This window comes from Buteo buteo, chromosome 12 (assembly GCF_964188355.1).
Source record: "Buteo buteo chromosome 12, bButBut1.hap1.1, whole genome shotgun sequence".
Lineage (NCBI taxonomy): Eukaryota > Metazoa > Chordata > Aves > Accipitriformes > Accipitridae > Buteo > Buteo buteo.
In genome coordinates this window covers 35,263,361-35,333,156 of record NC_134182.1, presented here as the reverse complement: position 1 = coordinate 35,333,156, position 69,796 = coordinate 35,263,361, and the positions used below count along the sequence as shown (strand labels likewise).

Genomic DNA, 69,796 nt, shown 5'->3' with positions numbered 1-69,796 from the left:
TTCCCAGGAATGTCTTCTATTATGTGCCCAGCAATCTGGTAGCCATCAACACCTTGCTGATAAACTGGAAATCTTCACCTTCCATCCTCACCTCTCAAATGACCCATGAAAGAGTCTTGGAGATCAAAGAAATCCTCTTCCATCCTTATCCTTCGGACAGAGAGACTGATGGGATTTAGCACCCATGTGGGAATATGAGCATTGGTAACTGGGGAGTGGTAGGGGTGGAAAATGATTGGGGGGTGGGGGTGGTGGAAGAGCCCAGAAGATGAATTACCTGGGGAGGAGGTGCATACTGAATTGTGGTCTCCATAGCAAGTGTGAGAAGACAGAAGAGAAATTACTTCCTCTGCCCCAAATAAAGATCAAGGAGTATTTGCATTCAAAGGGGTTGGGTTTTGCACGTATCTCGTATCTTCGGTCACTTTCTTTTAACTGGGAATCCTCACTAATTAATCGTTCTTCAAATTCTGCTCCTGCACATCATATGCCTGAAGGGCTTGCTTGCTTCTCCAGTGCTACCTGCATGTGTTCCTTGCCCTTGCATTTTGCTGCCCAAAGCCAAATAATAAGTATATAGGAGTTAGATGAGAGACATAGGGGATTCTTTGAGATTTTTAAAAGATCCTGCAATTACAGTACGTTAAAGTGTGCTATGTGCTGCAGATAACCAAACAAAATGTCCAGTAAGAGTTATCCATTATTTATCCTGGCTTTTTTTCAGCAATTTTAGGCTTTATCTTGAATTCATGTTAGCAAACTCAGCAACCTGGGGGCTTTTCACAGCACCTTAGGCAGACTAAAGTGGAGCTGATGAATAATCAGTGATGGAACAGCTGTTATCCAGAGATAACAGAGGACTTCAGGCTGCAGATGTGCATGGGGTCAAGGGAGACAATGTTGTGCATGAAAAAGTCATACAATGGAGTTCTGTGTATTTTCTTCAGATTTGAAGAACAAAGAAGCAACGACCTTTTGTCTGCTGCTGTCATCCCCTGCTTCACCATTAAGGTAGTTTTTTTTCTTTTTTTTTTTTTTTTTCCTTAATGGGAGGTATTTTGAAACAGACCCCTGTCAATCATGTCCTGAAAAAGATGAGCCCATCCATGAACAGATTCCTTTTTAAAAGTTTAAATATTCTGAATGTCAAAACGTGTCACAGCCAGGTTAACATAGCACTTTGGATACCTGTGATTTGGATGTATTTGCTTCAAAGACAGGTTCATTTTTCATCACCGAATATGCCAAGATTCAAAGGACAAATGAAAAATAGAAGCAAACAAGACTATACTGTGGTTCAGTAAAGATCTCTCCAGCCTCCAACAATGGCCAATAGCACTGTGTAAGAATCGGGCTAGCAAAGAGAGATAATTCTTTTTGTGTATCCTCCTGGCATCTGGCAGTCTGTGATTTAAGGACTTTTGGGTTGAGGTTGTATCCATGTCTTTGTGTTGAATTGCATTTATGGACTATTTTTACCTAGATTTGTCTTTTTGTTGTTGTTGTTAATCAATCCAAAGTTTCATAATTGATACTTTATAGGAAGAGGTATTTCCTCTCTTGGTTTTGACCTTGCCATCACATCATTTCAGGTGAAGCCCGTTAATATTTGTATCGTGAGGAATGGTGAATACCTGTTCCCTTGTTGCCTCTCCATATCGGTCACAATGTTACATATCACTGTTATTGCTCAATTAAAGTCTTCCTTTGCTTAATCTCTCCTTCCTCAAAAAATCACCTCCCGCTTTCAGGCATCTTCGCGCAGTATTTCGCGCGGCCGGGGGAGCAAGCACGGAGCGAGCGCTGCCCTGCGCCGTCATCCTCCAGCATGTGCTGAGCCCGGGCAGGTCCCCGGCATCTGGAGGGGAGCCGGCAGCTCCTCCCAGCCCTGCTGCAGAAAAGCCCAAACCTCTGGAATACGGCCATGCCGGGGGAAGGCAGGCAGGGACAAACTTCGTATCGTGGTGCGCCGCGGGGCCAGCTTGCCAGGAAAAGTCAGCGTGCCTCGCCTGAGCGTGAACCTCTCTCTTTCTCCTGGCAGGAGCGCAGCTGCGAGAGGACGGGAGCCGCGGAGCAGAGCTCGGTGCCAGCCGTGTGCCCGGAGCGGGACGTGCTGCCGCCCGCAACCGCCCCAGCCCAAACCTCTCCCCCGGCGCTGGCCGCGGCCAGTGGGCTGCGTTGTGTCTTTGGCCGTGGGTCCCTGGCCCACGTGCCCACCACCCTGCTACGGGGCCATTATTTCTTCTTACCCGAGAGCCTTAATGAACTGATTATGTTCTAACTGTCGGGATTTTTTTTTTAAGGAAGGTGCGTGCTCACAGAGCAGCTCCCCAGCTAGGCAGGGGTGCACTCATCCTCTGTGCAGCATCCCTCATGTTCGAGAGAGAGAGAGTTGCGTTGGGTTTAGCTGAGAAATACGAGTGAGAGCACACAGCAGTTCTGTTCCCAGCCCAGCTCGTTGTTTTTTATGGTTCCCATCCCCAACAGAGGACAATGGCTTCTGTTGCTCTTATAGTCCATGGGAAGCTGGTGCTTGAGAGTACACTCCCAACACTTCTGGTTTGTTTTTCTGTTTGGGTTTTTATTTTACTGTTGAAGTTAGGGTTTTAGCTCTTTTTTGTTGTTGGGTGTTTTTTAAACTGCTTTCTCTCCTCCTCCACACTTCATTCTTCTGGCATAGGGCTGCCACTCACCAGCTGTTCACGATTCCTTCACCCTTTCTGTTTTTCAGTACCACACTACCAAGACATAGACTCAAAGTGACATTTTCTTCCTTGCAGGAGGCTTCCTATGCCCAGTGAATACATTTAATACAAATACTTTTCTCTCTCTCTTTCCCACCTTGGAGGAAAGTTATATCTGTACTCCTCATGTAATTCAGATTGGCCAATCTGTCATCCTCAAATTGCCTGAGTTTGATTTCTTGACTGTTTTCAGATCCTAGGATGACTGATCTTCCTCTGTCCTTGATAGAGCAAGCTCATCCACAAAGTGAGTACTCAATCATTACTTTTCAACAAAAAGTTCACTCATCAACTCATAAATCTGGTCTTCTCTCCCCTGCCCTCTCCATTTTGTTTTGTGTAATTAAATTTTTTTCCTAGGCTGAAACTTGATCAAAAATCAGCACATTCCCACCTATCAGCAAACGGTACCTGCAAGAGGCAAACTGGAATGACATTGTGAAGCAATCGGTTACAGCAGAGTCATCTGCTGAAGGGAGGGAGAATAGCTATTGCTCGGCAAGGTACAGAGCGTGGCAACTCCCCCTGTTGCTAATGGGAGAAGAGGCTGCTGAGCTCCTCTCAGGAATGTACTGTTTTAATTTCTAATTGAGTTATTTGTTCACTTGTTAAAGAACTCATCTCTTAGGGCAGTGACTCTCAAAGACAATAATAGTGGCCGCATGCAGCCACCAGGGAATTCATTGCAGCCACAAGACAAAAACTCGCTCTGATTGTTCAGTTCTGTTTTGACTTAAACTGTCAAAACTGTGGCCACCATTAATTTACTGTGATGGCACGTGTCACAGCTGCTTGTCTGAGAGTCGCTGGTTAGTCCTGTCTCTCTTTTAGGCACTTGGAGCAGGAGTTCCCAAGCGGCAGTCTAATGGACCATGTCAAGTACTCTGCAAAGCCGTACTAATATCACACATTGGCATTGTCTCTCTAATGTTTCAGTTAAAAGCGCTTTGAGGAGTGCGACAGGCTGCAGGGAACACCAGGGTTCTCCATGACTCCAGAGGAAATGGAGACCATCAAACTGACAGGTCAGGCTTGCTCTCAGAGCACATCTCTGCCAGCCTCCACTCCCAGGTGACCGGTGCCTTCTGCTGGCCCGGGTCCCTGTCCCTGCCTTGCGTCTTCCAGATCCATCCTTTGCCTGTGGAGCAACCTCACAGGCATCAAAGCAACCCCAAAACCCATTTTCCTAAGGAACTGACCATGTCAGACTTTATGCGCAAAAAAGACCCCTCCAAAGACTCCTAATCCAAGAGCCTCTCACAACCAGATTGACTCAAAACCAATCATCTCCTCCAAAAAAGATCCTACTGATGAGATGATGGCTTCTCTTCCATTGCTGGTAGACAAGGGCAAAATTAAACACATCAAACATGCTTAGTTTCCAAAGGCAAAGTTGCAAAATGTTGCACGAAAGATAGACATATATCTATTACTTTTACTCCCTTCCTTTATTGCCTTTTCCTGTGGTCCTTATCCAGCTTCTGGAGGAGCCGTTGTGCAGGGAGAATCAAGAGCAGATTTCTGTGGTAGGAAGTAAAGGACAAAATCTTCCCTGTTTTTATTGCACAATGTACTATACTGTTCCCTTACCATAAAACTTTTAATGAGGATACCGTTCCTCACATTAAACAGTTTACTCTCCTGTAAATGATCAGTTTTGTATTATTTTTTTATTATTTATCAACATAAACCCCTTGTTTTAACACCGTCCCCCTAAAGCCCGGGTTTACATCAGTATTTGCTTGTGCGGCTTAGGATAGTACTTGCATGTGGTTCAAGGCTTGCGAAAAATAACCAAAACGAGCAAAAGTAACTCGAGTGCTTTGGCTTTAAGGAAAAACATTGACTATGGACAAATACCAGTAATATCCTAACCGTGAGATAAGAAGGTATTGATTTGCTATTGATGGTCTACGTGAGAACTGCTTGCAAAAGGTAAATAGGGGACCCCCGAAATTCCTGAGACATGACCAAGCAGTCAGTTAGAAATACCTCTTACAAAACACTGCAGCCCAGGCAGAGCAGAGGCATCCAGGAAAGGCTGCGGGTGAGTTGAGTAACTGCTGGCCAGGGAAAGTCAACAAGAGCCCAGGCAGGTCAAGAGCAGCAGTGGGAAGCTGCTTGGCTTCCCTACCTTCTAATTCCAAGCTATTAGCCCCATTGTCCCAGCATCGGAGGAGCCAGGTGATAATATGCTCGCCTATATGGTGGCCAAAATCTTTTCGCATATCCCGCAGCTCACTCAAGGATAGGGAGCGGTGCAGCTTGGATAAGGAGATGCCAAAGGCTGTCAGACGAATTACTTTGGTTTAGAAGAAGGTTTGATCTTTCTGGCCTCATGAGCCCTTTCAGTACCCAGAGAGACAGTCCAGGCATGCGTGTGTGATCTGTGTAGGACATGTGCGGGCGGCTGGGTACGCTCTCCATGCACAGAGCTGCAGTGTAGGACGCAGGCTATGTCTGCTGCTGCTTGAACCTCCGTCTGTCTTCTCCACGAAGACGGGGGAGTCTCCAAGGCTATGCGTGGTGAAGGTACCTGGGTCTGCAGCATCTGCAGTGCCTGGTGGAGGTTACTGTCTTGCCTGCAAGCTATGAAATGCTCAAGGTTCACCTGAGCAAAGCTCCTGGGAAAAAGAGGTGCTGTGTCTGTGGCAGATGCCCTCGTTTGCCAGTGACGGAGGAACACGCTGCTGACAGAGCCCCTCATCTGCTGCCTCTGGTTCCTCTCAGGTGGGTGGTAGATGTGAGCAAAATACACATGGCATGAGTCCCTCAAAGCCTTACTTACTCCTCCCTGATGTGCGGAGGCTGAGTTTAAGAGGTCTAGAAGCCACCTGTGGCCAGCTGGGACTGAGAGCCCAGACCTTTCCCAGGGATGGGGAAGGCAGTCCTTCCCTCTCCTTCATTCTCTCAAGGAAAACAAAAATCAGGGCTTACTCTTTTTAAGGGTCATTCTGGAGCTCTCACTGAGGCAGCCGACCCAGCTGTGTCTGTAAATTAGGCAAAGGAAATTTAGGAGCATCTAAGACAAGGCAGCAGCTCAGTACATGTTTGGTTGTTTTTTTTTTCCAGTCATTACTTTGGGATTTTTTTTTTTAACACAGGTGCTGGTTTTCCCTAAGTCAAAACCTCTTCCAGTTCACATCCCTCCCTCACCCTGAACACAATAGAACAAAATGAAGCTGGGTCAAAATACCGGTGTGATACTCCCTAAAATGCCATTAAGACCCTGTGTCTTCTATGGCAAGTCACTTTCAAGGCTGAGACATGTATCTGTTTTGTGGGATGCTGTGGGCTAGTGTTTGACGGGTGGGTGCATCCACGGGCACAGAGCTGCAAGGTCAGAATGCAAATCTTCAGCTAAGCAGATTCACCTTTATCCAGAACAGCTCCTGCTTTCAGCAGTGAAGGCAGCTTACATACTGTGAAACTGTTGAAGAAAACCCAAAACCTAGAGGGTTTTTTCCCTAATAAAACTTAAGTTTAAAAATGCACCAAGCCAGCCGTGGCATAAGGGCACAGAGCAGCAGCATGCGAATGCAATGCAGGGAGTTCTCAACTGTGAAATAATTCAGAGGACAAAAGTCTTGTCTTTCAGAAAGGATGAAGGTTTCTGACACTTTAAGCCCAAATCTGATTTTACTTGATCTGTTTCACCACAAATTCACTTTTTTGCACCTATTTCTAGCACGTATAGGACACACCAATTAGAAGAGACAGCTGTGCTGGTGAAACCAAGCTGCAAAGTAACCGTGTCCGCTGTCTAACTCCGAGCGCGAGGGAGAGGCATGGCAGCTTGTTTCTCAGCTTATCCTAAATCCTTCGCTCCCCAGAAGTGACGGGGGGTGGTGGACGAAGCCGGGCTCCCTCCAGGTGAGGAGGACCTCGGGGTGCGGGGCCAGCTCTCCCGACTCCCCCGGGGCTCTGCCCTTCCACGCCAGGCGGGGAGCTGGGGGGCACAGCCTCAGCGCTCGTGAATCCAGAGCTGCGCCCCAATATTTCGTGCTTCTGTGGCGCGCCTGATGCGATCAGCTTTGTTTTCAAGCGCTGCTGCGGAGATTTGCCATCAACTTCTTCATGGCGTTGTCACGCTGTCCTCCTCCCCTCCCTGCCCTCCACCCCCTTATCGGTGCCCCCTCCACCTTCCCCCTGCTCGATCGCACTCAACAAGACAGTCTGAATTTTCCATATCTACTTTTCTTTTTTTTTTTTTCTTTTCCCCCCTCTTTTGTCTTCTGGTAACAGCGTTTGGCATTTCCCGGACAGCCCGTACTCCATAAGGCCTCAGTGTCTGAATACGAAGACGGCTTGAACGTTGCCTGCTGAGACTGAAGAAGAACTTGAGTGAAAATAATCCTCTCTTTTGTTCCGCTTGGGTTGCTTTTTGTTTGCCTGACAGATGTTCGGCCCCTGTGCGTGTGCACGGAGCGGCTCCTCCGCCCGGCCCTCTGATCCGCCAGCTTATTGATTTCTGCCTATCTGTGCGGCTTGTCTCCAGCCCTTACAGATGCAAGGGCTGCGGCAGCCCCTCTCCTTTGCACACAAATAGGGCAATCCTCTATTGTGAGGGGGCCGGCGGAGGAGAGCCGGCGGCCTCGCTCCCTCTTGAGCCGTTGTGACAAATTCGGCTGGGTTTTTGGGGGGCAGAGGGGAGACGCGCCTCGAGCACCGAGCCGTGTCGTGACACGCCGTCGCCCAGGTGCCCTGCTGCTCCTCCGTGGCGTTGCTGCCCGCTGCTCCGAATTTCACTGACTGGCCTAACCCCACAGTCACCGCACCCGAGACTTTCGTCTCGCTATTAACGGCCTTGCGAGCCACTTGTACTGCTTTTCTTCCATCTTGCTTTTTTTGTTTTGGCTCGATTTTCTGCCTCCTGAGTAGCGCCGCAAAGACTCTTGTCAGCGGAAAGGCGTCGGGGTGCTCTGCGAGGGAGGCACGCTGCAGACCTGCATCCACGTTTTGGCATACACTTATAGGCTCCCTTTGCTGTTGACAGGAGTTTGGCTTTTATTTAACCCGTGACACATGCCTGCAGAGGTCCGACCCACCACTGGCTCTGGTGTTTTGGATGCAGTGTGGAAAACAAGGAGGCTGTTTCGGCGCACTCAGCTGCGTCCCCTCCATAAGCCCGTGCCCCTCGAGGGCGGTCGTTGCGCGCTGCCCACCGCATCCCAGCTCTTCACTGGTGTCTGGGATGCGCAGGATGCGCGGACGCGCTCTCAAGGTGCGTCCCTTTGGGGCTGGGATAAGAGCTATAAGGGCACCTCCGGGGTGCATATCTCCCACCCTGCCAACCCATTACACACCTTACACCCACAGTGGGCTCGCTGTCTGCAGACCAGCTTTTCTGCCTTACCTCCCCTCTCCCAAAAGCGTATCACGCATCGCTGTGCATGTCAGAGCCTCCAGAGCTATGACCATGGGAGTGGGACGTCCTTTGATTTCACCGATGCTACTAGGCACTAGGTTGTCATTTAATATCACAGGAGTTGGGCACCAGTTTATTGAAAACTGGCTATCTATGTGTTAACAACCTGTTGCTTGACAGGATGTTTTACCCCACAGAAACAAATACGGACACGTTCGTAATGCTACAGAGTTCATCTGTTCTCCTGAAGTGTTGCTCTTTACTTGCAAGGGTTGGGGTAGCTCAGTTTGGACTTGTTAAGGCAAAACTCCCACTGACTTGTCATAGTGTGTTGGATCTTCCCAAGAGGCTGTCAGAGCTGGCAGCGATACTTCACGTGGTGTCAAGTGATTTATACTAACATGAAAAGCAAGCAGGGAGTTTGCAGCCTGCGGTGGCCTGCATTGCAGCTCCAGCTGCGTGATGGTTACTGGATCTGAGACTGAAACCACAGTATGGTGCCTCCCAGTCCTCAGTGGGTGCTTCCCACCGACAGCTCGCTGGGACAGGGCTCAGTGAGAGCTGATGGAAAAGGAGGTGTCTCTCTCTGTGTAATACTTCTTTGAATAACAACTAGCAGTAGGCTGGGAAGAGAGACTTGGACAGCATCTGTAGGGCAGAGCAGATGTTCCACACAGCCCCCGCTGCCCGCATCTCTCTCAGTGTACTACGGCAGCACCGTAGGGGTCTTCTTCGCTCTTGTGGGCAAGGCAAACAAATGCTTCTCTCAGCATCAGCTCAGGGCTTGAGATTTCCTTCTCTGACGCACGTGTCATGCAGTTCAAGCAGGGTGTGTGTATGGGTCTTTTTAATTTAGGGAAAATAACATTGACAAGCCACAGTGGTATCAGTAGCCAGCAACTTTTTAATTACTCTCTTTGTTAGTCTTAGATCCTCCTTGACACATATGGAAAAATGAGGAGAGGCTCATTTGGAAAGGAGAAAAGCTTTGTAAAATGCTCTGGTTTGACAAGTGGGCCCTTGCCAAGCCTGCTGGACCTTCTATTTGGCCTCTTTTTTGGTCAACAGGGAAGGACTGTAACTGCTGAGAATCGCTCAATGCACACGTGTTACCTAAACACTCCATTAGCTAGCTCATGGCTTGGTGACATTTAAGGTGTTGGGCTCAACCTGCTAAAAACAAGAGGTTTGGGGATAAGCTTTCACAGAGCTTGCCTGTAGCAAGCTGTGGGGATGGCCAGCCTCCTAGTTCAAACCAGGAGGGACAGCAGGTGACGTATGAACAATGCCCAATGGGAGGATGAAGAGGAGAGAAAATTCCAAAATCCAGATCCATTGATCCTCTGAAGTCAGTGGCTAAGGTGGTAAAACCTTCCTCTGGCTTTTGGGTAGGAAATGCCTTGTGGGTGTGGGAAGATCAGTGAATACAGCCCTGCGCATCAGTCAGTATCTGTAGGACAACGTAAGGGACTGCCTGCACAAGTGATTTTGTACATGCATGTCTTTGCTAAGGCTATGTAATAACTCTCTGTAGGCACCGTTAGACCAATACAGTGGGAGTTATGTAAAGCAGTTATATTCCATAGACGGTACCTGAAACCCAAGCTGCGCCCATGCTGAGTGTCAGAAAGTGAAAATCAGTATTTGGCTTAATTCCTTTGACTTGTCTTGTTTCTGCCTTTACTCTCACAGCCCTTCCCCTTGCTCCGCCAGCCTGTGGGTGATGTTGTTGTTTGCAGGGTTGTGTGCGAGCTATTCTGTGACTTTTCTTTTAAAGCGGTTCTTTGAAATTCTGCTGCTTCTGTAATGGGGTTTGAGCGCAGTTGCGTCACTGTTGTGATGGTCTGTCAAGCCATCTAATTGGGTTGTCTCATTAAAACTTACAATCAGCGCTTACAAGGCAGCAATCCTGCAGTCCAACACTGTAGCTAGAGCCACACTGGCTGACCAAGCGCCTGCATGTGGGTTGGGATGTGGATGCAGAGGCCAACGGGAAAGTGCACCTCTTGTGTACTCATTCCACAGCTTCTAAGATGAAGCGTGAATGTATCAGACCGCCTCTGACTTTACCTTCTCTGTAATGAGACTAACTGGAGCAATTCAATTAAAATCAGCAAATAGTGGCTTTTAGTCTCCAGTTCATAGTCAAGACTACTTCTGGGATCTCAAACTGGACACTCAAGGACCATTCACTGGTCTCCGCGGGATAGCTTGGCCTCAATGTCCTTTCTGTTAGCGAGAGTGTGAGGATGAAACGGTGCAAGAAAAGGGCAGAGTTGTGTGGTCTCTAATAGAAACTAAAGTCTTGGAGTAGCTCCAAAATGCATTTTGGCTTTGAATGGAAACAGGTTATGAAGAAACCCCTCTACCTCTGCAGGTCAAAATATTAGTTAAACCACTGCAAGTGCATCCTCTTATGAGAAGTCTATTTTTTATCTTGTTTTAATCTGAGCCAACTCGGCAGAAGGACCTCACCTACTTCAGGAGTCTGATTCACTGTCCTTTTTTAATTTTAACTGCAATGATGACTTCTAGCACCATAGTTAAATTTATCTGGGAGCACGAATCAGAGCTCAGAACTTCAGGTTTGTGCAGAGAGTGAAAATGAGCGCAGCTTTTCTGCCAACACAGGGCTTAAACTAAACATGGGGTTTAAACTAAACTGCCAGAAACCTCTCTAAAATGTTTATGCAGGAGTTTTATGGGTGAAATTACGCATGTGAACACCTGCATATAGATGCTGCTTTGGCCACTGTGACTCCCCAGCTGCTCAGAGAAGAGCATCTTGGCTGTTTGGTGCTTTGCTGAGTTTGATGGACAGTGTCCCTTTGATAGAGAAGCATCTTAACAGAGGTGAAGGGCACCACAGCCCCTAACTTTAAAGCCTGTAGAGCCAAACAAAATACATTTGATGGTTTAGATGTAATAGCCTGCACTGAATCAAGAGCCTGTCTATTCAAGGCTGTAAGCTCAACAGCCCAGCACAGAGGGCCTGGAGGAATGAGGGTGAAACTGGGTCCTCGCGTTCCTGTGGAAATGCTTTCAGCTGTGACCAAGTGCATGCTCTGGCTGAAACAGGACAGCTGGCCAGGAGGCAATGGCCACCCAGGTGACATCTTTGGAGAGTTAAGGAGTGCAGATAAACTCTGTTTTGCACCCGTCTAACAAATGTGTAGCCCAAGCTGAGCCCTGTATCACGCTGGTCTTCACATAAGCTCATGTGAATTCTGTTCAGCATCACTTAATGTGCCATAGGGTGTGGACAGCAAGGTTCTCCTTCCCCCACCTCACACAGTGATGCCCATGTTGGAGTTGTATTGGAAAAATCTAAGTGTCACCATTGAAATCTTCTTGTTTGGTTGTGTTTTTTAAAGAGCAGTTTAATGTAAAAGCCCCACTAAGTACCAGCTGAAAACACTTTGCATCACCCTTTAAAATGTTTTTACTTCAAATTTTGTGGGTTAGCTCAGGGTGAGCACTTCTCTTGGCTTTTGTGAAAAGCCATAAAACCCCAGACTTTGTGGCTTATTTTAAATCAGAGAATGAAAACACACTACACGGCTCTTCCAAAGACAAATTATCTTTCATTTTTAAAAATCCCATCTAATTGCCATTAATCAAGCCATCCCCTGTGCTAATAAGATGGAGGCGGGGAATGGAATGCCATTCCAGCTCAGGCAGCTGTTGCGCGTGTCAACCAGTTTCAAAACGCTTGGCAAAAGTTGTAAATGCAGTTCTAATGAGATCGACTTGTCTGCAACTAGCAAACAAATACCAGCCGCACCAAAATGTTTGTTTGCCATAGGACTTAATGGAGATTGTGTTAACCGTTCTGCATTCAAGGGTACATGTCAAGAAAAGTTCAGCTCAAGCATAAGGCAGTGACACTGGAATGCAGCTTTCTCCAGAACAGTTGCTTATATAAAACCTGAGAAAAAGCCTCCCCCTTCTTTTTTTTCTTTTTTTTTTTTCCCCCATCAGGCATCCTAACTTTCTGGTATCTCAGTGCATGAGGTTCTTTGCAAAGGCTACATAAGCAAGCTACAAATGGAAGTATGTTTTCTACTGGGACGTTTGAGGATGGGCTCCTGGTAGGGGACAGACTCCTGAGGCTCTCCACAGCATTTCTCACCTCCCAGGTACCGCCAGCTGGGTACGGCTCCATCAGCAGCCCAGGTTGGCTGTGGAGAAGAGGCGAGGCACTCAGCTGAGCCACACAGGGTCTCCTGTATGAGAGCATAGCATTGAAAAAACAATAAACAGCTTGATCATCCACCAGGTATGATGGCCAAGCTGATTACAGCTGGGTTTCACAAAGCCTGGTTAAACAGAGCATTGATGCAGAGGGGTTGTAATCCTGTTCAGCTAAACCACCTCAGTGGGCCAGGCACGCAGATGTCACGTACCCACACCCGGGTGGGCACTGAGGTGAATCAGCACATCAGTGACTTCTTGTAGAACCACCAAGGAGATCGCCAAACTCATGTGGCTGGAGAAAGCTAAGCAATGGAAATATCTACATTTCAGAGAAGTATCAGTATCAGCCGTGAAGTATCTATAACACTGCAGTGCAACTTGCTATCATCCACATCTTATTCCTCTTCCTCAGCAGAAAAGGGAATCCTGTTTTTTAACTTTCCTTTTATGGTTCTTTGATCTAAAGTGCAAAGGACTGGTTGAATTTTTGGTACCGTGACTACTCTCTTGCCAGTACCCCTTTAATGTGTGTCTTGTGCCAAAGAATATTAATTATTGTAGGCTACAGTGAAGTCCATCCCTACCCCCACTTGAGCCTCTGAAATGAACAGTGAAGTTGAACTTTGCCAGCAACTGTTAGGAAAAGGGCCAAGAACAGCCTAACAGGAAAGATACTGAGGATTTTTTGTTTGTTTTTCTGCTAAACCATGTTTTTGTAATTATGAGTACTTTGTTGGAATTGCTTAGAAAAGGAAGTGCACATAAAATGGTCCATACAATTAAACTAACTACATATTAGAGTTGAAAGAATATAAGGCTGGTCTCACTCTGTTGCACTCACACAGACAAAACCCCTTCTCAAAAGGAATTTGGCTTGAGAAGGCAGATCTGGAGACAAATCTGAGTTAACTTCAGGCCCATGTGCCATATTGTCTGGTTTACGACTGCCCCAAATGGCCTAAAAGCAAAGGACATTCACACTGAACAAAAGCAATGGCTGAAAGAAAGAGAAAGAGGAATTTGAAAGCTGTCATTTCCAAATCCCTTCTACTCAAAAGTTGGTTCCGGACTCCAGATCAGGAACCCCGAACAAGGCAGCAATTACTTTGTGCTCCTAAAACTATCTTCTACTAGACTGGAGAGAAACAGGACTACTTTATTTTGCTCAGATTCACTTGAATGCTGCTTTAATCATTCCCCACTTGCTCCTGCCACTTCTCCCCCAAGCTTAGATTTGTAAAATACTGAATCACTAAATTGAGATCATTTGCCACGGCAGCTTTCTCTTGCTTTCCAGGATGGATGATTCTGGGGTATCAAAAAAAAAAAAAAAGTTTTTCAACTGTGGGAAATTAAAACTTTGTTCCCTAAGTAAATAAATAATGTAAAGGAGTAAGTTGCAGTAGGACTACTTCAAACTGCTATACTTCAAATAGTGTTTTATGATTTCCATTTAAATTGTTTTCTCTGGGAAATGGCAATAACATAGAAGCAGCCTGCTGCTGACTCCCATCACACTGAGGCATATATAGCGAATGATAGAGTGAACTAAACTTTTAGAAGCATATATGCAATATTTATGTCCTGTCAAGCACTTTCACTTTCCACAGTAACAAGCCTCCTCCCCTGTACACAAAATGGATTTGATGTATAAACAATATTGCTGAAAACACATCCAAAAAATAAAGCAAGGTCTCCTTTACTACAAACCTAGTTTTTAAGGCTGATTCTGACCTTGTACAGTCCCTTATATAAGCAAGGGTATGCTGCCATTTGGCTGAGATCAAAATAAAGCCTCCCATCTCCTCAGTAAACAGTACCGCAAAGCACATTATAGTGGGAAACTGGTAAAGTATGTATGACTATTTTTACCCATGCCGTGGGTAATCGTGTTGACGCCTGTGATAGCAACTAACTATTGCCATCTTAAGGTGGCCCTTAGTATTGCTGCAGATGAAGTCGAGCTAGCTGTTGCTGCTACTGTGCGCTGCTCCTTACACACCCTGTCACTTGCAAGTTCTTGAACAAGGTGGTCAGAAGTGCTCGCTCCAAGATTAGTCAAATCCTGCAGTACGGCTCTCTTTCAAACAAGACACATGTAACGTGTTTAATATTAAAGAAAAGGCACTGCAAGATAAACACTTTCCCTCTCCCTCCTTTCTCTTACATAAAATTGTATTAAAGACATCTAATCCCTGGCCAAGCAGATCCGCCAAACCCAGACTTCTGCTTCTAGCAACCCTAAGTCGTATTGCTGCATTTGTTTTGCCTCACTGTACCTCTATAGCCTACCTGCTTAGACAGTTCTGTAACCAGATAGTGCTCCCAAGTGCTTCATAAACTATTAATTTACATTGTAGACATGGTGCGAGATGACTACTGACCTGATTTATACATAGGAAGTACAGGCACAGAACTAAGGAGACATGCAGACAGTCAAGGCATTCCCACCTTCCGGCCCGACGTGACGACGATCTTCGCAAACAAAGCTAAGTAACTTCGTGGATTAAAAAAAATACAAAACACCCTCTTGGTGCTTTTCATCTGTAAGACACATCTGACATCTGTAATTTTCCAATGTGTTTTAATACTAATGAGCAAGCAAGTAACTTCTAGCTGAGTAGCCCATGAACATTTTTATACTCACATCTTCTGTCACTCCTGCAACTCCCAACTCCGCGCATGAGTGGTGATGGCATCAGGGCAGGGCATAACCGGGAAGTTAAAAACACATTGGGAAACAAACCTTCCCATGTCACTGGTTCCAAACCCATCCACAGAGGGAATGAACGCAGTGCTACCTTCTTCTGTAAAAGAAATTTGGTATTTTCAGTCCAATGGGCCTGTGAAAAGGCTTCCATCCCCTACTGGTTCTTCAGCCAGATGTACTCTGCAGGGAAATGGAAAACTGAAAAGGATACAAAATGGCCATCTCACCTGCACAAGTGATCCAGCAGGACAGCACTGAGGCACAGGGGCAGGAAAACTTGCATCCCCAGTACCTGCTGTCGGATCTCTTCTGAGATTGCAAATGAGGCCTGAACACTCTAAATCACACTCTATTTCTCCTGAAACAACTTAGAGAGGCAAGCCTAGATCCCTCAAACTAAACCCAGTAATTCCTAAAAATCTGTTGGACACGCATTTATTTTGGATGTAAAATTTTTACCCTTAAATATAAGGCATCCAAATTTATCAAATTTTTTAAAAACTGAATCACTGCAACTCTCCTACCCTGTAAGAACGTTAAATTAATTCAGGTATAAATTAGGTAGCTCCCTTTGTTGCCCTTCCCTTCACTGTTTAGATCTCGCATATTGCAAACAGACCTGTCCCAGAGACAGGCATGTCAACTTGCTACCCTCAGCTGCTCTTCTTTGCAACTTAAATACTATTTAGTTTCACTAGACTTCACCAACTTTGCATAAAGCTGTAATGATCTATTGTGAAACACTTGAGCAATTCAACACAAATCTGGTATCAAAGATAGCTGAGCTTAAAGTGCTTTAATTGAATTTTATAGAAGTAAGAGAGCATGTATTTCATTTGGTATTGCTGATTTGTACTTTAAATAGACAAGCTTTCTGTAGGCTTACTGCACTGTGTGCTGTTTGCTCAGTGCAGAACAGCATGTAGCTACACAGTTGCTTATACAACTAACCTTGTCCATTTCAGATAAATTTTGCAAATAACATTAAACATCCCGTTAAGTTACCTGAACGTGTCTGGAAGTTCTGACTTGTGTGACCAAGTGACTTCAGCCCCCGTGTTATTGAGACAGAGATGCTGTACACCTTCCTTACTGACCTACTACGCAGGGGTGAAGTGTTCCCTCCTTACTCTGCCCAACAGTGGCACCCAGTGGTCAAGTGTTTTCATGAACATTTTGGAAAACGGCTGCTGTTCAAGTTCCCACTCACTGGATTTCCTAAACACAGCTAGAGTCAGTTTAAATGCACCAGCTGTTTTGACTATTGAGGTTCAAAATGCTACCCACTATTGAAACGGTCTAGAAAACTGAGACTACCATCGCTGGTGAAGACTAGCCAGAGCTAGGGAAAATGCACAGCATCTGAAATGCTGCACTGAAGGCAGTCAGCCACATCCAAACAGGAGACAAGGTTACTGTCAGGTCAAACACATCCCCAAAATTGTTGTTTTGAAAAATAAGTATGCCACCTCAAGCAACGAGATATTTTCTATGTCCCTTCCTAAATAGCTACAGACTGTGAAAGGATTCCTGGGCCAGAGAAGATTATTTTGCCCTTGATGATGCAGCTTTGCTTCTCTAAATGTCCTAGTACTCAAGCCAACTTCCAGGAGTGCAATACAGCCCACCAGACAAACAGTCTACACTTGATGCAATTTCCCAAGAACCAAAAGCAGCAGCAGGGCTAACAAAGCCCCCAGACATTAAGAGGCACACAGGAATCTCCATAATAAGTTATTTTTCCATCAGTAGCCAGAAAAAGACGATGCTTCGGATTTTGGGCATTAACTAAACAGGAACACACTGAGGCGAGCCCAGATGCAGAGTCCAGGACTAAGCTCTGAAAGATTCAACATTCTTACACAGAGAAATCGTTTTCAGGTGACTCATATTTATAGTCTCTGTAAATAAGTACTGAGAGGTCAAATGTCAGGATAGAATGTCAGAGAGATAAAGACAACAGGAAAAGCAAGCTATGAAGTGCAGAGAAGGCAGCACCAACAGAACAAATGCTTTTCTCACTAAACCAAGGCTGAACTGAAAGCATTATCAGAAAAGCCTGTGAACCTAAATTTTAGTAAGCTTAAAACACCCCCATATTTTAGCATAAAGGATTGCGAGAAGGGGATTAAACTGACATTGGAATTAGACTGATCAATAGATTAAGATGAGATGAACAAAACTGACTTGTAGCTCTTCGCTGCTTCCTTACCATGAACTGGTCTGATTTCTAAAAAACACTATCACTTCTAACAAAGATAGAAAATATTCAGCATTACAGTAGTCGACGTTCTTGAAAAAATTTAATAAGACAAATGTCTTTCATAATACAGGTAAATTGTACATCATAGATTACATGTTTATAAGTGAACTGAATTAGTCTTTTCGTAATTGGACAGTTTCCTCTTTAATTCCATCTTTTGTGACAATGCAAATCTTAAGTGCATCCCCAGTGTACACATCTCTCTCAGCAGCAGAAATAAAGACATCTTTAACCAGCTGCAAAGCCTTTTCCAGGGTCAGAGGTACATGTTCCACATTTTGCATGTTCTTGAAGCCAATCTAAGAAAAGATGAAAATGCATTTTAAAGGAAGTATGATCCATCTAGCATGAAAGCTGCTTCAGTCTCTGCACTAGAATGAGCAGATTTAACAATTTAAAAAGAAGAAATGGTTGGTCTGTTTTAGAAACCCAAAGCTGGCAAAAGTATTCCTCCACACCGTCTATAGCTTCATGATCAGAACTTTACCAATGCTGATACTCTCACAAAAGTAACTAGAAGCAGATCCAGTATACAGCCAGCATAGCTCCTCCTGCTCATTCTGCATATACAAGATCACAATGAACATTCAGATCTGAACCTATCTAATTCTTCAGAAACTTCTCACTGGGTTAGCAGTATCAGAACTGCCCACAAGCCTTTTCCCTTGTCACTTGTAGTTAGGAACATTTCTTAAAAGCAAATATTCCTCAGCGTACCTAGAATTCAAAAATAACAGTCTATATTGGAGCATAACTGGTACTATTAAGTAGTGTATTTTAGCTGATAAACTGAAGTGTCCACTTAAGCATCAGAACAGGAGAAGGAGGGGAAGAGTCACTTACTTCACCTCATAAGCAATAAAAAGCTACTTAACACAACTTTGTTTCTGCAGAAGGTATTTTATTTTCTTCAGTTAATAAAGTTCAAAACTAAGTCAAAGCTGAGAATCTGGAGTTGTTTAAATAAAAGAAAAAAAAAAAAGATTCTATTCCTTTCTCAGCTGATAAGAACTAAGAGTGCTTACTGCTTTTTTTACAAAAGTTGTGTTGACATCAGGCTCAATTGACCAAATACCAACTCCAATGTCAGAGAATAAAATGAGTAAAATATGCTTTGGTATTTCTCTCATTCAACAATTACAGCTTAAATTAAATATGAAAATATTCTTCAAGTATTTTTAGACAGATTTAATTAAGTTTCCAGCAGTTTTATGTAAGAACATTCTTAGAAAATGGTGTCTGAGTTTTGTACAAAGCTTAAGACTTTTAAACAAGTCTATGTTAACTGATAAAATGTATTATATACACCTACTAATTCTATCTTCTTAATTTAGTATTATTTCATGCTAAGTAACAGCCATATTTATGTTGTCAGCTAGGGAAAAAAAAACGCAGAAAAAAAAACCCAAACGCCTTCTATGGGAAACATAATTCCCCAATTAAAACATTTACCTGTATTTTAAACAGGCAGTCCGCTATTTGTAGCATATTAAAAACCTGAACAGATTCTAAAGAAAAACTTTGATTTCTCCTGAGAAGGTAAAGCCACACAACTTATAAATGTCTGGATTATCAGTCCTACCTGTAATACATTTAAAAATTGTCTCAAAAGCAGTATTCCCCAGAATTAAAGCTACATTAATTTGAATGTCATAAATGTTTACTGAGATAATAAAGGCGGGGGTGGGGTGGAGAGAACTATTTTACCTGGTTATCAAGCAAGGGTTGCAGCATGGCACTTGCTGATCCACCTGCTTTGAAAGAATCTCTCTGGTATGAGCCCACTGGATCAAAGCTATATACTGCTCCCTTCCCTGGGGGAAAAAAAAAAAAAAGTATGTAATCACAATCCAGAAAGATTCTGAGTACTAATAAGCATTTACATCAAGAACCAGCTCTCTCCATAAGCAGTCTCTGCAGTACCACAGATCCCAGCAAACTTTTACCAAATAATACTACAGTATGTTCAGACAATGCTTTGTACAGTAGGCTCACTATGGTTGTGGCCTGGTACTATATGCAAGGCTATTTTCAATATTCAAGCTATCACCATGCTCTAACAGACTTTTTCTACAGGCCTTACCACAGAAAAAGTTCTGATGCAGAATAATCAAAGCAGGAGAATGTGCTAGAGTGCAGTGCTGCACAAAGAGCTCTGCTGGTTCTAAAGCTACCATCAAGAGGCAGTTTAGCCATCGTTCTTGAATGATACAGTTCTTGAATTACCTCCAGAGAGCATGCTTGGATGCCTCTGCATCGCCTTCCCGGAACCAGGGATGATGCTCTGGGCTATGTACTTCCCTCTGGAGTCGGGCCAGGTTGTGCAAACCTTGTTAGCTTGCGCCAACATCAGAGATGCAGACACGCTGTAGCTCTGAAGCATCAGGGTTTGGTGAGGACACGCTAGACAAAGTGCAGCACCTGGCCAAGCTCAGCCTTTCTGTTCAGACAGGCTGCACCCCACTTAATAAACTGGCCAGTGCACTTGGCAGCACAGCACAGGTAGCTGAACAGCCCTGGGAAAGCTAGCAGAGATCCAGAAAGTAACACGAAATCAAAACAAATCAATCTTGCTGGACCCAAATTAAGCCCATGCACGCAAACCTGCACTCTGATTCTTATCAATTGCTACAGCACCCTCATAATCTGACATTTACCACTATGCAGGGCAGACTAATCCCTTTCCAGACTCCACATATTGTAGACATGTCTTAGCAAGACTGGGAAAGCCATATAACTTAATGGTAACAACAAACTGCAGGGAATGGCTCAAATTATCCAAACAAGACCACCTCTGAGCTCCTGCTCAAAGCCAGAGAACACAGCATTTTAGCAACAAAACCAAATCCTTGGGCAAGAGCCCAGTAAGTCCTGGAAGGGCTGTACATTGAACTACAGCTTCCGTGTAGAAGTCATGATTTTCATTAGAGGTTAGTTAACATTTAAAAATATCTTTGTGGAAACCTGTCTCTGGAGTAAATCTTTGCATTTAATAAACTCTACCACACGCACAGGCCTGAGTAAAATATACACAATTTTACTGTTAACATCTCCTTTAAAGACACAATTAAGAAATCCAGCAAAACTGTTATAAAGTCTTCCAGTCTAGAGTAAAGTATCAGAGGTAAGCAACGTTAGCAGATTTCTCTTGGCATCAAATAATTCTAACACAGTTTTTAGACTTTCAGACCTTCAGAAATGGAAGATCAATTTAGTAGCGGAAGCTAAGAAACAAGTCAGATGCATAATATTCATCTGACCTGTGTAAGTACCATAATGCCTAAAGGCAGGTGTTAGGAATAGGAACATAAACTTTGTTATTCCATCAGTACACCTGAGATGTGAAAGGATAGCTATTCACCCACAGAAATTTAGTCTCTCTTTTTTTTCTTTCTTTTGAAGTCTTACCTTCTTCATCCAGTCCACCAATTATGTTGTAAACATAGTAAGGAAAGAAACGTCGAGAATACAGAATTGTAGACAGCATTGCTGCAATAGCCCCAGTAGTCATGGTCTTGTTATTGGAGTGCTTGTACATCTGCAAGTGGCACAGCATGTTCAAGAAGAAAGTCAAACACTAAATTTTACACTCAATCCCAATTATATTTTCTGTAACCTCACTACAGAAGAATCTGGTGCTAAGCAAGATTATTAAGTAGCATGATTACTGAAAACACACTGGTCTAAAAGTAAAGCCTTCTTACAAGCCAAAAATTAATACTTCTCCAAAGTTTTGCAAAGAATAGATGTTGCCTCATTAACACTATCCTCTCTAGCTCTTCCATTCTTTAAATCTGTGATGTTACACTTAGTAAGAACACAGCGTCAATTTCCCCTGCCTGATCTTTCACTAGCTATACAGTTATGATACAAACACTTGAAGAAAAACAGCAAAAATTATATTTAAAACTTATCATATTATTGGTCTCAAACGTGATACTAAGAATATAAGTTTCTAAATACAATAAGATAGTTAGCTACCTTTAATCTTGCTTCAATAATTTTAGTAAGGGTAAGGCAGTCACCATGGAAACCACTGCATCCAATGACCGTTTGCTCTGTTCTGTAAAACATAAAATTTTGTTGTGATTTTAGATTTAGTATGAGCTATACCACTTTCTTACACAGTAGATTATTATGAAAACACCAAATGTATTTTCAGTTTCTCTAATGCTACCAAAAACAGTTGTCTAAAATGTAGTAACAGATATATCTGTATAAAAGGTAACTGCAACCTACACCATGGAGAGGACTCGTTAAGTGAAGGACCATGCACGTGTCTTTCTTCAATCCACTGACTTCCACAGCAAGACAGACAAAAGGAAATTCTTAATTTCTTCATGTGACACTAACTCTAGCTATTACCATTCAGTCTTGCTACACGATCTGTTCTGAGATGGGGAGCCTGTTACATCATATCACTCAGCCCAGTTTTACTCCATCTGGCCAGAGGAATGCGTTAAGACTGTACAACTATTATGTAACATTTACACTGTAGGTGGTTTTCTGTGTCAGCACAACAGAAGTTAACAGGGCTGCAGATGCATTGTAGACGGTTAGCTCTTTGCTCGGTTTCAAAACTTTTCATGAACACTAACTACAGGAACACACATTTGAAATTTAAATTCTAGTAAATTGGTGAGAGTCTACAAACATTCACGCATACTTATAGACTAACACAAAGTAGTCATTCAGTAAACAGTTTAAATTGAAATATTCTCAGCCTGTCATTAGAATTACACAAAGCCGTCATGTGCAGTATACAGACTGTACCACAGCAATTTCCATTTGGACAGTATCAGAGAGTCAGAGTTATATATAGCAAGGAGTTAGCAGGAGAAACTTAAGTTCATATGATCTTGTGTCATCAACAACAAAAAAATAAAGAAATTGCTTACATAGCTGATGGCAGCCTACTCAGTAAGCATCTGCTACAGTCAAAAGAATGTAAACAATATGTATTTTTAAACCAAGGGAATGCTATCCAGGTGAGTCAAGAAAAGCACAAAATAGGCATAAAAAGTTCCATAACAGAACTACTGACAGGTTTACCTCTCCTAAAACAAACACCTCTTCCAAGTACCAGATTGTTGACTAGAGAGACACAGTACAACCAGCAGCAGTGGGCACGCTTGCGTACCAACACCAGGTGTCCTGACAAAGCAGAATGAGTTACCACAGGTTTAAGTTTTGCTACAGTTAAGACAAAAGTTCTTCTGATTATCCAGCCAAAAAACTGACCTAGCTTACATTAAGCCTTGTATCATGCTAAAAATGTTCTGTTATCAACTAACTTCAAGAGCATGCAACCAGAAATCCGGCTGTATTTACAACATCACATCACATCTTGCATTACAGCAAGAGTCACCATGACTCCAAAATCAATTTTGTTACTATACTTTTTTTCTGAGAATTCTGCTTAAAGAAAGTGATAGGTATTCCAGGCAGGTGACATGCTCAGCAATACAAAAGACCTTTCATCTGTTTCAATTCTTACAAGATCTGGACTTACAGTTTGTAGCATTTTGGACTGTCCCGGCAGTGAATTGCATAACCTTCACTCAGTCGCGTGTCAGAGGCAACGATAGAAAAGTCTTCTCCAGCAATCGCCAACACAGTGCTTAAAGAAGAGTATTCATACAATCATGACTTTTAGCACAAATATTTTCATAGGCAACAGAACAACAGACTAGATAGTAGTTCTATATCCAGACTCAGGTTTTGTCAAACATCTTGTATTCCTTGCTATGTTTCCGACTGTGCGCATCCCTACAAGTGACTCAAGATTGGAGGAAGAAGATACTAGACATACTGAAGAAAATATACATACGTGATACTCTACTTTGACTAAAAAACGTATGGAAACTTGGTAAAACAGAATTTCTATACAATGCAAGAACCAGACTCAATGGCTTAGCAATTTTGGATGCCTGCTAGTTAAAGATTCATCCTCCTAAAACAGTTTGGCTCTCCAAGCAAAACCACTCTAGCCCAGTACTAAGCATCAGTATCATTATACTTAAATTATCATCACTTTTTAAATCTGATGTTATCCTATGTTATTTACTTCCAAATAACTAGTTTTGTGATTGCCACACATGTGCTACCATTAAGTAACAAATAGATGTCATTTCAAAAGCAGTTAGGCCTTATAAAAAAACAAACCAAAACAAAAAAAAAACCCTCTAAATAACACTATCCTGGCCAGATCCTGTCACCAACTCAGAGCAAGTGTCGGTAAAACAACACCTACCTTTAACAGTCATGACAAAGTAGCTTTCAAGCCAGTTCCAAGTTTAAAAGCTGGTAATACTACCATTACGTGGGTTTTCTGAGCCACTATAAACAAACAGCCCTGCGGGGCACGGAAGGTGCTTATTTTGACCCGCAAAAATTCAGGGAGCCCGAGCGTGCCAAAACCCACACGGACACACACCACCCCCCCGAAGAGCTGCAAGCACCCGCGGGACGCTCAGCCCAGGGCAAGGCCGAGCCCAGCTCTCCCCCGCGCTGTCCGCCTTTCTCTACAAAAAGGTGCTCGCAAGGGGAGACAAACCCTCACAGAGAGCCGGGGGGAGGCAAGAGTAAGGCGAGGAAGACCCAGCCCTACCGCCGCTCTCCTCAGGGCCCCCTCCTGCGGTAAGAGGGTGCCTCAGCCCGCCCCACCCCGCCTGCCCTCCTCACCCTCCGTTAAAGGTGTAGGGCGAGAAGCGGTGCTGCACGGGCGCGCCGAGCTCGTAGCCCATCTCAGGCCTGAAGTCCGCGTAACCGGCGGTGGACAACATCCCGGCGACCCAGCTCGGTGCTGTCTCACGGCAAAATGGCGGCCCCGGAGCCGGAAGTTGCGATTCACCGCTCTAGGAAGGCAGCGGCCCCCTCCTCTCGACTGCTCTGGAGGACGTCGAGCCCGGCGCTGCCGGCTGGTTCCCCCGCTTTCACCGGCCCCCGCCCCTGCCAGCGGCCGGGCTGTGAGCCTGTCCCCCCCGTCAGGGCCTTTCCCAGCCTGGGCTTAGCGGCGTGTGTCCCCCAGCCCGAGGCGCAGCACCGGCAGCCGTTCTTTCCCGGTCCGAGCGCGGGCAGCCCCCGCCTTCTGAGCGCCTGGTGATGGAAGCCAGCGGTGAGGTGATCAAAGAGCCCCTTGTGTTTGTGGAGATGGGGAGCCGGGCGGCTCCTGCTCTGGAAAAGGGGATTGGGGGGGCACCTTGAGCAAGGCTGTGGCGAGGAAGGGTCAGGAAGCACACGCGGTCCTTGAGGTGGGTCAGGGGGTGCGGTTTGTACAGCGAGACAACGGGGAACGACGTTCACAGCCGCAGGAGCCACGCGTGCCAACGCCGAGCACTGCTGGGGAAACAACGGCCCCACTCCCCGCCCGACCCCGCTCTCTTGGGGCCGCCGGCACCTCGACCTCGACCCCAACCCCGACCTCCTCCTCCTCCGCCCTCACTCAAGATGGCGGCGGGGAGAGGCGGTGCGGGCCGCGCGGCGGAAGTGACGCACTCGGGACGCGCCGGCGGCGCGGGGCGCGGGGCGCAGCTTGGCTACGGCGGGCGCTGTGAGGCGGCGGGGCGGCGGCGGCAGCGGCAGGTACCGTGAGCGCCGCGCCCGCCTTCCCCCTTCACCACCACCCCTCTCCCGCTTCTCCACGGGGCCCGCTGCAGCCTCCGCTGCCCGGCGAGGGATCGACGGGTGCTCAGGGCCAGGCGGGGCCGGTCCGGGCCTGGAGGGCGGGGGCGGGGCCGGGCTCGCTCTTTACCTCCCCGCCGGGGCCCGGCGGCGGGGAAAAGCGGGGAAGGGCTCCCTTAGGGGAGGTGAGGGGGGGAGAAAATGGCGGGCCCCCCCCTCCAACCCACTTCCTCGCGGGGCTGCGGCGCGTCCCGGGGGCGATCGGCGATGGTTGGTCCCATTGGCGGGCCGGCAGCGGTGGGACTGCAGCGGGCAGCGCCTTCCTCGTGTGAGGGAGGGCGGGCGGGTGGGTGGTCGTGGCGGGGGTGGCTGGGCGCTGCTGGGGCCGGTCTTGGGGCAGGTGGGAGGCCCGGACGACGCGGAGAAGCCGGGGAGGCGGGGGGGGGGGGGGGGTCGCCTGATGCCGCCGAAACGGGCTGTGGGTGTGAGGGGGGAGATCCTGCAAGGGGGCTCGGGGGGGGGGGGGTCGGGGCCTTCTCCAGGGTGTCTCTTGCCTCTAGACTCATGTTCCCTCGACAGAAAGGTTGCCCAGCGTCAGTAGTGGAGATGCGAGCAAGGCACGGCTAGGCGGTTACAAGATGGAACTCTGCGTAGCTGTTGTCCTAAGTGCGGGTTCTGGCCTGCCTGGGATCTAGACTTCTTGCTAAACAGCTGGGCTGTCCAGGATTTAGTTAACTTTATTTCTTCTAAGGTCATGTTTAGGTTTCTGATTTACCCCTGTCTCTGGGCTGTAAAACCCGGATGCTGTGTTTGATACCTTCGGTGAGGGTAAAGTTGATCATGTCTTATGGTCATGGGGAAAAAAAGCATGCCTTTTCATGTGCAGTGTAAATATTAATGTAATTCTGAGCTCTCATACCTTAAAAAAAAAAAAAAAGGCTGAATAGGCTTTCTTCAAATTTTGAGGTGGTCTGCCTCTGGCCTAAAAATGACCTTGAGTATTTCTGGGCAATAGGTGTCTAGTTAGGAAAACTATAAATTAATGGAAGAATATTTGATATCAAGGCATAACATTTAAATTCTCCACTTGTGTCATTTATCTCCATAACACAGCAGCAGCGGTATAGTTTTAAAAAAATATTAAGAAATCATGCATACATTTCACTTGTGTACCTGAAATTGGCTTTCACGTATTTCTTTTTTTCTCATAAAGTGCCTGTCTTTTTTTTGAAATCTGTTGGTGCTTTATTTTATGGATGTGAATGGAAGAGGGTTTCCTAGCTCTGATTTGACCAGTGATGCTTCTCCCATAGAAGAAAAAATATTTTTGGAAGCCTGAGCCTTAAAATTGCCAGGAAGAGACTTAGAAGCAATGTGTCAGTAAGCTTGTTGGTTAGTAGTTAGGAGAATTAAATTCTAAAAAAACAGTGCTTTTCCAGCTAAAGCAAAGCTTGGAGTAGAATGAGCATTAACAGCTTGAGTTGTTTGTGCAGGAGGGTTCAGTTAGACAGAGGCCTGCTCATGTGAGTCAGGTTACCTGCCAGGGAATTCAGCAGAAGCAGGCTGCAAAGTTTCTGTAGTGTGCCTGAAAAAGGTTATTTTTATGGAATGTGCGCGTGTGTGTGTGCATGCGTGTGTGTGTCTTATATGTATTGGTATGTGGGTGTCTCTTATCTAACTCGGGAACTGATAGGTTTGCTCTTGGTTTTGTGTGTAGGTAGTATTCTCAGGATACTACTTTTTCTCTTTTCAGGCTTTGATTAGTATTTTAGACTCATAATACACATTTCTCCGGAGCTGATGTTTTCCTAACCTTTCAGCTTGGCTTAAAAAGCTACTTTGCTGGAATGTTTTAAAGAGTTAAAAACCCTCTAGGATTTGAAGCTAATTTAAATTAATCGAAGGAAATACTTCTGGCCTCACCAAAGAAATAACTGGAATCATGGATCAGAACAACAGCTTGCCACCCTACGCTCAAGGCTTAGCCTCCCCTCAGGTAAAAACAAATTATTTGATACGCAACTACGATCTGAATTTCTTTGTGAAAGTGTTTTCCGTTTCTTGCATGTAACTTCAGGATTTTGTCTGCAGATCTGAAAAATTCTGCTGGGTATTGAATAATACTAGTATAAAGCAGAATTTTAAAATCACCAGTTTGTATATCCAGAGGTATAAGAAACATGCAGATATATGGGTTTCCTTCAAGTCGAAACATGACTGACAAGTTGGAAATATTAATTTTGGTGGTTGCTCTTTAACATACATAATGGACAGTCGCTGTGCTATGAATGCATTTGGTACGATGGGCACAGTCTTTGTTCAAACAATTGCAAATTAAGTTGTGGGTCAAAGTTGAGACATGCTTGCAAGGTAGCCTGAGAAGCATGTCAGCATCACTGGCTGGAGACAAACAATGCTAGAACTGACATCTCTAGAGCAATACTTTATTCTCTAGATGAACTGCATTTCCAAGGGCTTTCTGTTTTTAGCGAGTTACTACTATATGCCTTAGGTTTGGTATGATCAATTTATGTTGATTTATTTTTAGACTCCTCCTGAAAACTTTTTCTCTTAAAACCAAAATGGAGTCAACAGGATCTGTGGTTTCTGTTTCATGCTTTCTTCTGTAGGGTGCAATGACTCCAGGAATTCCAATTTTTAGCCCAATGATGCCATATGGCACAGGACTGACACCACAGCCTGTCCAGAGCACCAACAGTCTGTCCATCCTAGAGGAACAGCAGCGGCAGCAGCAGCAGCAACAAGCAGCGCAGCAATCTACATCACAGCAAGCGACACAGGGAACATCTGGTCAAACTCCCCAGCTCTTCCACTCACAGACTCTTACCACAGCCCCTTTACCGGGAACCACACCTCTGTACCCCTCTCCAATGACTCCGATGACTCCAATAACTCCTGCAACACCGGCGTCCGAGAGCTCTGGGATAGTGCCACAGCTACAGTGAGTGTCCCATGTGTTAGTGCAGCATGTCCTTTCTCAGATAGCCCTTTAAAGACTTAGGACCAAAGCCACATAAAGAATTGGGTACTGCATTTTGGTGGGAAGGGAGGTCCTGAGAATTTATGGGTCTCCTCTAGCAATATGAGTCATTTTTGCTTTTATTTTTAGCTTAGCTTCATTACTAAACCACTTAGTAATATAAACAGTTTCTCAGTGATTTGTCAACCATACATCTTTCAGGCATACCGGTGGAGGATGTTATATATGTCTTTATTTAGCACCATTGTAACTTTTAACTCTATGCACTTTGGGAGCTCATCATGCTTTTGCTATAAAGTAGTCTGGGTTGATAACCTGATGTTTCAAAATACGTATACCTGGAAACATATTCTCATTTGTAATTTGCTGGATACTTGTGTCCTGTTCACAGAAAAGCAAACAGCTCCACTTCACTGTGCATAGAACTTTGTTAGTGAGATATTAAAGCAGAATATGGGAACTATCACAGCTGAAAGGGAATTAATAGGGTAGAGAGAAAGAAACCAGTTGCTAGTCTAGGAGCTAGAGCTAAGTTGTCCTAAATATTCCATGTTCCTGTTTCAAGTTCATGGCTACAGCTGAGTTTGTAATAGGGGAAGAAAACTTAGGACTAGTTCTAGGTTTAGGTATGAAAGTATTTTCACTAAACTTTAGTTTTACAGAGACTTTTACAGCAATTTATGGAAGGCCCAAAGAGAAATGGTTGATAATGTGAATTTTGCACTGAGTGTCCCTTGTATTTCTTTCTTTCCCCATTGAGGACCTTTAGATTTCAGGGTTTTCCCAGAAAACAAGTTTCCAAGGAAATTTCGCATCTAGGAACTTCTCTTAAACTTTCTAGAGACCTGCTATCCTATCGCCTGGCAGGGGGTTTGCCTCCTGAGTCATTCCCACTTAGTCCTGCATCTCTTCTTCCTCCTTGAAGGGCATACCAAGGAAAATTTCAGGTGGTACTATTACTACCTCGTTTTCTTCTGTTTCCAGCAGCTTCCCTAATCATGGTGGGGGCTCTCAGCATCAAGAATTTTTCCTGCCAAACTGAAATAAAGATTCTTTTCATGAGACACTTTTCATAATAGCTGGCAGATAAGGAGAAATCAGCAATCATGCCTTAGGAGCTATTGCCCTACAAAAGGAGGTTCCTGAGCCAAAACACTGCTCAGTGCTCATGTCAGTAGGAAAGATGTCATTCAGACTCACTTGGAGAAACAACTTAAAATAAAATATAAAAAAAAATTAATCAAGCTCGGTTAAAAAATGAGGAAGACACATGAATTCTTTATTGTCTTTTTAATGTATTTCTCTGAACTGTCTTCAGGAATATTGTGTCCACGGTGAATCTTGGCTGCAAACTTGACCTAAAAACTATTGCGCTTCGTGCCCGAAATGCTGAATATAATCCCAAGGTAAGAGAAATGTATCAGAGTTCATCCTATAACGGATCTGTCAAAGGCATAGGCTGTGGATATAGTTTGCTGTAGTAGATTGAAAAACCTTCCTGCTATAGATGCAGTTTTATACTATAGTTAAAAAAGAAAACTTTAATAAACCTGAAACATTCTGTCAAATTAGTAAAAAGCATTTTTATACTGATGTAGCTGTGTTTTACACCAGGTTGTAATTTGGTAGATTTAGAAAGAACACAGCACATTTAGGAAGAACCTAACCAACAGTGTAATACACTGGCCAAGTTTTTTGTCATAGAGCTGGCCTCTGCTGCTATTCATGTGGGCATGTTTGTTCGTAGTGCTTGGAAAGTTCCTTTTTCATATTACTGTGAAATGTCTGATGATGAGGTCTTGTCCCCTATCTCCCAACAAGGAGAAAGGAAGGAAGAGTTCAACTCCTGGGCTCCTGCCAGAGCCACAGTTGTTCTGTATACACTGTGGCTTCCTCAACCTGGCTGTTCCCTTGGAATTCTTGGGGTCGCAGTGCAGTCACTCATTTCTTACAGTCTGGCTTCCCCTGTGAGCTCTGTTCCTTTATGTTGTCCCCCAGTACTCCTGCCATCTCCTTGCTCCTGGTGGCTAGGTTTGGTGGAACAGCAAAGTGAAAATGATTTTTTTTTTTGCATGTTAACTTCTCAGTTGCCTGCTGCTTCTAAATAGCAGTCTGTTAAACTACAGGATTTTTGTTTAGCTCGGGAAACTTGGAACAACAGCAGAGGACCCGGAGTGTTGAATCAAGAAAATGATGTTGCTTCATTTTTCTTTCGGGTGGCTCCTCTGAGAAATGTTGTCTTTGCAACCACAGTAGTTGGACACAATTTCTAATAAAAGTTTAGATGTTGTGTAGTTGAATTGACTCGCCTAGGGAAGGCTTCAGTTTTCCTGGGATGTGGTTTTTTTGTTGTTTTAGTATTTGGGATTTTGCTGCAGTTTACCTGAACTCTGCTCTCAAAGATTAAAGCAAGCATGCAGACATATGTGATAAATAACTGTTACTGTAAGTTTACATCAGTGATGCTGTTACATAATTGCATGTGAGTAAGATATTGGTGCAGCAAAAATCTGAGCATGCCATGGCAACTTTTAAGGTAGGGGTAGGTGGCTGTGTAAAACTTGTAGGCTAGAATAATCAATATGAAATGCTGTTTTCCACAGCAGAGAGAAAGAAGGGTTACATAACGCACTCCTGACTTTTAGTCAGTACATTCATCTATCAAAGAAAGATGTTGCTTGGCTGTATTATTTAAGCCATATTTTGACAAACATGCTGTTGGGTAACCCACGCTACCGCCTCGGTTATGTCAGCAGAACGGTTTATGGGACTGCATGGGGAGCTGGTCCAAGTTAAATACAACAGGCAAACAGAGGTTTGTGTGTGCGTGCCCACATCAGTTTCTAGAATCTCTTGCTTCAAAGAGTTTAAGAATATTTGGAAACGCAGGCAGAGATGTTACAGTACTTAGAATAAAAAGCTAGAGCTAACCGGGCTGCTGTGTTCTACTGTGGTAGTTGAGGAGACTGCTGTTTACACAGAACTTTGATCTCCAGCTTTCTGTTTGCTGGTATTCTAACACTGTTCAGTTTTTTAAGATGCAGAAACAAAACCGATCATAACATATTTGCAGATAGATAATCTTCCATCTTGCTTAAAACAAATTTCAAGACGTGTGGAGGAAATTTTTTATTTAAGATTGTCTCTATTGCTGTGTTGCAAATGCTAGCGTTCTTTATATGCTGTATATACAGTAATGAGAGATGAGCTTAGTAAAATAGGAATGCAATGGTAGCTATCCTTCTGCCTGACTGTACCTCACACTGTGTGTGTTTGAAGCTACTTACAATTCAAGCATTTCAAGTAAATTTTGAGTGATCCCATTAAGTATGTTTGAACTTAGTATTTCTTTGCAATACAGTGTAACTTGCTACTTAGAGTATGCAGATTTGGTTTTAACGTAATGATTACAGCAATGCATCACTAATGGTCTCAACATTCACATTTCAGCGTTTTGCTGCTGTTATTATGAGAATAAGAGAGCCACGTACTACTGCACTTATATTCAGCTCTGGAAAAATGGTGTGCACAGGAGCGAAAAGGTATGTTTAGGCATTACAAGCAAACTAATTCAGGCTGTCTTTTCTCTTGCACCATGATGTTTTGGAAGTGTGATTATTTGTATACAGTATCCGTATATATATGACAAAGTTGTACAGGTACAACTAAGCTTGCTTCCCAATTATTTCAAATAGACTTAATAGATGTTTCTACACAAAATGTCCTTTCATGACTGAAAGGACTTCCCTACGAAAGGGGAAATGGTAGTTCTGTTTCTGAAGCTCTTTCATAGCTGATAAATCAGTCTGATAAACTGGTTTGCAGAGGTTATTATATTCACTTTTTTGGCTTTGCAGTTATCTTTTTTTTTTTTTCCCTAATAATTTAAAAATTTCAATGACCATGCACTGGAACTGCTTAAACTGTAGGGGTGGTGGCAGAGGAAGAGCGATTTTATATTTGAATAGTTTCATTCATCACAGGCCAAGAGCTCCAAGTCTCTGGTCCCCGTAGTCTGATCTGTTCTTAACATGATCATTGAAGCATAAGAATTGAAAACTAAACATCAGCTTAACTCCAATGAGCAGGAGAGAAATTCTGCTCTGAAGAAGTCTGTCAGGAATCCAGAAGGAATAAGCTAATGAGCCGAGATGAATGAATAGAGCTGTACAGGAAACGCTTTCTCTGCCTGGTGACGCTTGAAGTTCAAGTTGTCTTACTCTGTGTCAGGAGCAACCAGATTCTCAGCTGTTCACAAAGCTGAAGGAAAGCGAGTTCTGCAACAGCGTGTAAAGCCGTGCAGTTGTGTTAAACCCAGGTTTGAATGCCTGGGCTGAATCAAGCAGAGAATTTTGGCAGTTTACAGATTTTTATAGAAATATGCATTTTCTAGCAGTAGTAGTTAGAAGTTGTTCTACACTGAAAACTTAAGTAACAGTTTTCACATCCCATTAGAGGGACTCGGGTCAATATTTTAAGAGCGTGAAATATGTGGATTTATAATTTACTAGTTTCTGCCTCACGAACAGTGGGTACAACATTAATGGTGTTCAGGATCCTACTGCCAAAATTAGCATGCAAAACCAGTGCTAGTTGTTAATTATGGATGTAAAAATTTTGCATGTGACCTTCCCCTCCCCTCAACACAGACACTTTTTTCCCAGTTACATATTTGTGGTTTAATGCTATATTTGCTTCAAGTAATACTTAACAAAGGAAATAATATGAGAATCCTTTTCTCACTTCAGTGAGGAGCAATCCAGACTGGCAGCAAGGAAGTATGCAAGAGTTGTTCAGAAACTGGGTTTTCCAGCAAAATTTTTGGATTTTAAAATTCAGAACATGGTGGGCAGCTGTGATGTGAAATTTCCCATCAGATTAGAAGGACTGGTACTCACACACCAGCAGTTCAGCAGGTAAAAAAAGGCTTGCTTATGTTTCATTCTTGCTGCATATAGACTAGCTTAGAGAGTGACATCCCTTTAGATTATTCCCTTGCACCAGAGGGAAAACCTGCATCTTTGTTCCCATTGCTGTGCTGCCTCAGGTGTAACTGAGGTTGCCCAGTATGAACCTATCAGAATGATCTTCCCTGCTACTCTCTCCAAGTTTCAGCGAAGCCTACATCTGCTCTGCCCATTCCTGCAGTCCTGCAGATGAAAGCCTGGAACGTGTGTCTGCAACCACGTTTAAACACTGTCACTCTCTTCTCTTACAGCTACGAGCCAGAATTGTTTCCTGGCTTAATCTACAGAATGATCAAGCCAAGAATTGTTCTGCTTATTTTTGTTTCTGGAAAAGTGGTTTTAACTGGTAAGTGAAGACAGTATCTTACTCCAACAGGTTAGATTTAGGCTGCATTACAGAGAACACACAATGATACCAGAGGTATGTAAGCTGCTAGGTACTTTCCTTTGGAGGTAACAGTACTGAGAAAGAAGAGATAGTACAGTATTCTGTGGATGAGAATGCACAAAGCACACCAAAGGTTTGGCTAAATCCATGCAAGCAATGATCATGAATCCTAATCAAGTATGCAGGTGCCCAAAAAGCTGTAAGAGCACAGGTAGTGTTTGTGTGTGACTGAGCTAACTGTTCTTTTGACAGCTTGGCTGAAGGCTGCTGCCATTCTCCTTTGATACAGCAGCTGAAGAAGGGGAGATACCTGAGCTGTATGACCTCCTCAACCTTAGGCACTCCACCTACACCCTTCCTTTTCCCCTTGTGCTGAGTCTTCACTATGGAGGAAAAAACCCACAAGACTCACAGACAAAAGAGCAAGCATGTCCCTGCAGTATGGCAAGCTGCAGGCCTCTGCAGCTCTCTCCGTTGCCAGACCTTGCTCCCCGAGATGTTCACGCTCAAAAAAAGCCACCAGTTAGGATTTTCTGCAGAAACATCCTATGGGGCTGTGCTTTGTAGTTGGGTCTCCTGCAGAAATCGTGTAGGGGAAGAAATCCTATTTGCAAGTATAGCATAACCACGAAGATGCTAATAGAAGTTTTACCAGTTAGCAAAATAAACAGTAAGAAGGCTGGCAATGTATGCTCTATATGAAATGTGTATTAAAAAAAAAAAGAGATCGTAAAAATAGGGATTTATGGATATGCATAGGTTTTGTATAGAGTCACATTCAAATAAACATTCTAAAAGCTAAAATTAAGTATTTGGCAAAAGGTACAAACTAATTTAATTCCCTCTTTTTTTTTCTAGGTGCTAAAGTACGAGCAGAAATCTACGAAGCATTTGAAAACATCTATCCTATTTTAAAGGGATTCAGAAAGACAACGTAACAGTTTCTACATCTTTCAGAGAAATCAGGGGTGTATTTTAAAATGTATTGCGTATGGCACAGCAGTAACAAGAGATGGACTTCCAGTGAAACTACAACACCAGGACTTGGACTATTTCCCAGTTAGTGCCTACTTCCCTGATGCTCAAGGGGAACTGTATTCTTGATTATGTCTACTGAGTTACTGTGAGTTGCTTTACTGGGCTGTTCCTGGAGCAGTCCCTCCAAGTTTTATTTATATTCTAGCTTTTAAATAGTTTTAATGCCAGTTCTAATAGAAAATCCGTAAGTTGGTTTAAAAAACAAATGCAACGGTGTCACTCAGTGTATAAACCACTTAAATTGCCATGTATATATGTTTTAACTTCCTTCCATAAGACCATGATTTTTATAATTTTCAGAACTTAAGCTTTTAAATTTTTTCAATTTTAAATTTCTTTGGTGCCAGACACATTCCCTCTTTCCAGTATTAAGCAAGACAGAATAAATTTATTAATGAAAATGGCTCACTGTACATATATATATAATATATACCTTCCTTCTCTTTCCTCCTTAAGCTCCACATGTACAATAAACCCTGTTTATACAATTATGGGAACTGTCTTAATGAATTTTAAGATTACCCAGCTGGTAGAGGAAAATACATTGAGAACTTGTTTTTAATTTAATCCGGACTTTTTCAATAGCACATGCACTACTGTGACTTGTCATTTTGAGAGAATCTTCACAACACTCTGGCTTGCTTACCAGCAGTCATATCCTTGGCAACATCTAGCTTGAATATTTCTAGTATGTTAAAGCAAAAGAGATGACTGGTTCAAGAAGTTTGTGTTCAAGTATGTGTTGCCTTATGTTCAACAGATGGGATTTATGCAAGTCTTAAATAGCTACACTTGACTGAATTGGAACAAAGATCCCTGCTTAGCTTCTAGAATTTCTTTAAATTACTACTTTTGTATTTTACCAACTATGACAGTCTCACTATATTAGTGTTCCTGTAAAATGTCAAAGCCCTTCCGACTAGAGTCAGTATGTACATAATCTTCTCTCTGAACTGTGCTTGAAGCTTAATGGGCTGAGAACTAAAAATAAACTTTTTTTTTCTCCAGTAAGTTTCCAGTAATAGTAAGCTCCTTTCTATGACTTGAACGTTCTTTCAAACAGCTTTTATCTAAAACTAACCCAAATGTAACCATGGTCTCTTTATTTACCAAGTTGGTGTTTCATTCCAGACAAAATGAAGCTTTGGCTGGCTTTGCTACTGCTCCGTTTGCAAATCCTGAGTGACCTTAATCCTTAGTGTTCTCTACTCCCCCCATAGTGGTGTACACCAGTGTTTCTCCAGGTGTTTTAATAATTGGTTTCATGGATCTTATCAGAAAACTGCTGTTCAATAATGGAGCTTTGCCAGGGTTATGTTCAAGATACCCAAACACTGCATTGCCTTCAGTGCCACACCCCTCTGGGCTGTAAGCTAGTGAACAGTCGAGCGCTCTTGAACGTAACTGTATGACCATCCATGCTTTTGCAGGATCCTGAACTATTACCGACTTACCTGCAAAGCTTGGAGCCTTAATTATCTGTGGGATGGTTTTCAGTAAAAACAGTCAAGCTGTACTACACTGACTTTAAGATACTGTTTGCTGTTCTGTGACATGTATCAAGACTTAAAACTACCCTTTTAGAAATTAAGTTCTGTGATGACAAAACAGCTTATATGTAAAGCATTCCCTGCCTGCTCATTTGAGCATTTCCAACATCTAAATTAATAAAAAGCCCAACAGCAGGCCTAGGGCTTTCATAAAATCACCTTCAGAATCACTGGTAAGCAGACATGAAGGGTTTAAGCAGGATAAGGGAATATGTAGCTGAAGTAAATTCTATACTGAGACACCAAAAAAAAAAAAAAAGCCTTATCTTTTTTGCAAATGTAGCTATAGCCAAGCAACTACCACAGTAAATTCAGCATTATGGTTTCACTTCTCTCTTGCCTCAGCTATATGGCAATCAAATAGTAGAAGAATCCCTGCAGAGGGCACTTACTTATTTTTAAACTTCACCAAAGATGGCAGACTTCAGGTACAATTCAGCTTGAAAATCTGCTGCTACAGGCAGTAAGTAACAAGACAAACATGTTCTGGTATGGCTGGCTTTGTTTAAATTGCTTCTGCACCAGATAGCCTCATGCAGAAATAGTTTAACTAACTCAGGTAATAGTTTTAAGTCAGATAAAATGCACAAAAATTAAGTGTTTTATCTTGAATACCCACTCAATCAGAACATGTAACAACTGCCAAGTTAGATTCAGTGTACCGTTTGAGAAAGAGAACCAGATTTAAATTCCACAGTGGAAGACTAGGTAGTTTTGTCTTAGCTATGGCTTCTGGACGCCTCCTGAGCATAAGCACTCAAGTGATCATACAGTAGTCTGCTTTTCTCTGGGAATTTATGTTAATTTTTCAGTAGCACAAAGAAAATCCTGACAGACAACTTGACGTTCAGCCACCAACAAAAGATACTTTCACCAATCCAAAAATACTTCATTTTTATTTAAACATTCAGAATTGAGATTTGAAGTGAAATTCACTGAACAAATGCATCTGGCTTCATTACCAGGTTGAAGTAAAAGCCCCTGTGGAGCACAAGAGAGAGCCTGTCAAGGTCTGCTTTTAGTAGTTCTGCAACTGTTACAAGATGCACAGTTACCAGGGACTTTAGTTCAATTACCTGTTTGCACAGTGCAGAGATGCACTGAAACAAGGCAAGTATTCTATTTAGATGACTCAACTTAGTAACTTGATGGAAGTTAAATAGAGCCTGCAGAGAAGTCTTGTTTCCATATGAACTCTTCCAGGTATTCATTTCCCCCACCACAGTTGTCAGCGCATGTGTACACCACCAGCGTTCCCCAGTCAATGCTCTCTCCAAGGCTGTCAACTTGGAGGTGGTTCAGGAGCTGTGGCATAATCTTCAAGGAAAAACAAAAGGTTTCAGGTTTAGAGGCAAACCACAGCTCTCTGCCCTCTCCCTGTGTCTCTTCCAAAAGGGTCCTGCCTTCATTTACGTTCTCTTACACCAAAATCCCAATGAAAGCTACCAAGTAACACAGCATCACAAATAAAATAAATTTGGAATTTCCAAAGCAGTGTAGTAGATGCACAGGGAATCAAAGGCATGGCCCTACTTATCTATAGATGTTTTATTTGACTAAGCGTTGCCTGATTTTTTAAGCCTCCTTCCATGTGAAATTTACCTTTGTAACTATGTTTTGCCTTTGCATGACATTAAGTGTATTCACCATACATGTGCTTCGAGCATTCAAAATTCTACCACTGAATACTTCCAGCCAGATCTATTTCCAGTTGACATCGTGAAGGCTTTTTTTTAAAATATACCAGACTCCTATTACTTATGAGATGGTTCCATATTCACAAGTGCACCGTTTTATGGAGGGGGCAAATTATCAGATGGGAACCTACCCTCTACATGTGTAAGTCTTAATAGGAAAAAGCAGTTATGATAGTAAATAAGGGCTCTGTACAATTTAGCATAGTTAGTTTGTCGCAACTTCAACTACCTTGCTCTAATTAACAAGCCAACACCTATACAATTAGATCCTGTTAAGTCTAAACTACGTTACCTATATTACCTTTAAATGAATTGACATACCTGGAATTCAAAAATCCTTTTGGCACCACATGAACAATTTGGGATATCTTTTTCATCAGGAATATTTTCACTTGATACCCAGATTGGGCCTTCTCCTCCTCTGCAGTATCTAATAATCTGAAATAGAGCAGAAGTTCTCAAAACCATCTTTTCACCTTGGTATAAAATGGGTATTTACTGACATAGACAAAGCTGTAAGATGTTGCAGAAAAAGGTCAGTTCCTTTAAGTAATACCTATGGCAAAGTCTATCATTTAGAATACTGCATTTGCAACTAAGACAGGTTCTTTATGTAAGTTTTCTTAACTATTTGAATCATGCAAGTATTCGTAACAGTATTTTTTCAATGATCCAGGGATAAACTGCAATGATTTGTATTTCTCTAATTAAGGGACCCAGAAATGTTCAGTCATGTATTTTATAGTCTTGAGATGGAGGAAGAGCAGATTCATAATCAGCACGTAGTACAGTATACAGAAAAGTCAGGAATGCAACCCAGCTCCGTTTGCAGTTCTGCATCTAAATGCAAGGGGACTGTCCTAACATCCAAGAAGAAGGTATTTTCAGACATGCATATCCTTTGTTGTTCTGTTACTATCTAAATATTTATACAGCAAATCAGGCATTATCAACAAGAGGACACTTAAGCAGATCAGTCAGAGAAGGAGGTGATGCACCTACCCCAAGCAAAGGACGGAACAGACTTAAAATCTCCTACTTCCCGGGTGGGCACCTTAACCCCTCAGCTACCAGGTAAAACATGGAGAGAATTTCTTCGTCCTCCACCACTTTTATGGATTTAGGCCAGTGTTTCCTCTGAATGGAACGAGGAACCATGACTCTGTTTGACAATGTGGCTTTCTTCAGCCTCTTGTGTTAGCAAGAAATAGCATGGGAGGATAGTTCCGTTCTATTTTAAATAGTTGAAATTTTAAAGCCATCACTAATTTCTTCAACCTTAAAAAAAGCCAAACCAGCCCTCCCATGCAGCTAGTGACAATGACAGAGCTCTTCTCTGCAGTTTTGGTTCTGCTGAGAAGGAAAGCCAACAGGGCCAAAGGCTGAGGAAGAGTGCAATGGTTCATGACCCCCTCTGGTTAGAACCACTTCCCAGGATGGCAGGTCCTCCCCCCACGATGTTGGCTTCAGCACCCCTGTGCCTTCTCATCCTGACCAGTTTCTGTTTGAGATAAATGAGCAGGTGCTAAATTCTTACTTCAGCATGAATCAAGTTCTGCACGTAAGAAGATTAGGGTATATCGGTCAAGGTGTGTGGAGGACGAGGAGGCATCTCCATCGCCATTTCTAACCGTAGGTACAAAAGGCAGTGAAACATTCTGCAGGTGCAGCAGGATGCTGTGTCAGAACCTGTAAGTTCTAAGGCTGCCTCATCTTCTGACCTGCTCTGGTTCGGCAGCTACTCGTTCTTTAAACATTTGGAAGATCTTGTCTTCTTCAGTCTCATGTTTTGCCATTGCTTCCAGTGTCTCTTCATCTAAGGATTGAAATGCTTCACCTAAGCAAGAAAAAAACCCCAAACCCCAAAGGTTACAGGCTAATGCAAGACAGCCAAAAATTAAAAACAGTACTGCACCTGTAAGTGCATTTTGCTCTCAAGAATCATTCCTGCCATAAATCACTCTGAGACTTTTTTTGTGACCTATTAAGATTCAGTCACACACGGATCCATTTACTAGTTTTACTTGCATTTTAAACATAGATGTCAGTACTGGAATGCTGGAAAGCGAAGGAGTTAATCTACCAAAGTTTATGGCTCCCAGCTGGTATTGCTTAGACTGCTCAACCTTCAGAATGTGACACCTAGAAAAGGCCACCCATGCCGTGTGTGTGCCAGACTTCAGTTTCTAGCACTGAAGAGCGTGTCTCTTACACTCCAACATTCACATCAACGTGGGGCACCAAGCAGTCTCAAGACAGCTTTAGACCCCAGTAAGGGACAGCTGGGAACCCAGCAGCTTTCCCCTGTACCACCACAAACTCTCCATCCCGGGCAGGTGCAAAGCCAGTGCAGTGAGCTGCAAACACATCATGAATTTTAGGGGTGTGGGGGCCTGCACTTCAACTGCTTCATTCAAGGTCAGTTCAAATAGCCTCAGAACAGTTTTCTTCTAGCACAGACAAGGAGATTTTCTTAAGTATCTTCCATAAATTAAGACAAATTGAACCAAGTCAAGCCAAGACCATCTAACTCAAATCTCCCGATTCCAACAGCGTCCAGCAGCAGGGGCTCAGCGCCCTGTTTTTCTCACTGGAGTTGTTCCTTCCCTGTGGGAAGCATACGGGGACACGGTGTAACTCCCAGCTACCTGCAGCTTCACTGCAGCAACAGCCACTTCAACAGCTCCTGGAGTTGGGGCTTAGTAAGTCTCTCTCCTCTAAAAGCAACTTAAATTATGGGATGTCTACAAAAAACTTGCATCACAAATGACTGTAGATTTAGCCTTTTGTCACCAGTAGTTTACAATGAACTTAAAAATCACAATATTTTATATTTTAGAAGAGGTGATACAGGCTTCTTTAGGAAGAATTAGACAGCATCTTATTTCTTACCTGCACTGCCTGTAGCTCCGATTTCCCCTTGTTCTTTCGGGTCCTTTGATGTATCTACAGCTCCTTGTTCATCATTGGGATCTACACTGCTGTCAGCAGGAAATTCTGGTTCCTCAGGTTCTATCAAAATTTCATATTCTGGAAAAAGGAATTCGTTATGCTCTGGAATTGCATCCGCCGAATCATCTACAGAACAGAAAACAGATACCATTTCACAACGTCATCTCATATTTTATGTCCTTCTCCCCAAAAGCTACACAGCAAACTACATAGCGAAAATACAGCACAAATGCTGCATGAGCAAGAACAATTTACATTGCTGCTAGGCCTGATTTAAAGGTAAAAAAGATTTTATATTAAGGACAGTAGAAATCTACAATAGGTGACATGTTGCTCTGAATGTCTGTAAATCCAAGAGACACAGAAGACAGACTAAACAGCGTTTGCACCTGCATTTTAAAAACCAAAACCTGTGGCTCGACAGCTCTGTGTGTATCTCATTCTAGCTAGCACAGGCACACAAGTCAAGCGTGCAACAGGCACCCTGAGGCCGTACCATTTTTCTTACTTTTCCATTGCATATTGTGAGTTGGCGAAGTTTCCACAAATGCATCAAGTATACTTTCTGTAATGACAGTATTAACTATGTGCTAGTACATGTTTCAGGTCTCCCTTGTTTAAATTAAACGTTTCAAATGTCTGACCCATAACTTGATTTGCACAATTCAACTTCTTGTGTTCTGCTTATTTCCACTTCCTAAAAATTTTCAGGACTAGCATCCCACAAGGTACAACATGAGCTACATCACACACGCCAAGTTTCATTGCCCCGTTATTAACATGATACTTCTGAAGATTAAAAAAATACTTTAAATACTCTGTACTTGTCCCTTTAACAACCAGCAAACAAGTGTATGAGGGAGATGAGAGAGCAGGAGAGGGGATGGTTTAAGAAAAGGGTCTCTAAAATAGCACACTCATGGAAACTACTCTCTTCACCCACTGATTGTCACACTATCCTGGGAAGGTGTCACCTTTGTCTGTTCCTTAACAATTCATGAATAAGCCATCTTAAAAGGGAAAAAATTGGTCTACGTCCTTTCAGCTTTTCATGACATAAGGCATGCAGAAAGAGGTCTTTGAAAAGGGACCAAAGGCACGCCTTACATTTATTAGCCTTCCAGGAACAACACGGATCCCACGTTCTTATGTCACATCAAGTAAACGGCTGAGAATCTGAAAGAACAACTCGCACGTCGTACAACAACGCAGAAGACACGACCTCCTTTATTCTCTCCTCTGCAGGTCCTTACCCCACGAACGAGCAAGCTGGGCACGCCGAAAGGACCGCCGGCTTCGCAACCGCAACCCTTCTCGGCGAGCACCGCGCCACCGCCACAGCTCACAAACGACGGAGCCCAACGGCACACTCGCAGCTGGTCCCGTCCCCCGTCCACGTCCCCCCCACATCTCTCCCCCCCGAAGAGACCCACCTCCAGCGGCGTTCTTCCCGCAGGACCGCCGGTGCCCCCGCCGCCAGTCCAGCGCCTGGTGCTGGGGGCCGCAGTAGGCAGCGCGGCGGCAGCTCCCGCAGACGCGGGGCCCCAGGCAGCCGCAGACGCGGCAGAGAGCGGCACCGCTGCCGAGCCGGAGCGGAGGAGCAGCGGCGGCGAGGCCCGGGGGCGGCTCCTCGGGGGGCGGCTCGGCGGGGTAGGTGTCGTTCCGCCGCGGCAGCTGGTTCCGAAACACTGCGGGAGACAGGCGGCCGTCGGCGGGGCGGCCCTCGCCTCACCACCACCACCCCCCCCCCACACTCCCCTCACAGCCCCCCCCGCCCCCGCCGCCTCGCCTCACCGCAGAGCGGCCCCCGCGGGCCCGGCAGGCGGTAGCAGGCGGCGCCGCGGCAGGCGAAGACGAAGAGGGTGCGGTGGAAGGCGTCGGGGCGGTCGGGCAGCGGCGCGTAGAGTTGGAGAAGGAAGGCGCAGGGCTGCTGACAACGGCCGCAGCGAAGGGCGGCGGGGCCCGGCAACCCGGCCTCGCCCAACCACGCCGGCCGACCCCCGACCTTGCTGGGGAAGCAGGCGCTGCGCAACCGCCAGGCACCGGCCGGCCCCGCCGCGGCCGCCGCGAAGCCCAGCTCCACGCCGGCCGCCATCTTGTCGCCGGAAGGGCGGGGCTTCGCCTCGCGCCGGAAGCGGCCGCCCCCCGCGTGCCTGCGCTTCGGTTTCCTCACAGAGCAAAGGCGGGAAGGGCGGACGGCGCAGTCAGGGGACGGGGGCGGGGGGGGAGATAACAGACACGTTGAAGACGCTGCTTTAATTCAGTTTTTAAATAGAACATTCGTAAAGTAATTAATGCCAAGTTGCCTTAAAATAAAAAAAAAATGAAGCACAATTAGCGTTTGTGGCCATTGCGCAAGATTTGATTCGTGCTCTTCGTTCGTAAGGGCCTTATCTTACATTTAGCCAGCCAGCAATGTATTTTTCTAAACATTAACTTTAATAGCAAGTCTTCTAATTCCCTGTTACATTTTCACATCCATGAAATACTTGAAACTGATCACATTCCTTGTTACAAGTCTAGAAAAACATATTTAAGTAGCCATTACTGTGCGCATCTCTTTAAATATTTATCAAAAAAAAAAAAAAAAACCAAACCCAATGCTTAATCTGTTATAAAAAACAATACACAGTGAGGATACAAATACAGCTCTAACCCTCGGCGGCAGCAGTTTCTAAGCGGTGAGGGAGAACACCTCTCCCTCCGCCTCCCGGTGTGGTGGGGAAGCTCGCCTGCTCTGGTCCCCACTCCGGTGGTCGGCGTTCTCGGCAGGCGCTTACATCCACTCACAGCACCACGAACCGCTTAGAGCCGTGCGGCTACAGGTTTCTGTACAGGTATCCTGGCGTCTGACGCAAAAAAAAAACCACCCAAAAAACAAACCAGTAAACAGTTAGCATCAAAACGCTGCAAATACCACTCCTTTAAACTACTTCTTGCTTTATTTTCCCTGGTCATTGGGTTGCACGCTATTTCAAATAAAGTAGGGAGATGCAAAGCTGCAGTCAATGACACCAGAGAAAGTATTGTAAAAAAAAAATAAAAAAATTAGGATTTTTATACAGATAAATCTAAGGAACTACTAGGGAAAAATCACTATATCTAACGTACGTGTATTGTCCAAAGTAATTTCTAACTTGAGAAGCTCTCTTCAAATTAATTAGAGAACACCTACCAAACATGTCCAGGATTTTATTAACCGCCTCTTGATTTACATTGTAAGTGAATCCATTGGACCTACGGTTGAAAGAAAAAACACCTGTCTCTCGAATGAATATTTCTTATTCCAGTCATTGCTATACAAATAATCTGAATTAAACATTTTCATAACTACATCATATTTTTCATCCTACCAGCATACATATTAATTTTAAGGACATGGCAGACTTCTAAGTAGATTGTACTCAAGGACAGTTATGGTTTCTTTAGCCTTCCCCTTGTTCACAGTCCCCATGTTTCTCTCTTCCCTTGATTTTTATTGATTCTTCCCTTGATTTGTATGTTTTCAATCATATAATTTTCATGACTATCTTGCTGAAACTGAACCAGATCTTCAGCTGATGTCAAATTCTGTTGCACTCAATTGATTTTTTTCCTTTTCCTTGAAAGGGGAATTTAGCTATAGACATCTATTTAGCACTGTGAGAGGGCAGGGGACATAACAACAGTACTTTGTGCACTTTCCAAGAGCACTACAAACCTTAACCAATTCATTTCCTGAACAGGGCATAAGAAAATAGCTCAGGGTCATCAGCTGCCAACTACATTCTGTGAAACACTCAAGAGAACGTGGGGACTTGTATCAGGGACTTCCATGGTTATACTTTTAAATACAGTAAGAAGCACCACAACACAAATTAATTTGGTAACAGGAAATGCATGTCACTGTATTTTTGTATAACAATAGCTGCTTTTTAATCATAGGCCTATAAACTATGAACTGTGTTAAAAGACTTTAATGACTAAGCTTTCAGTTAAATTGCTTTGAGACATCAGTGCTGAACCCCCCCCAAAATCAGCAGTATCTCCGATTATTGCTTACATTGCCTGATGAGGCTCATTCTAACACACAGAATAACCCTTCTATTAAAAATAAGCAGGACTGTTCTCTTTGCTTATCAAAGCCTTGGGAGAAACTTTGAAAACCAAAAGGTAAAGGGAGGCAGAAGCAGCCTGCTAGCGAGTTAAGGAATTTTGTTGCTGGGTCCCACAGGAGTGTTTCCACTGTGACAGGGTGCCATTCTGCTCCTACAACGTGTACAGAAAGGAACTACCTGGGTCTTCACTGTGACTCAGGTAAATCCAATCAACCTTCAGTTGACTGGTGTTCAGGCAGTCGGGGTTCTGCTGTTCTGTTTCATACTAATAGCTCAATCATTAAGAATTGCCAGCAAGACCACACGCTGACTTCTATACACCAAAAAGCCAATGTTACTTACATTTTCTTTTTCTTCACTGCACCTAGTTGCACAAGAGCTGCTAAGGCATTTTTCTGCATGTCAGAAGACAGTGCTTCGTAACACTGCGTGTTCCCTACAGAGAAAGCAGAAACACAATTAAAAGTTTTATCACTGTCTATTAACAGCTACACTTGTAAAACCTTATTGCGTAATGGCTGTACACACCCTTCTCAAGAAGTTGAAAAACAAAGTTGCGGACTCCAGGTATCAACTGCTTCTCCGTAAAGGCTTCTTTTGTTTCCTTTGAGAGGTATCTAAAAATTAACTAACATTTTAAAAAAAATTAGCACTTCTTTCGTTTTGATTGTCAGCTTGTTATGAATTACAAACAGACATGTCCTCATAAGTCAGTAATCCTGTTCCACTTTGAAAACTGTAGGAGAGGAACTCAAAAGGTATCATTACATAGAGCTTCTGAAATTTTTATTACTGTTTCACAAGCACGAGAATCCTGATATTAAAATAAGGTTCAGTATTACTATAATAGTTACCTTAGACATTAATTTAACATTCCTGTTCTCACAAACAAAACAGTATAATTTTTTTAAAGCAATACCTGTTTTAGAGATGGTAAAAACTGGGCAAATCAGTGCAATTCAGCCCACGTCATACACCAGATCATTAACAGACTCCACTAGGTTCAAATGCCTACAGTCCCACCAATCTTACACTGACACAGCTGAGATTTTTAGCCTCCTGTTTTTTGTATACATCGTTTATTACAAGAATGAAAGTGTTTAGTCTTATTAAAACCTTGGAAACCCAAAAGAATTTAAAGAGATATGGATGCAATTAATGACTCCCAAAAAAGCTATCAGATATGACATGCAAACTCATTTCTGCACCTGGCAGGACAGCCTACATAAAATGAATTAAGCAAGACCAATGAACCTGGTAAGCAGCACACTCCCTGTTAAGCTTATAAACCCACAACGGGCCACAACATTACAAGGTAGTTACTGCTTTAGTCAATTGAAAAAGTCTGAGCCAAAAGCTAAAAATCAGGATCCCGGGGACAAGGTGGTGTTTAAGATATTTATTACTGCTATTTCTCAACTCTTGCACACTCCAGCCACAAAAACAGTCACTATTTATAGTGCAGAAGTATCACAGCTCTCCTGGTTTCTCCTATAAAACACAGGAGAAAAAAGATAATTTTCTGAAGAACAACATACCTGATAACCTTCCACAAAAGGTTTGAACATAGCTGACAAGAAAGATACTATAACACTTCCTTTGTCGGTAGGGTAGATTTCCTGTTGACTTGTTTGAATGGCATCACATTTTGTGAGTAGAAAACATCCTTCCTCAAAATCCTGGGAGAGAGAAGCATAACCGAAATTTTAACATCTACCGTAAGCGCAGCTACCTTTCCCCACAAAATCAACAACAAAAACCACACAACAGGACACCACTTCCATTTCTGAACTCAGTTCTCAAGAGACTGGAACCAAAATTTTCCTATGTCCCAGAAATACCTTTATAAAAAGACAGAGGGAACATGTTCTTAAACACAGCAGCATCTCAATCCACAACAGGCCTAGGAGCAAAGAAAGCGGCTCTGGTAACAGCCAGCCTGAGCTCCCTCCGGATTTTGTCAGAATAGGGTCAGGTTACCTGGTTTAGGGTTTTTTGTGCAGGTTTATTTATTTATTTATTTTTAAAGTCAGGGTTTGCCTTTATCTCATGCCCACTGTCTCCGACAAATGATAACAAAGTTCACTGACCTGCCCTCTACAAAAGAGACAACACAATGGCCAAAAGTTACACATTATGGAAATGTCAATGACAAAAACCATTTTACTGCCAATACCAGTGTAAGGTGAGGGACACACGCACCACGCACACACACACACACAGAACATGAGGGGATGGGACACAGACATGACAGACACATGGATGACTAGAGCGGTGTGTTGCTAAGAGATCCCTTAACATTATAGCAACTATTTCATTTGACTCCAGTAAAGTCAGTCATGAGACAGTCACCTTCCTGTTCCCTGCTTGGTTTTGGTACTTAAAAAAAATCTGCAAGAGGCAACAATTGCTAACAATGAAAACTAAACATAACACTGCCAATCAGCCTTTAAAAAAAAGGCCCAATTCTCCTCTATATAAAAATCTATGAGATTTTAATATGGTTCCAAGTCTTGAATATTCTTACGAAAATTATGCTTATCTCTTTTTTTTAACGCAGGAAAGATCACAAATATCACCATGAGATATTTGGCCTTAGCATTGATAAAAATCACAGTTAATGAGTTTTAAATCCAAACAAAAGCTACACGTGGACTTACCAGTTTATATTTGGTACGACGCCAAACCAGTTTTTTTACTAATAAATTTGTGCTCGCCTGCATTTCCAGCTGGCTGGACTGGAGCCAGCTCCAACCCAGCAGGATGTGTACAAACTGACACAGCAAGTCCTGCAGAGAGCAGAGCGCTGCCTGCAGTTTTCACAGCTTGCCTGTGTCCGGCTGTGTTAGGAGAGCACGCAGACATACTGAGCCCTGTAAGAAGGTGGTATGCAGGAACAACACTGGCTTTGTCTGAGTTATGGTTGTATGGGGCGGGGGGAAGGAGGGGAAGCTCTTTTCCAGCAAATAGCATGCGGCTAAAGCTTCCATAAGACTCTAAGAGGGACGCTGTTATGCCATTAGGAAAGTTCTCCCTTCAAAAACCTTCACAGGCTGCATCGCCTCAACTGTGCGGAAGATTTTGGCTGCAGAAGTTTACATCAGGCTTTATTATAAGCACTTTCCTCATAGTGCTCGTGATGTACTATATGAATTTACAGGAGATAAATGCCAGTAATAAAAAGCTGAAAGGGCTCAACCATGAACCATCAAAATATGAAAAAAAAGTTTACTAATGCACAGGAACATCGAAACCTTCAGAGTTCGAGGTATAAGAGGAACACTAACCATTGTGTAAACACTACAGAGTAGATACCACCATGCTGTGCAGTCAAGGAGAGGTAGGTACAGAGGCGTACTTTAACAGAGGAGGTGCTGGGTGTTGGCACAGTTCTCTGGTAGCCCTGCCATCACAGACCACACACATGGAGCTACACAAAACAACTGATCACAGCTGCACTAGAAGGAGTATAATCAACCAGAGGACAATAGGTACTTAAATTTAGAATTGCATACTCTATTTGTCAAAGATAACAAGGGCATACAATGGTTGGTCATTATTTGGTATAATACCTATAGTTTAACTTTCTGAAAAAGCAACATTGCCCCTCTGCTACACAGTCTGCAAGAGCTTTTAGGAAAAAAATTATCCTGGTGTACTCTCAATGAGAATTCCCATTTTGTTTCTGCACTGACAGAACACACCCACTCTGTGATAGACTTCAATTAAATCTACATTAACACTTTTTTCTTCACAGCCTAAGGTGTCTTTCATAACTGTAGAGCAAGAGGACAGTATTTACAGTTCATTTAAAAGACTGCTTTACATATATTGTTATATATTGTGCTGGAAGACTGGTAGCTTTATGCAGAAAAGCCAAACTTCTGCTACAGTTCATTTTAATAGTTCAGACTTGGGCAATTTCAGGATTTTTAGTTTTTTACTGGAAGGGGGGTGGGGGGAAAGATTGCATATGCAACCTTGTGGATTCAGACAATGTTTTGCAACTAACCAAATGATCCCCTTTTAAGTTCTTCCTCCCACTTACAGATCAAGTCGATATCACTGTAGGTGTTTATCACAAAGCACTTGTTTGGCAGAGCCCTGAAATCAGATGCTATTTTAGTTGGCTGCATTACTGACTATCAGTATTTTTGTATAAAGGATGTTTTTACCTTCAATGAAATGCCAGGAAAGAAGATGAACTCATCAGAAAAAACATCTCTCAAGAAGCTGAAGCAGCTATAGACTTCCTCTGAAACAACATATTGTAAAGTATTGTTGTTTAAAAACATAATTTAAAAAATGCAAGTGAAAAGCCATTTACTCCTTATTTTAGAGAGTGTACCTACTTCAACTAAAATTTGGACTTGGCATTAAAAGCATGCATACAGCATCAACCACAACAGAACGGCAAGTACTCAAAGCACTTGATTTAATTGTTACCAAAAGGAAAGAGCAGGGGGTTGTAGATTCTCAGAACATGCATTAAATACCACATAATTAGATGCTGAACAAAACTAAGGTTATGTATTCCGAAAAGTTTCTTTAAGAGCCAAGTATTGGAGAATGCTAAAATACTTCAGAAACAGTAGTGGGAAGAGAAGAAAGACTGAAAACTGGCTGCACCGTATGCAAGTGAGCTGTGTGTAATTTGTGACCTAAAATGCTGGTCTGCTAAACGCCAACAAAATAAGACACTCAGAAACCAGGATCAGCTCATCTTAACCTTGCCCTCTCAGCAGAATATACCTACTTTCAAAAGTATCAAAGGGTAAGCAAACAAAAAAAGGCAAGCAAAATACCCCGCTCCCTTCCCAACACATCCACCTTATACCATGGGAACTTATCCAGTCTAACAGTCTCAGATAGCTCCCACGAGCTGTCACAGGAACCTTGTGCTCCTCTCACAGCCGACAGCGCAAGGAGCAAAGCAAGTGGACTCTCAGAGCTACCCAAATGTACCTTTTCTGAAGCTGCGTGTCATCTGCAAGGCAACTGCCACCAGAGATGGACGCACAAACACGTTCAGCAGCTGGTTTCTGTAGGTGGCACACATGAGGATGGCCAGAGCACGCTTAAAGACGATTTCCCCCACAGCTCCATCTTCCAGTCCTTTGTCATTCAGGACCACGTGGCCATCGACAAGGCGAGCAATGTTGGCATGCAGGGTCAGGCCCGATAGGACTGCTTTTCTGGCACACAGGTTATCTGTCAGGAAAACAATGCTCAGGAAGATGCAAAGGGGAACATAACTCTATTGAAACAGCCTAAAATGCACCAGTATTTCATTAAGTTTTATCACTGAAGACCAATTATTACCCCAAACACTCAGTTAGAGAGATGTTCTAAAATAATCCATACCAGGAATGGGCAGCGTAGGCATAGTATGAGATGGAGAGAACAAATTCCAGACATTTCTGTAATTAAAGCACTTTAAATTCTTCCACTTGCTAACAATGACAAATACTTCCTTTGTCTCTGGAAGATGTGTTCTGAGCCTTCAGATAAAAGAGGATAGATGTGTTTGACAGATATATTAATCAGTAAGGAAATGGAGACCATACTTTTGCTTAGGCATTTCTGACACTACAAGTTTTGGATCAGATGCATGTCTTCATAATGTTTTTCCTCAACTGTCATATACAAGGAAGGCCTCATCCCAAATTAAGCTTAAATAAATCCTAATGTAAGTATCGTTACATAATATACCTGCTCAAAGAGAAACCAGACTGTACTTAAACTCAGATCTCTTCTTGTTTCATAAGACAATCCTTTTAAAATGCCAAAGCAAGTGTGCGGTTTCAGGGTTTTTTTTTCGTTTTGTTTTTAAACAACAAAGTTCTTCAAAGGCAGGCATGAGTTTCACAAACCTGTGGGCTTTGGTCAAGCTTTTTTATCAGTTTGACACACCACAAACTTTACTCAGTTAAAGAGCAGCATCTCAAGTTGTGAAAATACACTCACCTTTTTAAAATACCTTACACCTTAAACACTACCAAAACATTCCCTTCATCAAATGTTAACTCTTTGGCAAGCAAGGAAAGAAGCAATAAAACCTTCTTATTGAACACTAAAATACACTTTACATGTTCACAGCACCACAAGCATATCAAATCAATATAGCATCTGACAGAAAAAAAAATTTAAAATTTCATATGCTTTCCCCTTAACATAGATTTCACATAGAATCTCCTTGCATCTTACTTGCTCCTCCAGCCTACTTTGTTCCATTTTTGCAAAAGCTTCCAAGTTTCCCAATATAATAAGAAGCAGAAGTCTGAGCAAGTCACTTTGCAGTTCCTGTTTTTAATATAAAATTTCTAACAGCCAAGCAAATGTTCTGCCTGTAACAACCAACCAGCAAGACAAAGGCACAAACAACTAGCTGTTTGGAGACAGAAGAATGGACACATGTAGTTGCTGATTTGCTGAAATTGCCAAATTAGCCTTTAAAACGTATTTATTCTTTCAAATTATTGACAATCCAAAACAACAAACCCTGTTTCTGTATAACTGATGCCTAGAGTGGCGCCAGCACACTCCAACAAAATCTGCTCAGTTGTTGTCATTCCTCTGTTTCTTTACCATGCCTATTTGCTATGCCCTGACCACATGTCTAGTAAAGCAAAAGCTTATTCATTGTTGGTAAGAAAATACACAAAATAAATAAGCAAACCCAAATGTGGTATGCTTTTCAGTTTCCTGTGCAGTAAGATTCTAAATGATGTTTAAATATTGCCATGAAATTCTTCCTTTTACCAGTCTAGCAGGAGCAGACCTTGTCTGCATTCATTGCAGTGCAGATCCCTGAAAGAAGAAGTGGTTTTCTCTCAGAAATGACAGAGTTCTGTTATAACTGTAGCCTGTTCCTATTTCTTTACTGCAGTAGTGAGAGGGATCCTTGATTATGCACATGACTACAAAAGCAAAGACCCATGGTTTAACTGTACCTACAGTGAAATGGTAAATGTACTTGCATTATACATTATTTTTCTTTGCTAGCTTTACCACTTACGTCCTGAGGCTCTAAAATTAGTTACTTGTGTCACCTTGGCTCACAGAGAGAAGTTTAAAACAATTATTCAGAAAGTTTGGAAGGAGAATCAACCTTTCAGCAGCCAATATATACATATACATTATATATATAAAAAAGAGTGTCTGCATGTGTATAAATAAATAAATGAAACCACCAAGGAAGCCTTCTCCCCAGGTCATCACGGTTTCTGGGGATAAAGTGAAATTTAAAAATAAATAGACAACTTATAGTTTTGATTTTCTCTCACCCATTTGTTGCCACTAGTTCTTTGCCACAGTAACAACTTATACTATAGTCAATACCAAGCAATAAACATAGCATTACACCAAGTTAACTGCTGCAGATCAGGTAATTGCCTGTGACTTACATAGCATTCAGAAAGATAGACACCAGGCAAATCTCAGTACCCTAATATAAGTACTTTATAATTTTCTGTTTCCACCTAACTGTTTTTCAAAGTATTATCTTCTACAGGCTAAGTCAAAACCTGTCAGGTTTTAGCATCATTTTTTGCATATCCTAAAATCCATTTACAACTCTGAGGAAAATATTCTGTAAAGTTGTCACCATACACTGCTTCCACAGAAATGTAAGTTATCCTTCATAAGCAACGAAAGGAATAGAAATAACACTTTCTCTGCATACCAGGCCATTCAATGAATCCTCCAAAAGTCTGTGTTAAGCCTTTAAGCCACAGGGTCTTTTCTATTAGAAGTTCAAAATCCATGGCTGGCAAATTCTGGAGCAGGATAGCAGCAACTAGCACCCACGGGCTCAAAACCATGTTTTCTATTTGCAAGAGCTCCATTTTATAAGCTACGTCACTGACAAATTCTTGGATATCCTCAGATGGCTTTTGGGGAAGATGCCTGAAAAGAACAATGTAGTTCAAGGTAAAGAGCTCCAAAAACTGGAATATAAATCACACCCTTCCTTATTTCTTCCTTACTGCTCCCAGATCCATAACTACTTTACAGCACCTAGCATCTGGAGGGTGATTCTATCTCTGTGCTATGTATGTAGAACAGAAGTACAGAGCAAAACATCAGTAGCTTCATGACAGTATTTGAAACACAGATCTCTGTATTGATGCTGCACACTTGTTATCTTGAAAAAATATGTATGTTATACATATGTGTGTATATATATATAAAAAAACATGTACGTTACATAACAAATTGCAAAAGCCACCCAATACAGTCATAGACACAGCTCCCTGGCACATGATCACGTAACAGTTTGCCGTAATAAAGCAAGAAGGGAGAGAAAGGCAGAATTTTTAAGTGGCAAGAACACCGAATTCTCAGAAAACAGAGGTTTGCCTGGCTCATGCATCATCACTAAATTTTAAAATGGCATCTTCTCGACACAGTACGAAGCTACCCAAGTAACAACCTGTTTCAGGAACACCCAGTCACAAGCATGATAAGGCTCTGCTGAGACAAAGCAGGTTCAGCAGTCTAAATAGTCAGATGGGGGAAGAGTCAGAGAAGGTTGCAAACAAAGTACAAGAGAACATCTTAATTATTTTACATAGGTGAAGACTAAACAAATGCTTTTCCTGTGCATACACCATGGAAAGATGTGGTACCTGGGAACCAAATTGTATGGGCACCGATTGATTCTCCCAGATGCCAAGGTTCTAAGTGATACCGGCTGGCCAACATAGATATGTATGGTACCAAAATTGTCACTGAGGATTCTTCTGGCTTTTAACAACCCCTATGAAAATGGGAAAAGCAAAACTCAAATTTTGGTGCTATAGGGTGTGTATACATCCACCTATGTTCTGTTCTTAAGGAATTTACATACAGATGTAGATTCTTTGGGCTTTGGAACTCCTAGGAGTTCATATGCATAGAGAGATTCTTCTAATATCCTCTCATAACTGATGCTGATGGGAACAAGGTACGTGTCAAAGACTTCACGTTTCAAAAATGGTTCCATCACAATGCTGAGAAGACCTGCAAATTGAAAAAAAAAAAACCACAAAAAAACCCAACAGTGAATCACTTGTCTTTTTCAAGTAGGGAAAAGCAACTGCAATTTAACTTTGAAAAAGATATCTTCAAATTTTAGAAACTGCTAATAGGTGTGCACTGTGCCTGTTCTCTCTTCAAGCAAGCAGAAGCAGAAGACATTGCCCAAGCTTTAAAACAGAAGGTAAATGTAAGCAATGCATTTGGACAGCTATTTGTGCTCTTTTCAGCAGCACTGCTCTGCGCTCACACAGCATCTTTGTTCTAAAGATTCCCCATTACTTTTATAGTTAGCTTGCAATATTTCTCTGCTGGTCAGGGGATGCCTATTTTCTAGAAAGAAGAGGGTGAAGAGTTACGCAATTAAGTACACAATGGGGCAAAGGGAGAGAAAGCAGTAGAGTGCAAGAGACACCTATTGCCGTTCTTTGTATGACCTTGGAACTCCAACCATAGTGTTTTCCTTACTCTGACAGACCTCACCAATTTCCCATCACTTTAACAGCCCTTGTGTCTGAAGAACTTAAGAAGCACATAGCAACTAATGAAAGCACTAATAATCATTAAAAGTTCCAAGTTTTCAACAAACCTACCAAACTTTGGAGTCAGAGTCTTGGCGGTGCGGCTTCTAGTCCCTTCAAGAAAAAATTCAATTGGGGCATAGCCACTCTTCAAAAGTAAAACAAAACAAAAAAAGCTGCTCAGAAAAATAAAAACATTTCTTCTTTACTGCACACAAATAGTTTTAAGTACTTAAAATGTAAGTAAGTTTCTTTTAATGGAAGCCATGCATGTCTAACTTCAGTAATCTCTAAGCCTATATTCATCCATTGTATTTGCCACACCATATAGTTAAATTAAGGAAAATATTGTATCTGTCATGAGATAGGGGCTCATGATCCAACGCAACTGATGAGCAGCAACTTGTTTACCACCTACTGCTGAACTATAACAACAACAGAGTGCATGCATGCTCTTCACCTACAGCAATTCTGAGGTAAAACACATTTAATCAGATCCCAGTGAAGACTTTCAATCACATAGCTATAACATTGTGTGTATTTCACGTGAATCATTCCAACAAAGTATTTCTTAGGCGTACATTTTGAGAGTTCAGTAATTTATTTACCCTTAGCATCGTTTTTACGTATTCAGAAAACACTGCCCAGTAGAGTCTGTTCCCACCGAAGGAACGTCGCATAAAAAAGGCACCTGCCCTTCGTAGCAGCTCACCAACTATTTTCATTCCTAGGAAATCTGAAAAACAATGAAACAAAAAACAAAACCACACACAGAAAACTTGTTGATTAATATCAGCCAGCAGAATCGACCACTTTCTCTAATACACTGATTCAATTACCAGAATAAAGAAGATCTCTTTCAAGGATTCTGCTGTTGCAAATACCTTTATTTGCTTCAGATTGTCTACCAAGACTTATGTAAACATGAATGGCATAATATGCTTTCAATGTTTTTTGTGTAAGCAGCAATCACTTAGAGCAATTTATTTTCATTATTTAGATGGCCAGATTTCAACCCTAATAAAGACTACATTTTTGAAGTACATTGTCTCACTCATCTGCAGAAGGATCAGTTACCACTGAATGTATCGTAGAAGACACAGAAATTAACTGACCAGTTACACTACATTATACCATTCATGATCCTGACTCATCGCACTGGGAGGTGTACACCAAACCAGCTAAAATTTTTTATAGTTTTCTAGTTTTAAGCAATGATGGTCAACACTTAACTTGTCAAAACCAGGAAACACTTAACGTTAACAAATTTCTTAGGGAAGCATTTAAAACGAGTCTACACAGCAGCCGGCCACATGCCACTTCAACCTCCTTGCCACCTCACACCATGAAACACTTGAGAACAGATATTCACTCAGTAAAACAAATTCACATGTCCAGCTGCAACGCTGACAATGACTGCCTTAAAGATGTCATATGTCAGACACACATATATGTGAGATACAGAGAGAGAAGGAAAAATAGATAAAAAGAAATTGGCTACAGGACCCTGGGCAGCAATAGCAGCTGTCAGAGCTTCCCATGTACAGAGGTCCATCTTTTTCCTACTCTCCTACTACCCTCCCTCCCTCACCACAACATAGACTCTATCCCCTCCCTTACTTCCACCCTCCTGCCACATACTCAACCTCCCAAGCAGGATGCCAGCTGCACGCCCAGCACCTCTCCCCACCCCATAAACTGGCACTGAAACGCATCCCTTCACGTACCTCACGCCTACACCACCTCACCAGCTCTGCACCTCTAATCAGATTTGCTCCCAAGACCTGAGACAGAAACACAATCCCAGCACCAGCTAGATTCCCACTATAGTACTGTATGAGCACGTACTCTGGTGTTAGTGGCAACTGTTTATGTTCCCTTAGCTAATCCCCATAGATCTATCTGTATGCTACTTGAAGCCAGTCGATAACTAACAAAGCAGAGGCACTTACCACCTGTATCAGGAGAGTGCCTCTCCACTCAGCACAAGTACCACTTTGAGAGTGAGTTTGTAAACAGAATCTTGTGAACCTCTAACACAATATGCAGTAAATACAACTACAACCATAGAGAAGTGTGTTTTCTCCAGAGGCATTTAAAATAATACACACATGCAGCAGTATAATCAAGCGGCAAGCCCCTAATTCTGAAGAACTTTGATCCCAAAACACCCGAAACACTTGAAAAAATGTTAACCACTCAAAAAATCCCTCTAAGCTAAACTAATAGTATCTTAAGATACTGTTTTGAGGTCCAAAACTCAAAAAGGCTCTAATCCAAAAGTCAGCAAAGGATTACACCGATACCTATGACAGCATGCAACCAGATTCTGAACCATATGTGACAGGTAAGCAGCTGCAACACCTTGATCAAGGCAGCTATGAGACATCAGCTTCTGAATTCACCAGAATCTAACCCACATCACCCAGAGGCAAGATACCACGGACTCAAAGACCAGCAGAATCTCGTCTTCCCTAGCAAGCACGTTCTCCCAGCTTCTGCTGATTTTCTACTGGTCTTCCCAACCGCTTGACTGGAAAAGTAGACTACAGCAGAGCAGTAGGTTCCCAGATCTTTGCTAGCTTGCCTGTCCGCATTACAGTGCTGCACCAGACCCAAGGTTGTTGTCTGCCTGCTTAGAAGACCTGGTTGATACCCAAGACTTCCAAGATCAGGTTTCTCAGTTAAGTGCTGCCAGATTCTGGATCTTCAAAAAGCACTTTAACTCAGAAGATGTTTACTGTTAAAGTCTTCAAGAACCATTTCCTGCAAATATACTGGCTTCATCTGCTTTAGAATTAAGTGCATCCAAAATCGTGACCTCTGATGTGAAATTTTGTTTCCCAGCCAGCTCTGCTTTCAGCACTTCACATAACAGAGTTCTGCCAATGCTTCAAGGCAATCAGTCACATCAGCAACAAGCAGGAAGTGACTGGCACTTCGTATCTGGCTACTGTGACTGCTCTTAAAACCGTATAAAGTATCACAAAAGGTTCTGTATACACAGTAGCTCTTGAGCAAGTTTTTGCCTGTTCCCAGGCCAAAAAAGCAATATAGAAGTCTTCTTCACAACACCTATCTTTGCCCTGGCCTTGGGTCTACAGATGGGGTACTTTTGGGCAAACTTGCTATGAAGAAATTCACCTTTGACTGGACTCAGCACCGATGAGAAGCTTTCAGGCACCGTAAGCATCTTGCCCAAAGAGGTTTTAACAAGACATATTTGGAACAGAAGTTAAACACAACTACTTATAGTAGCAGCTACCAGACCCCTTGGTACCAATTCTCTGAATCCCGAAAACACTGTTAAAAGAACATACTTGCCTATTCCTGCAGCAATGACAGGCAAAGCCAAGTCATACGTATATAGCAAATAAGACAGCATCAAAAAGTCTACATAGCTTCGGTGACTGGGCAGCAGTACAACTGGATGCTCCTGAATGGCGTGTTGCAACTAAAAAAAAAAAACAAAACAACAAACCAAAAACACACAGCACAAACAATATTGTTCCAATATTTACAGACTGACTGTTGAAATTTGAAATACAGACCTTCACAGAGCTTAAAGCAAAGAGAAGCTGATTTGTTTGAGGGTGATTTCTCTGTCCATATACTCTACACCTTTTTCAGCATGGAACCATAGGAAACTTGGAGCAGTAGTTTCCAGACTAGCAGCCTGTGGTTCACAAGCATCACAGGACTCAAAACCCAGGGCCACCTCATTACATGATAGTCTAATTCAAATCCCTTTTGATGGGGATGGGAAACCCAATAGGGGCTGTCAGGGCTGACATTGCTGTCTTCCAGGGAATGTACTGCACCCTCCAGAACAGCAGCATCCTGCAATGAAACGGGGAAAACAGCTCCCCTGGAAACTGAGGCAAACTTAAAGCATCTCCTGCCTCAGAGGTGCACAATGTTTCACCACTCTTAGCTGTATGAAGGTTTTGCAGAACAGCGAACCCATTCAGCCACATAACTTTAGGTTTTCACCCCCAATTCACCTAAATGCATTATTAGATTTATAATATCAGATAGAAAAACTCTCTCAGTGGTTGATCTAACAGAATCACTGACTCATGGTATTTCTTACCATAGGAAGCATTTGGAAAATGTACAAAAAGTCCTGCTGACTGTTTGCCTCTAAAATACTTATACAGCAACTGTCTTTCCCCCTACACTTACTAAGAAGTGCAGTAATAAACACAAGTGCAGTCTTTTTCTTCAAAGGGTCTTTTTCATATTTGTTACTTGGAGTGAAGATTAGAGTCTTTGTCCAAGTGATTGGTATGAAAATATTATAAAACTTTTAAGTTCCCCCACCCCCCACCCCCAGTACTCACTCTCTGCATTCCTTCTTCATTCACACAAACTCTCTGGAAAAGCTGTTTAAATATTTTGCTCAGAGTAAAGGCAAAAAATCTGACAGCTCCTAACTGCATACTGTGACCCATCTCATCCAGGATCTCCATGGCTTCTTCTTGAATAATATCAGGTGATTCTCCCATCTCTTTTGCTAACTAAGAGAAATAAAACAAACAAAATAGCAATCAGATGTTGTTCCCTTCTCCTTGCCCACACACGCCATTCTACGTGCTACAACAGTTATGGCAGAACTATTGCAATAGTCAGCAAGATTTGATTTTATGTGACAGGCATGCATCTAATCATACATAATCTGTTCAGTGTCAGCCAACAAGAAAAAGCCAAGTTAAAGCTGTTCAAAATCAAGAATGAGCTCAGATGTCAATGGGGGGGGGGGGGGGGGGGGGGGGGGGAAGAGTGTGCAACAGTTTTTTCCCCCCAAACACACAATCTGAATGTTTTAACCTGTAGCATCTTCAGAGGAGACTGAAGTTCGAAGATCGTTTCCTATATTATTGGTCTAAAGAAGGCTGTGTGCTATTTTCTTTGACTAGTAAAATGAAACCCGTGTTTGCAGAGATCTCATAACATAAATCTTTGAAGTGCATTTGGGTTAGATTTTAAGACTTGACTAAAGAACCTCAGCCCTATCATGCTTTAATTTCTTTGTAATGTATTACTTTGGCAATGGTTAGCTGAAATGCATACCAAGCACTGTCTTTACCAACTTTGCACGTCAATGATCTTTTTTCTGTTGCTATGCACATTCCCTTTTGAAGTTTCTTAAAACAGACTTAAATAATGGTCGTCCCTCCTATTTGATACTTTGAATCTAGAAATATTTAATTGAAAAGTTAGTCTTTTACTGTTATGGAATGAGGAACATGCCTTTTGCTGAACAGGGAGGAGGAAAGAGGAGGAATGGCAGAAGAAAAAGCCTCCAAAAAAGCATGGCTCTGTTTAGAGGACAGCACTGCTTATTATTATTATTTCTATTTTGAGACAGAGGAGAAAATCCATCTCCCCCCAGCCTACCTCCATACACAACCTTACCATCATATCTACTGGTTCAACTTTGTTTTATTAAATGCATTATGCTTTATCCTGCATATTTCCACATGTAGCTATAACTGATTATTTTAACCACTTAAAGAAGCCAAAAACTGCTTCCACTTGAGCCTGAGAAAATCAGTCTCTCTTAAGAAGCCAAAAAATTATTCTTGTTATTCACTAGGGAGAGAGATACTGTTCTCATTCACCAGTAAAAGGCCTACCACACAGTTGATCTTGTCTGAATTAAGTGCACATCCACTACAGAGCTAAGCACTTACTTCCCAAAATCAGGAATCAAAAAAACAGACCAGTCACATATAGCAAGCTAAACCAAGCAAATGCACTTAATTTTACATACTGCACGTTAGTAACCTCAGCAATTTGTCACAAGAACAAATTCTAGTATGCCTCTGTAAAGCTGCGTAAACTCTGCCCAGGCAGGAGGCACACTAATCGTAGCCTGTTGGGCATATTGCCCAAGACAGTCTCAGTTAGATACTTCCAGTAATTTCTAGTGCAAAGCTGATAACTAGATTCCAATGGCAGGTCTGCTAACCCCCTTCAACTACTTGACACTAGCCGGGAAAATACCCATCAAAAAAGCAGCACTTCAGAAAATATCACACAAATGCCTTTCTTTCAAATCTGCTGTAAAATATTTTCTTTCAGTAAATGTTTTAGTGCTTCTAAAGTTGAAAGATTAATTTTTCTGGATTTCATACTACTTGGCAATTCATGATGGCAACAGGACTACTTTGTAGGACACGGTTTAGTTTGTCAGATTGTAACAGATTTTGATATATCATAGGTAACACTGACCATTAAAAAAAAAAATAAACAGAAAAATTTTATGGTAGCCACTCACTCAGGACTAACCAAAACATCTTATATACTTCTACTGGCCTGGAATTATTTTTCATGAATACTGAAAATAGTTACTCTGCTAACTAACATACATTCTAATTTCAGCCATTTCAACACAGTGTAAAATATGAACCAGTTTGACTACAAAATATTTTATTCATTATAAAGTAGTAGCTGCCCTTCATCTTAAAACAAAAATTTGGTTATATCTTCAACAGTGTTTCTAATTCAAAGAATTCTCTGTGAAATTTAACTCTCATTTCAGGGAAAGTAGCATTTATGACTGATTCATAAATACATCACTAGCCTATAAAATTCCTACAAGACATCCTCAAAGTACAAAAACGTCTACTAAGAAAGAGTGGATTATGTCTTTCACAGGGCTGCTCTGTGGCGAGGACAATGGAGGAGGAGGAGGAGAAAAAAAAAAAGTCAAGCACATTAGGTAAGTTAGATGGTGAAGTGTCGTATCTGCAAAACCAAAATACTATTTATGAAAGAGCTATCTAACAGCTTTAGTGGCAACTCCATGGCAAATCAGTATTTGTTTTTCCTGCCAAAAGAGTACGGCTCTGAAGTTACCTATTTATTGGACCATGTTTCAAACTACAGCTATCGTGTTTGACAAGGTCAGCAATAATCTTTTTTTCCCCCTGCTGCCACACAAAGCTTAGCTGGGTTCAGTCCACCTCCTCTTACAGCTAGCTCCGTGTCCAGACTCACCTGCTTGATAACATACTGAACTTGCTCCGACTGGAGAACGGCACTTTTAATAGCGTTTGGCTTGCAAGGTGAAAGTCCCTTGTAGATCACAGGAGTATAACATTTCATCGCGTATCTCAAGTCACTGGACAATCGTCTTTCCTCCAAGATATCTTCAAACTCATCTCTTTTCTTTGATGTGAGCTCTTTCTGCTGGGAACATATAAAAAAAGAGTGAGACACTGCCTCGAGCTATTCAGTGGTCTGCTTGGCTACAATACCAAAATAATGGCATGCAATACTTTTGCAGTATTTGGGGTTTCTTTTTAGCTTTCCATAGCATCTGCATGCCACACTCTGAGTGCATGAACAAATATTACCTGGTTGGAACAATGCTGCAGAAAGAAACTAAAAAGAAAAGGGAAAAAAAAAACCAGCAAAAAAGACCCAACCCTTTCCAACTGTAAAGATGCCCAAATCACCCTATGCCACATGTTACTTAATTCTGCCCAACAGGAAGGAGTTGAGAGAACACCTGGGCTTTGAAAGCTAAAGTGCCTTGCCTCCAGCCTCTCCATGATTAATAGGTATTAATTAAAACACCTCTCACAGCTGCAAGAAGACAATGCCATGAATGATGTTATAAAAACACAGTCATCAACACAAAAAAATAATCCCTGCTACTTTAAGTTGCATCTGGGACCTTGGTGATTCGTGCTGTCTTTCACCAAGCTTGGATATAAGGTACATAAAACACAGCCAGGCAGGAACAAACCAGAAAAACCTTATTATCAGCCACGTGAAGATCAAAATGCAATATGGTGCACATGTAGGTAAATAGAGAGCTCCGAGTAACCAACACCACTGCTAAGCAGCAAAACGGTACATCAAGAACAAAGTGTGGACCCGCCCCACTACAGAAACCTCGGTGACAAAATTCTTCCCCTTGAGTCAGCAGGCATCCCCTGCGCTGGAGAGAGATGTCTCCTACTACCTCCTATAACACCACAGTTCATATGAATGACCCCTCAGTCTTTTCAAAACTGAAATTATATTTCTCTGAACTTCAAAACAGCAGCAATAGCCACCAGACATGCAAGACAACTGGAGCAAGCCTCTATGAAACACAAATATAAAAGTTTTTGGTTATGACCAAGCATATTTATTAGAAGAAGACGCTAAAAATAAAAATGCTTGTCTCTTTCTCTACAGCATCACTTGAAGGGTAGCACAGGCATCCCTTTTATTCATTCTGCCTCCTCTCCCTATATACAACCTGTGCAGAACCACTCTGATAACGAAGGATAAAACATGTCGCTTCATGGGACCTTTTCTGGTGCTGGGAGGAAAGCCTGGCCAGCAAACACATGGGAGAACACCAGGAAGAGATAAGCAAAATGCCCAGCAGCAGCGGCGGCTGGGTTTTCAACCTTGGGAGAGGGAGTCAGGTTTCTCTGCCAGCTGACCACAGCCACATCAGCAACACTATCAAAGCAGCTGACATTTAAAGTAAGTAGAGAGCAAACATCAGTGCACACAAATCCTGCTATAATGTTTGACCTTCTCATAATCTTTTCCCCACACAGTATAGTCACGCTTGGATACCATCCTCCTACTACAGTAGCATTTGGGAGATTGTCTAACTTTTCTTGCTGCTGTCGTAGTTTAGAGAATTGTTCCAAAAATAACTGCAGAATGAACCCTCCAGGGACTTTTAAAACAATCCTATGCAAGGTGTTAAACCCAGGCCCGTAGTCATTTAAAACTTTAAGGGTTTTTTTCCTGTATGGTTTAGCATTAGAGTTTTTAATCTTTCTTCCTCCACAGCTTTCAACTAGTTGGTGTTTTGCAAGAGCCAAGTAACCTAACAACTGTTAAGACTGGAAGTAGTTTATATTAGTTATCTGTTGCCATCGACATGTTATATCAACACCCTTGATTAAAAATAAAACAGAAAAAACCAATCCATTATGCTCTGTAATAGCAAAAAAGATAGCTCAACTACTAGCTGGCTCTAAGCATACACCTACTTAGATCAGTATGTGACAAGTCATGGCTCAGAAAAATCTAAGCAACATTTATGTCAGTTACCAAAGTTTAAACCCTGCAGTGTGCAACTACACAGAGCCCAGACAAAGAAACCCCGCGCTCAGCTCGGGTAGCGTAAGCCACATCAGCAGTCACCGCGCGGCTACAGCCGCTCCCCAACGTGGCTCTGGCGAGCGGGGTTTTGCAAAGGCCACGGCCAGTTGAAAAGTCACCTCTCTGCCACTGGTCCTCACCTGGTGTTTCCAGATTTGACGTACAACTGATTTCTCCCCATGGCAATAGTTATTTTCACGCCCTGTCCTGAAGTATTGCTGAGGGAGCCAGAACACACACTTTACCAACCACTAAAGAATAACACTGCTTTTACAAATTACAGCCAAGCTGTTCCAGCTTCAGTCGCCGACTGGTAGAGAGCACATTTAGAAGATACGCCGTTGGAAACCTTTACATCAGAAAATGCAGTTACGCGCACTGTTACTGCGACACTGGTGAAGTAGAAAAGCAAAACAGCAGGAGCGTGGAACTCCTCTGCTTCCATGCAACCTTTGACAGCAAAAAAATGAGGGTGCTCATGATGCTCTTGGGACACCAGCGTACAGCCAAGGAGACACAGAAGAGAAGTTTGGGAATCGCTACCGAAACCAGGAGCTGTTTCCCTCTCTCCCCCGGTCCCCTCCTCCAAATGCAAGCAGAGAAGGGGGTTCAGCACCCCGCACCCAAATCTCCTTGTCTGAGGCTGGCGTAGGAGCTGCAGGGGCAAAAACCAAGGTCAACGATGTCATTTCTACCGCGTAACACGGGAAAACCCGCTTCGGCCACTCTGACAATTTTCGAGCGCCGAATTCCTCGTCGCTGCCAGGTTTCTGTCCTGCGCCGCAGCCGCGGGGGCTGCCTCGCGTGGCACCCCTGCCCTCCGACACCTGCCGCCCCAGCCAGCCTCTCCGCCGGGCCTGGTGGCAGGGTTGTTGGACAAAACCTCTCTAAAGCGGAGTTTCAGCCGCTTCTGAGTGTTTTTAAAGCCGCTTGGCCTTTCGCAGTGGATCCGAGGGGAGAAGCGGGCGCTCGGGGTCCTGTCGCATCCGACACGGCAGGTACTGGGGAAGCAGGAGAAGCGGGCCGGGGGACACGCAGCGCCTGGGGAAGGTGAACTCATGAGGGGAAACGCCTGGCTCCCGCTCGGCCCCTGCCTGTCCCCGTTGGGGCCCGGGAGAGACCTCATCCCCTCCCGAGCACAGCCCCTGCCACGGGGGGTGAGGGGGGATTAGGGCTGGGGCAGTTGTGTGCCATAGACCCGCGCCCAGCAGAAACCCCAAAAACCCTCCGCTCCCCCCAGGCCCCAAACCAGGGGGGCAATCGGGGTTGTTGGAGAAGGAGGGTTGCGCCAAGCGCCGTCACTCCGCTTCAGAGTGAACGGCACCGGCGCGGGGGTGAGGCGGGCAGCCCCCTCCTTCCCCTCGGCCCCCCACTCCCCCCGTCCCGCCGCTGCCTACCGAGTACATGGGCGCCCCTCGCCGCGCCCGCCCGGGCGCCGCCGCCGCTGCCGCCGCCGCCGCCGCCATGGTCCTGCGAGCTCCGCCGCGCCGCCCCACGCCCCGTTCGCCCGCCCTACCCCGCCGGGGTGTCCTCCCGCCCGCGGCCGCCTCCCGCGGCGCCCATAGCCCCCCGCCGCCCCGGTTGGGCCGCCCGGAGCGTTGCGGCAGGCGCGAGGGAGGGCGGGGGGAACGCGCGATGGGCGGCGCCATCTTGGGGGCGATGGGCGGCGCCATCTTGGGGGCGACGGGAGCCGCCGGGGATCAAACGTCCTTCCGCCCGGCGGCGGCAGCCATGGGGTCGGGGGAGCCGTGCCGCTGGCTGGAGGCGGTGCTGGGGGCCCTCTACGATCTGGGTGGGTGAGCGGGGGTCGGCGGGGCGGAGTGGGGTCGGCGGGGCGGAGTGGGGTCGGCGGGGCCGCGGCCTTTCCTGAGGGTTGGGGGGAGGGAGGGTTCACTCTGAAGCGGAGTGACGGTGGTCGCGCCCAGCTGACCCGGGGTACGCGTTCCGGCACGCAGGTGAGGAGCCGAGCGCTCGGGGCTCCGCGGAGGACGGCGAGGCGAGCGCAGGAGCCGCGGCGGAGGAGGAGGAGGAGGAAGAGAGCCGGGGACCGCCGGCGGCGGGCGGGCGGCGCGGAGCCCGCGACTTTTTCGGGGAGCTGCGGGCCGAGCTGGGCGCCGCCGCCATCCCGCCGCCCCCCGCCGCGCCGCCGGCCGTGGAGGTCGTGGTGTTTCGCGGGAGGAAGAGGAAGGGACGGGCCGGCCCCTCGGCTGCACCCACCGGGGGTGCCCAGGTAGGACCGGGTTTGGGGGTGCGGGGGGTCCCCACTGCCCCGAAGCCGCCCTCTGCTGCGGTCGTGGGTGCCCCTGGCCCCTAGCAGGGACCTTCTCGTAAGGGGGTGCGCTCCCGGGCACGGCACTCGTCAGTAGCTTTCTGGTTCTTTTAAGCGCAGATATATTTATATTTGTTTTTTAAAGCCACACCGGAGAGCTGAGATTGAGCGGGTACTGGACCAGGATGCCCTTTTCTGGTGACAGCTAAAACCAAACAAAACCCTCTGCATGTTTGGTGGTTGTTTTTTTTTTCCTGTCTCCCCAGTCTGCTACCATAAATTGTGAGATACCTTCCATAATTCCCCTGTCCCACACCTAGTTTCTTCCCTCTTGCTCATCCAGCTGCCTGGAAATCTGGGATCCTTGGGCGAACGGTGGGCTCAGCTTGGTGGCATCCAGTCCTGCTCATTTCCAGCAAGGCTGCTGGCAGGGGCAGGCTGAAGCAGGGGTGGGGGCAGGACTTGAAAACATTTTTTTCCCCAATTTCAGAACATCTCTGGATAAGTATTTTACATTTGAAATAGATGTATCCCAACAAAATAAACTGATCTGCAGGTAGGACTGCTGATACGGCAAGAAGTGAATGAAATGGGAAGCAAAGCCTCTTGGCTACTTCTGTCCCTAAGTGTTTTGTGTGCTGCTCTGTTCTTGTCGATAGGTGTGGATGCGAGGTGCCAAAGCTTTCCTTCTCTTCTCTGGCATCACAGCAACACTTAGCCATTCACAAGCAACGTGCGTCTTGGAGGATCGGTGTTGGGTGGTCGATGGGGGAAGGCATGACAGCATTACATCTCGGTCCTCTGCTGTGGTTTGTTGGTGCCAAATTCCCTCATGCTACCAAAAACGGTAGCTGAGTTGCTTCAACAGAGAGGCCTGGGTAGGCTTGGCTGGAAGCTGAGCTGCCTTCCACGCTGAGCAGAGGGTCCCTTGCTGGTTGATTGGTCTCCAGATTTTATAGCTTCTCTGGTTGTTTTCTCCAAGTTGAGTTTTATGGCCGTTACATCAGAAGCCCAATTCTAAAATAAGCTCTGGTAGGCTAGCACTTGGCTGTCTTGAATTCAAGGAGACTTACTGGTATCTGGGGTTTGACTGCTGGGAATTGGGATGTTCCAGAGACTGACCAAGTGGTTGGTTGAATCCATAAACTTTTGTGCTTTTTCTGGCATGTTTTCCTCTAGAAGTTGCCCTAGATGTTTATTTTCTCATGCTTTTTACAACTTAAATTTTTCTGACCGAAAAGACTGGTGTTAGGCTTGTTCGTAAAACACTCTAAAAATAACCAAGTTTATTTGTGGTTGAAATGGATGATTTTATATAGAAGCTTTTGCAGAATTGAGAGAAGTTTGGGTTTGGCTCTGGTGGATGCAGAGGGAAGCCCTGATGTAACCCTGGGACCTGAACCTGGGACCCAATGTGACTTAACGTCCTGGAGAGTGAAAAGGAAATGGATTAAAAGTACTCGGGTTCAGTTTTAATACATGTGTAGTACTCCTGCCTCCTTAAAGGACACAGTGCCCTTGACAGCAAACAGGGAAAGACGAGCGGATGCCACTCGAACCGACAGCCGTTTCCCTACCCGTGCTGCCTGCATCGCCACGCTTGGGAGCGGGCAGAGCATCGGCTCAGAGGTGGTTCAGCACATCCTCCCTGAAATGGGGATTCGGACACAATCGAAAATAACCCTGGGAGATATGTTACTGCTCTGAAGTGTCCCACATGGGACAGTCGCATAGCGGGCAGGCGTGGAGCTTTCCCTGGGGATTTTGCGCTTCTTTTTCTTCCTAGGATACGGTCTGTCCCCACTGGAGACTTCCCCTGCAGATTGAGAACTGCTGATGGATGGTCTCCATGTAAATCGTGGAGTAGAAAAGATGTGTTTTTTACTGATCTTGTTCTGAGCAAGTAGTTTTGTTAAACAGCGTTAAGTGGCATCTGCTGTTTGCTGACTGCATCTTTGGAGCAGTTTCTCTTGCATTAGTTAAGCTGGATATGAGCACTAATATACGTCCATGCAGTTGCAAATTAAGCTTGTTCTGTGTGTTGCCATCAGCACATGCTCTATTACTGCTGTGTGCTCTGTCTCAAACAAAATGACTTCAAGTTCACGTCCTATCCTGCATTAGCACTTTGTTACAGATTTGGAAATGGCATTATGCGTGCTGCGTAGCTCACACATGGCAGTTTTTCTCTTATAAAATGTAATTTATACTTGAAAGTATAAAAATTAATTGCAGATACAAATATTGTTCTGAATTATGAAACTCTTTGTAAGTGTTAGCAGATGATCCAGGTACAAAAATGCAGGACAAAGCTATATGCGCTGTGCTATACTGGTACCCTTATAAATTGTGTGAGGTTGTTCCAGTAAGACCCCATAATATCTACACACTAAAAATGCTGTTGAGACTGTCTTTTTTAATAAATCCAGGTAATAAAGCTAGAAAAAGATAATTCTGGAAAGGTGTATACTCTTCCCTACAACTCATTTTATGTTTCACTGCTTTCCGAAAAACTACCACAATCAGCATTCAGACTGGTGTTACTTGTTATATTAATTTGAAATGTTTTATTTGTTTATAGACCAAAATAGTGGATGAAGAGAAAAATGCAAATGAACAAGAATTTAACTTCGAAAAAGTAAGTCAGCAGGACCTATTTAATCTCACTATTTTAATGTGCAGGTATGTGTATTTATATCCTAGGGAAACCTGTGGTGGGACTGATGGGAAATGCTTCCAGAAAAGGTTATCTCTTATAAGTGAGGATTTTCTAATTGGTAATTTTGGCTGTGTGCCTTGCCAAAGGAGAAGCATGCTGGCTGTTGTCAGCTGCTCTGTGTGAAGAGAGGCATGTTAGAACTCTGTGGCCTTTCTTTCTGATCTTTCAGTGAGAATTTGAGGAGGATCACTGTATGTTAGCTGTGTAAAGCCGCGCGAGTACCCATAATGTTTAGCATAGGACTGTCAGGCCCATGGTGTTAGTCTTGGATTTCTCGTCTCATGTGGGAGGGAAAAAAAGTGTCTTGGCATCTATTTTTGAAACAGCAGATGACTTTCCATGTGTCTTTTTATTCTCATCTGTTCTTACATGACTGCAACTAGCATTGGCCTTCTTAGATACTGATCCATTTACAGATCTGTGCAAGGTTTTTTATGTGCCTGATCTCTGCTCAGGGATGTGCTGTGATCCGGTGAAATGTCTCACTGGAGATTCTCCGTGGAGCTCTGTACTGCTGAGAACAGTGGGGATTTAACCACTGACTTTAAAAAGATTATGAATTCACCACTTGTTTGGCCAGGTTATTCTTGTATGGTGTCAACTATACGTGTGTGTGTAGTCAAACCACTTCACCATCTGCCCATCTGTGTTTCTCTGCAGCCAAGGAATGAGGACACTCTGTAAACGTTGGGTGCTCTGGGTAGCACATTTCGTTGTTCTTTGTGCAGCACAACATGATTCATTTTTATATGGAGGAGATCCATGCCGTGTGTTGTTTTGTGTGAAATGAGCAGAATCGAAAATTGTCCCCTGATAGTCCTCACCACCCAGACATTAGATGGACAGTGGTTAACTGTTCGGCAGTATAGCTCCAAACTCAGTTAGTTTTATTTTACAGCATGCTGATTTTGGGTATTAGCCAGGGTTTCTTTGGGAGTATGACTTTGTTGTGGTCTGTCAAGTGTTATTTGTTGGACAAATTATGAAATGATTGCAATTTTCTGTAATGTTCTAGGCTCGTCTGGAAGTGCACAAGTTTGGAATCACTGGCTACAAGAAGCAAGAACAACGTGTATGGGAACAGGAGCGTGCTATCATGCTGGGAGCCAAGGTAATTGTTGCTTGGTTTGTGCCGAGCGGTCACCCAGCTCTTACAGTGCAGGAAAGCAGTAAAAAACGCTGGGGGGGGGTTGACACTACATTTTTAAAACACGAGATCCCCTGCCCTGACCCTTCTCTCACTTCATCCTTACTTTTGCATTTTCTATTCTGTCTTGTCTATTTCCTGTAGACATTCAGAAAATTATATGATTGTGTTATCAGAGATATTGTACAGATGAAAGACGACTGATTTTTAATCAGGCCATTCAAAACTAAATTGTTGGAGGAAGAGGCATGTTTTTTAAAGCTTCACTTTCTCTGTGAGTTAAAGGTGGAGAAAACTTTTCAGTTTTATTTATCATCAGTAGTGTAAAAGAAAAAAATAATTTTGTAGGTCTTTCTTGGTGGGTGGGGAGGGGTATGGGTTTTCTTTCTATCTCAGTGTGT

At 43.5% G+C, this 69,796-nt stretch overlaps 4 protein-coding genes and 1 long non-coding RNA gene across 9 annotated transcripts in view; 2 read left to right on the top strand and 3 right to left on the bottom strand.

Annotated features, from left to right (window-relative positions):
* The window catches only part of LOC142037613 (uncharacterized), a 3,261-nt gene extending 1,486 nt beyond the window's left edge, over positions 1-1,775 (top strand). Inside the window, exons 2-3 of the long non-coding RNA XR_012652419.1 lie at positions 8-204; positions 948-1,775. This is a non-coding gene — a long non-coding RNA (uncharacterized LOC142037613). The remainder of the gene's footprint in view (positions 1-7; positions 205-947) is intronic.
* Positions 1,776-17,305: 15,530 nt separating this feature from the next.
* On the bottom strand, positions 17,306-24,229 carry PSMB1 (proteasome 20S subunit beta 1). Its single transcript, XM_075043327.1, has 6 exons — positions 23,967-24,229; positions 22,795-22,902; positions 21,264-21,345; positions 20,691-20,820; positions 18,990-19,096; positions 17,306-17,581 (listed from the first exon to the last, which is right to left on the bottom strand). Exons 1-6 carry the CDS (start codon positions 24,065-24,067, stop codon positions 17,396-17,398), a joined length of 714 nt encoding a protein of 237 aa, XP_074899428.1. The 5' UTR covers positions 24,068-24,229; the 3' UTR covers positions 17,306-17,395.
* Positions 24,230-24,767: 538 nt separating this feature from the next.
* On the top strand, positions 24,768-35,423 carry TBP (TATA-box binding protein). Its single transcript, XM_075043326.1, has 8 exons — positions 24,768-24,866; positions 26,659-26,901; positions 27,536-27,867; positions 29,225-29,312; positions 31,357-31,448; positions 32,655-32,822; positions 33,125-33,219; positions 34,120-35,423. The coding sequence occupies exons 2-8, from the start codon at positions 26,848-26,850 to the stop codon at positions 34,197-34,199; spliced, it is 909 nt and encodes a 302-aa protein (XP_074899427.1). The 5' UTR covers positions 24,768-24,866; positions 26,659-26,847; the 3' UTR covers positions 34,200-35,423.
* A 1,291-nt stretch (positions 35,424-36,714) lies between these two features.
* PDCD2 (programmed cell death 2) lies at positions 36,715-42,623 on the bottom strand. 4 transcript variants are annotated; one of them, XM_075043323.1, is made up of 7 exons: positions 42,293-42,623; positions 41,932-42,186; positions 40,995-41,063; positions 40,439-40,576; positions 39,268-39,383; positions 37,868-37,984; positions 36,715-37,166 (listed from the first exon to the last, which is right to left on the bottom strand). In XM_075043323.1, the coding sequence occupies exons 1-7, from the start codon at positions 42,591-42,593 to the stop codon at positions 37,005-37,007; spliced, it is 1,158 nt and encodes a 385-aa protein (XP_074899424.1). In that variant the 5' UTR covers positions 42,594-42,623; the 3' UTR covers positions 36,715-37,004. The 4 variants fall into 4 exon arrangements, with proteins under 4 accessions (XP_074899424.1, XP_074899423.1, XP_074899426.1 ...); XM_075043322.1 differs by having other exon boundaries at positions 40,439-40,624; positions 42,293-42,622; XM_075043325.1 differs by lacking the exon at positions 40,995-41,063 and having other exon boundaries at positions 42,293-42,621.
* Positions 42,624-42,916: 293 nt separating this feature from the next.
* GNPAT (glyceronephosphate O-acyltransferase) lies at positions 42,917-64,924 on the bottom strand. Of its 2 annotated transcripts, none has more exons than XM_075043320.1 (16): positions 64,658-64,924; positions 61,140-61,331; positions 58,478-58,654; positions 57,459-57,588; positions 54,743-54,870; positions 54,207-54,282; positions 53,447-53,598; positions 53,226-53,356; positions 52,280-52,503; positions 49,561-49,806; positions 48,771-48,850; positions 46,134-46,274; positions 45,124-45,223; positions 44,938-45,031; positions 43,674-43,735; positions 42,917-43,347 (listed from the first exon to the last, which is right to left on the bottom strand). In XM_075043320.1, exons 1-16 carry the CDS (start codon positions 64,907-64,909, stop codon positions 43,304-43,306), a joined length of 2,229 nt encoding a protein of 742 aa, XP_074899421.1. In that variant the 5' UTR covers positions 64,910-64,924; the 3' UTR covers positions 42,917-43,303. The 2 variants fall into 2 exon arrangements, with proteins under 2 accessions (XP_074899421.1, XP_074899422.1); XM_075043321.1 differs by having other exon boundaries at positions 61,140-61,328.
* Positions 64,925-69,796: the final 4,872 nt, after the last annotated feature.

Coding starts and splice junctions, on each gene's coding strand:
- GNPAT (XM_075043320.1), bottom strand. CDS start 64,909: ATGGCGCCGCCCATCGCGCGTTCCCCCCGCCCTCCCTCGCGCCTGCCG. Junction 53,599..54,206: donor GACTCTGACTCCAAAGTTTG/GTAGGTTTGTTG, acceptor TTCAATTTGCAG/GTCTTCTCAGCATTGTGATG. Junction 53,357..53,446: donor AGCCCAAAGAATCTACATCT/GTATGTAAATTC, acceptor CCATTTTCATAG/GGGTTGTTAAAAGCCAGAAG.
- PSMB1 (XM_075043327.1), bottom strand. CDS start 24,067: ATGTTGTCCACCGCCGGTTACGCGGACTTCAGGCCTGAGATGGGCTAC. Junction 21,346..22,794: donor AGTCCAAAATGCTACAAACT/GTAAGTCCAGAT, acceptor TATGTTTTACAG/AACAGAGCAAACGGTCATTG. Junction 19,097..20,690: donor TGGTGGACTGGATGAAGAAG/GTAAGACTTCAA, acceptor TTTTTCCCCCAG/GGAAGGGAGCAGTATATAGC.
- PDCD2 (XM_075043322.1), bottom strand. CDS start 42,593: ATGGCGGCCGGCGTGGAGCTGGGCTTCGCGGCGGCCGCGGCGGGGCCG. Junction 42,187..42,292: donor CCCGCGGGGGCCGCTCTGCG/GTGAGGCGAGGC, acceptor TGTCTCCCGCAG/TGTTTCGGAACCAGCTGCCG. Junction 41,064..41,931: donor CGGGAAGAACGCCGCTGGAG/GTGGGTCTCTTC, acceptor CTGTCATTACAG/AAAGTATACTTGATGCATTT.
- TBP (XM_075043326.1), top strand. CDS start 26,848: ATGGATCAGAACAACAGCTTGCCACCCTACGCTCAAGGCTTAGCCTCC. Junction 27,868..29,224: donor GGGATAGTGCCACAGCTACA/GTGAGTGTCCCA, acceptor AACTGTCTTCAG/GAATATTGTGTCCACGGTGA. Junction 31,449..32,654: donor GTGTGCACAGGAGCGAAAAG/GTATGTTTAGGC, acceptor TTCTCACTTCAG/TGAGGAGCAATCCAGACTGG.